General features: G+C 34.9%; 4 protein-coding genes across 5 annotated transcripts; 3 read left to right on the forward strand and 1 right to left on the reverse strand.

Moving 5' to 3' along the window:
- The first annotated feature begins 1,392 nt into the window (after window positions 1-1,392).
- LOC132625813 (probable myosin-binding protein 5) lies at window positions 1,393-5,299 on the forward strand. Of its 2 annotated transcripts, none has more exons than XM_060340393.1 (5): window positions 1,393-2,041; window positions 2,516-2,877; window positions 3,244-4,107; window positions 4,364-4,588; window positions 4,855-5,299. In XM_060340393.1, exons 1-4 carry the CDS (start codon window positions 1,671-1,673, stop codon window positions 4,585-4,587), a joined length of 1,821 nt encoding a protein of 606 aa, XP_060196376.1. In that variant the 5' UTR covers window positions 1,393-1,670; the 3' UTR covers window position 4,588; window positions 4,855-5,299. The 2 variants fall into 2 exon arrangements, with proteins under 2 accessions (XP_060196376.1, XP_060196382.1); XM_060340399.1 differs by having other exon boundaries at window positions 4,858-5,299.
- Window positions 5,300-15,546: 10,247 nt separating this feature from the next.
- Window positions 15,547-36,947, forward strand: LOC132601121 (transportin MOS14). The gene is made up of 27 exons (XM_060314300.1): window positions 15,547-15,993; window positions 18,091-18,168; window positions 18,341-18,403; window positions 19,976-20,023; window positions 20,102-20,248; window positions 20,459-20,590; window positions 22,772-22,812; window positions 23,947-24,038; window positions 24,619-24,746; window positions 26,939-27,014; window positions 27,158-27,278; window positions 27,355-27,445; window positions 27,671-27,752; window positions 29,183-29,265; window positions 30,536-30,655; window positions 30,759-30,810; window positions 31,413-31,568; window positions 32,361-32,484; window positions 32,600-32,681; window positions 32,757-32,845; window positions 32,930-33,004; window positions 33,095-33,149; window positions 33,555-33,674; window positions 33,759-33,851; window positions 33,923-34,068; window positions 35,921-36,098; window positions 36,219-36,947. Exons 1-27 carry the CDS (start codon window positions 15,871-15,873, stop codon window positions 36,495-36,497), a joined length of 2,874 nt encoding a protein of 957 aa, XP_060170283.1. The 5' UTR covers window positions 15,547-15,870; the 3' UTR covers window positions 36,498-36,947.
- A 2,257-nt stretch (window positions 36,948-39,204) lies between these two features.
- On the forward strand, window positions 39,205-42,997 carry LOC132601137 (serine/threonine-protein kinase AtPK2/AtPK19-like). Its single transcript, XM_060314301.1, has 6 exons — window positions 39,205-40,354; window positions 41,515-41,597; window positions 41,683-41,803; window positions 41,940-42,113; window positions 42,308-42,415; window positions 42,510-42,997. Exons 1-6 carry the CDS (start codon window positions 39,725-39,727, stop codon window positions 42,792-42,794), a joined length of 1,401 nt encoding a protein of 466 aa, XP_060170284.1. The 5' UTR covers window positions 39,205-39,724; the 3' UTR covers window positions 42,795-42,997.
- A 17,866-nt stretch (window positions 42,998-60,863) lies between these two features.
- On the reverse strand, window positions 60,864-63,453 carry LOC132601154 (transcription factor MYB1R1-like). The gene is made up of 3 exons (XM_060314302.1): window positions 63,047-63,453; window positions 62,186-62,394; window positions 60,864-61,496 (listed from the first exon to the last, which is right to left on the reverse strand). The coding sequence occupies exons 1-3, from the start codon at window positions 63,336-63,338 to the stop codon at window positions 61,083-61,085; spliced, it is 915 nt and encodes a 304-aa protein (XP_060170285.1). The 5' UTR covers window positions 63,339-63,453; the 3' UTR covers window positions 60,864-61,082.
- Window positions 63,454-72,089: the final 8,636 nt, after the last annotated feature.

Genomic DNA, 72,089 nt, shown 5'->3' on the forward strand with positions numbered 1-72,089 from the left:
TTTAACTTTTGAAGTAATTAAAATATTAACTATTTAATACTTCCTCTGTTTCAATTTGTTTGAACCTATTTCCTTTTTAGTCTGTGCCAAAATGCATGACCTCTTTCTTAATTTGGAAACAAATTCACTTTATGAATGATTTACAGTCACACAAATTTTCAAGGCTTATTTTAAACCACAAGTTTCAAAAGTCTTCCATCTTTGTTAAATGTCGTGCCCAGTCAAATGAGTTCATATAAATTGAAACGAATGGAGTATTTAATTAGATGTTTTATTACATTTTGATTTATTGCAGGGGCAAAAGCATAATCCAACTTTGAAGTCAGGAGCTTCCTACTTTTAGTATTATATGATATGATATGATTTATTGCAGGGGCAAAAGCGTAATCCAACTTTAAAGTTATGAGCTTCCTACCTTTAGTAAGGCTGGGCATAAATACCAAAAATCGAAAAACCGAACCGAACCGAATCGAAACTTCAACAAACCGAACCGAACCAAACTAGTTCGGTTCGGTGTTTGGTGTCCACCGTAAAAAAACCGAAACCGAAATAGCTGAACCGAAGTTTGATAAAACCGAACCGAAAAACCGAACGCGCACCGAAATTTAATACATTACCCAAAAAAAAAAAAACAGTCCAGGCCCATTAAGTTTAAAGCAAAAAAAAAACCAATTGTAATAAGTCCTCTTTTGCATTTGTATCCCTAATTTTCCACTTCAATTGAGAAAATCAAATATCCTTAACAAAGAAAGGTAACTAGGATGTGTCTTTAGGATTAATGTATGTCCTTTATGTGTTTTCTTAATTATTCTTACGGTATGTATATAACACCTAGTAATCCTATATCATAATTATAGTTTTCTGTTCTTGTGTATCTTGTTTGTTTGATTTTGATTTCAAATTATCAGTTTTATGTTTTATTGCATTTGAGAATATGAATTAGTATCAATGGAATCGCTTCTAATATTATATCAAAAAAACCGAATTGAAAAAACCGAAACCGAACCGAACCGAACTTTAAAAAACCGAAACCGAAAGAACCGAACCGAACTAGTTTGGTTCGGTGTTCGGTGTCCACCTTCAAAAAACCGAACCCGAAATAGCCAAATCGAAGTTTGATAAAACCGAACCGAAAAACCGAACGCCCACCCCAACCTTTAGTGTTATATGATGATGATCGAGACTCACTTGGTGGTGGCCCTGTAGGTCAAATGTCATAAAGAATGTGTACACAATACTTTGAGAGTGAAATTTGGACTATCTGTGTTCACGAATAATTTGAAATGAATAACGATAGCAAATGAAAAAAATCCACTTATGCATTGACTTAAGCGAAGAAAGAGGACGACCGTTCAGTCAGGTAAATGATCAACCAAGCAAATTTTATTTGTAAAAAAAAAAAAAAAAATTGGCCATTTTGCTGTATATAGCTCAAATGAATGTCACCAGTTCACTTTTTTGAAACCTTTGAATTATCAATTCAGTTTTATTTATTTTTCTTCCTCATAAATACATACATGCAAATGAAGGAGCCAGAAAAATGGTCATCATGATCTGGGGTTAATTTATTTTACCTACCAAGATCATGATCTATCTCATTTCATAGACCCTTTATTTCTAGTTTTGAATCTTGGGTTGTTTTACATAAAACCTTATATGTAAATGTAGTAATGGCTTCAGGATCATTCAAGTGCTTTTTTGATCAGAAATGGGGCAAATTTACACTTTTCTTCCTATATGCTATACTTGAATGGGTGTTGATCATTGTGCTTTTTGTGGATGGTTTTCTTGCATTCTTTTCGTATGAATTCGCCAAGTTCTTCGAATTGAATATCCCGTGCTTGCTCTGCACGAGGATAGATCACGTTCTCGTGCATAGGACCTCGAATTTCTATTACAATGAATCCATTTGTGAAATTCACAAGAAGGACCTTTCTTCACTTGCATATTGTCATGTCCACAAGAAGCTCTCTGAAATCAAGAATATGTGTGAAGGCTGCCTTTTGTCATTTGCAACAGAGAGAGATGCTGATTGCGATAGGTACTGTAAAAATGTGCGACCATCTTCTCTAAAAGCTTAAATTCTTAGAAAAATCACTCTTTTATTTAGTTAATTGTTTTTCCAACACATCCCATCACAAGTAGACCATGGGCGGAGCCAGGGGGTAGAGGGTTTATCCAAACTTTGCCAGAAAATTACACTGTACATATAAGGTCAAAAATCAGTTTTTATGTCTATATAATAGATGTTGAATCTTCTTGCTTCTTTGTGTGTTTAACTTTTTATATTTTGAATCCCCTTAGTGAAAATTCTAGCTCCGCCATTGAACTGTAGGCCTAATTCTTTTTCATGAATTTAGTACGTGGAAACTCTTTTACATAACATCTATGGTTATATTTGAACCCAAGACCTCGTACTTACTTTGGTATCATGTTAAATTGTGTAACCAGGTCATCTGAAACTTAAACCGTTCGAGAGAGAATGCATTTATTTAATTAGTTATGCCTTCAACAGGTACAAATCTCTAGCTGGGGTTCTGCAAAAGGACATTGATTGCTTTGTGGCAGATGATGTAAGACTTTCTGTAAAAACAGGGAAGAAAGAACTAGATGAGGCCATCCAAATTGAGAGGGGCATAGTTGCGAGGTGTTCTTGTTGTGGAGAGCCTCTAAAAATGAGGTCTAAATTCTCCAGGAACGCATCGATTAATGGAAGGTCTTATTCTCAAGCTCCTGCTCCATCTCCTCGCGCTTTTCCTCGAGCTCCATTATTAGGAACATGGAGAACTATTGAGGAAGTGCGCCATCTAGATTCACCTCGTGCTAGGTACACAGAGCTCAAGTTCAGCCCAGAGGATGAAGGCCCCTCAAATGGAGGTAATCTACTAATTGTCTCAGCAATATTTACCTTCATGTTAAATATTTTCCTCATAGTTCTTGTTGTTTATCAAAACAAAAAAAAAGAGGCCTTTAGTTTTGTCTGGTTTGAGATTGTATGTCAGCAAAGGGGAGCTAGGATTTTGAGTTTATAGATTCTAGATTCCAGAAACCACAGTTCACTTGGTTCTTAATAAGTTATTTATACAAGTTAAGTGGATTTTTAAACACAAATACAGGGTTTGAGCTAAAGCTACGGAGTTCTACCGAACCAACAGGGGAAGCTGTAGTTCTACTCTTGTATGTCAGTATAAATATACAAGCTAGTGTGAGACACAAAACTTATGACGAATTAATGCATTCCAGGTAAAGAGGATATGAAAGCTGTTGCTGTGCCATTGCTACCAGATTCTGATATTGATTCCTCTTGCAAAACTCCAAATAATACAAGAAATAGATTTTTTGGAATCCCATTATCCGACTCAGCTCAAGCAAGTCCTAGGTTGTCTCATCATAGGCCCAGAAAGTCATGGATTAGTGATAAACTTGACGTCACTTCAGAGGCTAACGACACAAATAGTGTAGCGAGCGATTTAGAAGATGACGTCGTGCAACGCTTAAAAAGACAGGTCCGTGTGGATCGTAAGTCTCTGGTGGCACTATACATGGAATTGGATGAAGAAAGAAGTGCTTCTGCAATCGCAGCAAACAATGCAATGGCGATGATCACTCGTTTGCAAGCGGAGAAAGCAGCTGTTGAAATGGAAGCCTTTCAGTATCAGAGAATGATGGAAGAACAGGCAGAATATGATCAAGAGGCTTTGCAGTTCATGCAAGATGAGCTATTGAAGAAAGAGGACGAGATGAAGCTCTTACAAGTTGAACTCGAGACTTACAGAGAGAAATTCGGACATATAAAGACGATAGGTAGTGAGGTTTGTGAAGTTGATGCTGATGAAGATTATCAAGAACTGAAATCTCAGTGTTTATCATCTATTAGTGAGAGATCAGATTGTGTCAGCCCTGATGAAGCGGATCATCATAGAGTAAATGAGCGCCTTTTTGAATGTTCTGCGGAAAATGGAGGGATGAATGTGGATGAATCACAACTTGATTTTGAGAAACAAAGATCTTATCTAATGGGATTGTTGACAGATGTTGTAGAGAAAATCAAAACATCTCCTGAAGAAGGACCTCGTACATCCGTATCCAACATGATCGAAGAAAGAGGTAATGAACCGCCCCCAATTTTCTTCTCAACATTTTCATGTTAGATTAACTCATATATATACTGACAATGCAAAGAAATTTTACACTATCAATATAATTTAACTTGTTATAACATGTTATCACTTATTATTAAAAGTTGTAGTTACCTTTTATATGACATGATAGTGTTAAAATCAGTTTAGAGAAGTTGATGTCTCTTTCATTTTATTTTTCAAAGACTGCATATACACTAATCATAGTTTTCAAATACTATTAGGAAATGAAAATAAGGTCCTTCTTACAAGAGAAGTTTCGTTAATAAGAGAGAGGTTGAGAGCCATTGAAGCAGAAAGCGGCTTCTTAAAACATGCTGCCATGACGTTACAGAGTGGCAATGAAGGAAGCAAGCTCTTGACTGAGATAGCTCAACATCTGCAGAAGCTTAGACACACGACCAATACCTCATCAGAGTATGCAGATGCAGGGCGACAATCCAATTAAGGTGATTTCTCCGTAGTGATTTCCTTCTTTATCTGATTGATGTACGCATCTTCCTCCCAGAGGTACTACAATTTTTATGTTCACGAGCTACAAAAAAAGATTAATGCTCCATTTAGCCTAAAACTGAACTCTACCGGTGCACTGAGGATTCATATAGCCGACCCTGATTCGCTTGACATTGAGGCGCGGATGATGATGTCATTAACTGAAGTCTATTAGTAATGTTTTTTTCAGTTGTGGAGCACAATTAACTAATTGCATTTGCAGCAGGTGAAATTGGCATGGAACGAGACAATTCTGGTATAGTCCAGCAAGCTTCTCACTTTACCTTATAGTCCAAATGGAACAAATCGAGAAGCCATGAGTCATTTGGACCTGCCAATTGATTGAATCATAACATTCTGATGATCGACTTTACGAAGATCCCATTAGATTCTGGAAGCTACTCGAGTGGAGAATGAAGCTGTTAAATAGCCTATATGTAAACATACATGCATGGTTTTCATTTATATTACACACACATCTATGGATAATGAAAGACTTTCTCATGGTTTTGATTCTTCCACTGAGATATTTCAAATAGGTTTTGAGTGCACTTGCAAATTCACTCATTTTCATTGAATTATCAGGTTCAACTTCTGGTGCCAACAAAACCAAGTGATAGTTCCAGCTAATTTCATTGAATGAACTGAATGCGCTGCCACGTATATTTAATTTGAACTCATATAACTTTTGCAAAGGAAAATGACAAATAAAATTGTTGAAACTGATCGATAGAATCAATTCTACTACTTCTAATTCTAAGGTTTGTGAGTTTGGAAACAAAATGAGGTGGATGAATTGATTGCGCTGCCACATCATATCATATCATATCAAAAATTGAGTTACCAAAATATCCATAAAAAGTTGATTGGCCATTTGTTCCTCACTGCAAATAAAAATATAAAATGAAAAGCTCATCCTATCAAATTATTAATTACACTAGCTTTTCCACTCCAACATATTAAGAAGTCAAGCAGTCATTTATTTATTTATTTTGTGGCTTCTTACGTTCCAAACTGGATTAAATGGTTTGATATTAGTTAAACACAACCAATTAATGCTAGGGTCTTGATTATCTTCCTCTCACCTCTTTGGTTTCTCCCTACCAATTATAACAGATGAAATTTATAACAGTAGTTATATCATGATATATTGCCAATTGATCCTCATAAAATCTTCTATAATCTATAATCTATAATAATATAAAGTTAGGCAATAGAACTATAGAAAAGTGATGCGGCACCTCTCTTTGACCAAGAATTCTATTTATCTTTTTTCTCCTTGTTTTGACATTTTTCTATTCGTTCACTCTATTTACTAAATAAAATAATAAAGATTCAATTTATCCCATAATAAAGAGTAAAGACTCATCACTCGCCATATAATTGCATCTCCCATCACATGTATTTCACATTCTCAATCAGTTTTCTCTAATTAACATATGTATTTGTAACCGACTTTTATTGTAACCTCTAATTATAATAATATATAATATGTATTAACTCCTCACAATTGAATTGATAATTACTTCTTATGCCTTTTAGTGTTCTTTTTTATGCATTATATATAGATTGTAAGTTATGAATCTTGTGCATATTCTAATTTGCATTATCTGACTTCCTTTTTTTTTTTTGGTTTTTTAGGAACAGGTTAAGAAGAGTTGAAGTTGTTTTTCCCGTCATGCAATCTGATCTGAATGTTCTTATCGTGTAATCATCTGTCACATAATTGACAAAAACCTACGTTGATTCACTTAGACGTGGTATCTCTCCTAGACCATGAAATCTATTCAATTTTCATTATTATCATTAACTTCTTTTCCGAAAATCTATTTAGAATTCCAACAAATCTGTCTCCATACCAATATTATTTTTTCATTTTAATTTTTCGATTGTTTGAGTGTACCTCCTTTATCAAATCTGTTAACGATTGGATTATTAGTAACTTAGCATTTCTCTTCTAAAATGATTTGATAGCTGATAATTTATATGATTTAGGCATTTTGCAGTGGCAAGACTCTAGAAGAATTCATCATCAGTTGTGTCGTGTATGCTGATCTATTTGTCTTATATTTTTCCCTGTAATCTCCCTTTATATTTTGCTCATTCTCTTCCCTTGTCTTCTTATAGCATTTTTGTTCTATTTTTTCGTAGATGAGGAATTTGCTTTGTAGATTTCTGAATATGCATGTCCTATTTTTGAGTATTTCAAAACTGTTTAAAGAAGAAGTCAAGACTGAATAGCTCAACTTATAATACAAATGTTGTTCAGTCATATATTTAGTAAGATTACAGAAATCGATCGGAATATGCTGGTGGATTTCACCGGATAAGAGTGATTCAACTCTTATCTAAGGATACAATATCATTTTAGTATTCTCATGTGTAAGTTTTGCTTGAATGGGAAAGGAAGAAGAAGATATATATGTATTGCAAGCGGTAATAACTCAATTCCAAAATGTGGGTGAAAGTTTCATAGGTAAGTATTTTCAAAAAGTGAATCACATATGACTCAAATGCAAGCTTAGATCTCCAGCTTAGGTATTCAACTTAATTGGAACTTTTTTTAGGACGAGATAGAAGTTGAAATTTTTATACTATTATGGACGCATTAAGATAGAGAAAGACAAATTAGAAAAAGTAATCTTCTCTAATAATTTAATATTGGAGTTCCTAATAGAGATACGTGTGACAACGCCAAATTATTTATTAAGAGAAATACTTCTCTGATCATTGGTTGGAGTTTTTTGAGATACGCCTAACTATACCAAAACTTCTAACTCCATATATTTATATTTTTTATCACTATAAATTTCATTTTTCGACGAAATTTGTTTTCATCTTATTGCAACTTCCTGACATTTGGTGTCATGGTCCTATTGTTTAATTTACGTTGAAATATTCGTAATAACTATTTATATAAATATACTTCTTTGTCATTTTTAATATTCGAATATTAGGAAAAGTTATTCATAAGTTTAATCATCGTTCTGCTTTTTATGATCACGCGAAGTGCGGATAAATTTCCTAGTTTACAAGAACTAAAGAAAATGTCAGAGGTCCTGGACACATGGTTTTGGTAGCTCTCAGAATAAGCTTGGTGAAATCATCATGATGTCCCATCAGGTAGCTTCTAAATTTTATAGGTTTCACCACCCTTTATACTGGATAATCTTATTGACAAATTATTTTAAGCATCATGTATAGTGTAATTGCCAGTACAATGAATTTTGAAAGTATACAAAGCAAACTCTAATCGTGCAGCTCAAGGAATAGCTCCAAGCTTTCTTAGAAACTTCATGCATATAATATTCAACGTTTTACTGTTAAATGATTAATTTATTCTGGATTTCAGAAGTTCGTATAAGTTATGAAGTCGCCTTTGATAGAAATTAAAATGCCTACTTACCTTTTCAAAGTGGGATTTTTTGCTGCGAATTTAATTTGGACTCCAACCAATAAATAACCAAAAGAAAATAACTTTTGAAATCTAGAATATAATCGAGTAACATGCTAACTATTTCGTCTTTTATCAGATAAAATCAACATGAAGCGGTACATGCTTTATAGAATGGCAAAGTTACTAAATATCCTTACCTGTCATTAAATTTTTGATAATTTAGAAAATTAGTAACACTGAAAAATGATGTGGTGTATGGAATGAAGTTGTTAAAATTTTAGTTTTGTGCTATAGATGATTGGAAACTTTGGCTGTTTTAGATGATTCAAATCTACTTAGAAGTGAAGTTCATGATCTATGTATTATCAAACAAAAATTATTTTTTATTTTTGTACACACATTGTATTTGGCTCCTGCTTACTTTGTTTCGGATTGGAACACACACTAAAGTCATTTATAAGGAAGTTTAGATGAGATACAATTATATTTATTTGTCTACCTAATAACATCAAAGTTATTGTCATTACACATATATGTACGTAAGCCCAAAAGTAAACGTAATTATTCAACTTTTCTTGTTCAGACAATATGTAATTATTTTGCATTCGATATTCTATCAGCCGAATAGGCAAAGGCATTCACCATTTTAAGCTTGTATTTTTTGCCTTCATATTTTGTGTTAATCATCACACATTTCTAATTTTTATGTCATTTTAAAAAAGTTTGTACTAATTGATATGGAATACACGTACAACGCACATGTTTAAGAACTAGTATATTTAATTTGAGCTCATATGACTTTTGTGAAAGAAAAATGACAAATAAAATAGTTGAAAATGACAATTTGTATTCTACTACTTCTAGCATTAGGGTTTGCGAGTTTGGAAACACAATGAGGTGAATGAGTTGAATACGTTGCCACATATATCTAGTTTGACTCATTTGCGGACAAAAAATGACAAATAAAATAGTTGAAACAGACAATTTGTAAGAATAAATCTACTACTTTTGATACTAGGGTTTGCACGCTTACAAAATGAGGTAAATGAACTGAATGCGCTGCCACGTATATTTAATTTGAACTCATATGACTTTTGCGAAAGAAAAATAACAAATAAAATAGTTGAATCTGACAATTTGTAAGAATCAATTCTACTACTTCTGATACTAGGGTTTGCGAGTTTGGAAACAAAATGAGGTGAATGAACTAAATGCGCTGACACATATATTTAATTTGAACTCATATAAATTTTGCAAAAGAAAAATGACAAATAAAATAGCTGAAACTGACAAATCCAGACGACTCTGTTGCACATCATGGAGGACGTGTTGCGTGCCCTGCAACGTGCGCTGCCTTTCCTGCTCAAGTGTGTGCTCTTGCACACAATGGGTCCTCGCTTCACTGCCCGGACGCGCACGATATTGCCTGGGAATGCCAGTCTGCTCGCGTCGTGAGCCCGTGGACGAGCACCACTGACAACTCTTTAGTAAAACGTACATAAATTTTTACATAGAGATCCGTTTGACCTGATACTTATATCGATGGAAAGGTATTTCAAAGGGCTACAACATTTATCAAGCAATCTTTTCCAAATTCCCAACTAATAAGGGGGTTATAGTCGCTTGAAGTAAGCCCAGCTGCAAATCTGTAGTGTAGCTTCCAACTCTAATTTGCTCAAATGCTTATGCCTTTTATAGGTTTCAAAACATTTCCTACACCTCCCATCTTAGTTCCATTATATCCCCATATTACGGGTCACTCCTTAACCCGAAGGTACAAGGCATTATAGTTTGATTTTCCAATTTTTTTGGCAATCTAAAATATGCACACGCTACAATTTGCTAATTAAATTATGTATAACTGACTCAATATATATTTTATAATAATTGACAAACTTACATCGCATATGTCCAAAAATTAGTCGTTTTGCAAGTTGAGATTATCTAATCTGCTTGAAACAGTCAAGTCAGTCGAATAAGCTTACCATTTATTATGTTTTTCCTTTGAACTTTATGCTATGCATCATACACATGTTTAAACAATATTTTTACGATTTAAAAAAGTTTGAACTTAATCGACATGAGAAAGTAACTGTTTAAAAATTAACATTGTTATTTTCCTAAGTTTGTATTGATAGGCATGAGACTCACGTGCAACACACGTGTCCAAAAACTAGTTTTACTGAATGAACTGAATGTGCTACATCGTATATTTGATTTGAACTCATATAACTTTTGCAAAGGAAAACAACGAATAAAATAGTTGAAACTGACAATTTATAAAATACTAGGGTTTGCGAGTTTGGAAACAAAATGAGATGAATGAACTGAATGTGCTGCCACGTATATTCACTTTGAACTCATATGACTTTTGCGAAAGAAAAAACGACAAATAAAATAGCTAAAAATGACAATTTGTGAGAAACTGTGAATCAATTCTACTGCTTTAGATATCAGGGTTTGCGAGTTTGGAAACAAAATGAGGTGAATGAACTGAATGCGCTGCCACGTATATCTAATTTGACTCATATGAATTTTGCGAATTAAAATGACAAATAAAATAGTTGAAACTGTCAATTTGTAAGAATCAATTCTACTACTTCTGATACTAGGATTTGCGAGTTTGGAAATAAAATGAGGTGAATGAACTGAATTTGCTGCCACGTATATCTAATTTGACTCATATCACTTTTGCAAATGAAAAATGACAAATAAAATAGTTGAAAGTGACAATTTGTAAGAATCAATTCTACTACTTCTGATACTAGGCTTTGCGAGTTTGGAAACAAAATGAGGTGAATGAAATGAATGTGCTGCCATATATATCTAATTTGACTCATATGACTTTTACAAACGAAAAATGACAAATAAAATAGCAGAAACTAATAATTTGTCAGAATTGATTCTACTACCTCTGATACTAAGGCTTTCCAGTTTGGAAATAAAATGAGGTGAATGAACTGAATGGCTGCCACATATATTTAATTTGAACTCATATGACATTTGCAAAAGAAAAATGACAAAAATAGTTGAAAGTGACAATTTGTAAGAATCAATTCTACTACTTCTGATACTAGGTTTTGAGAGTTTGGAACAAAATGAGGTGAATGAACTGAATGCGCTACCACATGTATTTAAATTGAACTCATATGACTTTTGCGAAAGAAAAATGACAAATAAAATAACTGAAATTGACAATTTGTAAGAATCAATTATACTACTTACGACTTCTGAGGAGTTTGGGTACAAAGTTAAAAGCTTCTAACTTCTAAAATTAAATTCTACATAAATTAGAAATTCAGAAAAATATATAGAATTATTTGATTATAACTAATTAGTTAATAAATATATAAATTAGATATAGTTAAAGAAAAATTATTTAATTCTTCAAATACAAATAAAAATCACATAACCAGTAAAAAACATAGAGAGTACAATTATTTAATTCTTCAAATACAAATAAGAATAACATAAATAGTGAAAAACATATAGAGTACAAAATTACTACTATATAGAAGTATGGGTATACTATATAGAAGCATGGGGTATACCCATGCTTCGTCACTTTCTCATCGTCCGTTTCCAACTTAATAAAAAAAAAAATGTGGGCTCCACCCATATAAATTAAACAACAACAACTAATATAAAAATTAAATCATGGGCCCCATAATTCTATGGTATATATATATATTCGTTCCAATTTAAAAATAAAATAAAATTGTGGGCTACATATATATTAAACAACAAGTAATATTAAAAAAATAATGCAAATTAATAATGTCAAAAAGAAAAGTGCACCCCATATTAAAAAATCAAACAATATTCATGTAATTTCCAAAGTATCTCATTAAGTCAATAATGATGGAATCATTGCCACGTGCATATTCATAGCAAACACTAATATAATAAAGTTTTAAATACGGAGCACAAACTACAATGTTATATTAATCGTGTTTTGAACATAGTATCCTATATTGACAAAATCAAGCGATATATAAAAAAAAAAAAAAAAAAAAAAAGTGAGCCCAACCGGCTCTTCTTAATAGTAGAAATATAATAAAGTTTTAAATACGGAGCACAAACTACAATGTTATATTAATCGTGTTTTGAACATAGTATCACATATTAAAAAAACAAACAATGTCAAAAAAAAAGTGCAAAAAAAAATTGTGGGCCCCATAATTCTAATATATATATATGCATAAAAATAGTGCAAATTAATAATGTCAAAAACAAAGTGCACCCCATATTATATATATATATATATAAAAAATAAAGTTTTAGATACGGAGCATAAACTACAATGTTATATTAATCGTGTTTTGAACATAGTATATGTATATATATTGTATGCATAAAAATAATACAAACTAATAATGTCCAAAAAAAAAAAAAGTACACCCCATAAAGGGTGGACCTCATACTAAACAACATCAAACAATATAAAAAAAATAAAAAATAAAATAAAAAGTGGAACTCACCATCTCCAAACTCACTGTAAAAAAAAGTGGACCCCATATTAACAAAATCAAGCAATATAAAAAAAAAAAAGTGAACCCCATATTAAAAAAAAATAATGTAAAAAAAAATGCAGACTTTGTATTCGTAGTAAACACTAATATACTAAAATTTTAGATACGAAGTACAAACTACAATGTTATATTAATCGTGTTTTGAACATAGTATATGTATATATATTGTATATATATATATATACGCATAAAAATAGTGCAAATTAATAATGTCCAAAAACAAAAGTGCGCTCCATATTAAAAAATCAAACAATATTCATGTAATTTCCAAAGTATCTGATTAAGTCAATAATGATGGATTCATTGCCGCCCCACCCATATATATTAAACAACAACTAATATAAAAAAAAAATTATGGGCCCCATAATTCTATGGTATATATATATCCGTTCCAATTTAAAAAAAAAAATCGCGCGCCCCATATATATTAAACAACAACTAATATTAAAAAAATAGTGCAAATTAATAATGTCCAAAAAAAAGTGCACCCCATATTAAAAAATCAAACAATATTCATGTAATTTCCAAAGTATCTGATTAAGTCAATAATGATGGATTCATTGCCACGTGCGTATTCATAGCAAACACTAATATAATAAAGCTTTAAATACGGAGTACAAACTACAATGTTATATTAATCGTGTTTTGAACATAGTATCCCATATTGACAAAATCAAGCGATATATAAAAAAAAAGTGCAAAAAAATAAATTATGGGCCCCATAATTCTAATATATATATATATATATATATATAAAATAAAGTTTTAGATACGGAGCATAAACTATAATGTTATATTAATCGTGTTTTGAACATAGTATATGTATATACATTATATGCATAAAAATAATACAAACTAATAATGTCCAAAAAAAAAAAAATGCACCCCATAAAGGGTGGATCTCATACTAAAAAACATCAAGCAATATAAAAAAAAAAAAAAAAAAAACAAACAAACAAAAAAAAGTGGAACCCACCATCTCCAAACTCACTGTAAATAAAAGTGGACCCCATATTAATAAAATTAAGCAATATAAAAAAAAAATTAACCCCATATTAAAAAAAAATAATGTTAAAAAAAAGTGCAGACTTTGTATCCGTAGTAAACACTAATATACTAAAGTTTTAGATACGAAGTACAAACTACAATGTTATATTAATCGTGTTTTGAACATAGTATATATATGCATAAAAATAGTGCAAATTAATAATCTCCAAAAAAAAAAGTGCGCTCCATATTAAAAAATCAAACAATATTCATGTATTTCCAAAGTATCTCATTAAGTCAATACTGATGGATTCATTTCCACGTGCGTATCAATCCATTAGTGGGAGCAAATGAAATTGTTTTTCTTCAAAAAGTTAAGTAGTCAAACCATACAGTTTTATTTTATTTTTTTATATTAGCCTGAGATCTAATCAAGATATTAAACTGTTGTATTTGCTCTTCCGCCATATCATTTATTTGTTATGTTCACTAAAAAAAAATATACTTAAAATATTTATATTTTAAAATAAGATAGAACATAATTACTTTTTTATTTTATTCTTACTCTAATAAATGTGAAAAGAGATTAATGTCGTAAAAAAAAATATCAAATGGAAATCAAATAATGAATAAGGTAAATTAGTCAAATTATAATTCTAATCGACGTTTTCTTAAAAAACCATGCAAAAGACAACATGACAAGTAAAATGAGCTAAATCGAGAATATTTACCAAAAATTAAAAAACAGTATTTCTTCTTTTAAATAGAAAATCAATTTCTACTTTGTTTAAACATGTAAAATTAATTTAATAATTTGAATTAGAATTGTCCAAATCAAAATTTGATAAAAAATAATAAGTATTTTACACCTTTAAATTAATCGAATTAAAATTGAAAGTATCAGCTGATGCTTAAATATTGCTATTATTTTATCTCAAAGAGAAAAAAATAGTTTCCTTTTAAACAAGTCTTGTCTTTTAAAAAATATTAATAAATTTGCTGATTTTGTATTCGTAGCAAACATTAATATAATAAAATTTTAGATACGGAGCACAAACTACAATGTTATATTAATCGTGTTTTGAACATAATATATACTCTCTCTCTCTCTCTCTCTCTCTCTCTCTCTCTCTCTATATATATATATATATATATATATATATATATATATATATATATATATATATATATATATATATATATATATAAATAAATAATCACTATTCAAAGACAACTACATACACATAGATGCATTATAATCTAAAGTGTTGGCGCACAGGCACAGGCCGTCTAGTAATAATATATGAGCACAAAAAAGAAGGTTCATATCCATATCTAATAAAAAACACACACGCATAATAAAAAATAAAAGGACTAAACAAGATTGGCTAACATTTGTAGCGTCCGTACCACCAGTGGCGAAACTAGAATTTATCATAAGGGGCGTCAAAATATAAAAAAGTAAATATACGACGAAATTAAGGGGTTTAACACATAGTATATGTACATAAAAAAATGGTTCTTTTTAGATATTTACCCGGTGTAAGTTTTCGGTGAAGGGTTGTCGGTTGACACCCTTGGATGCATGGCTCCGCCACTGATTACCACGGTAGCCGCCAAATGATGTGGTGCAGCTGATGGGTTGCTCCTTCTAATCAGATGTCTCGAATTCGAGCTCTTGATATATAGGGTTTCTGTCAAACGAGCCCTACACGACGCGAATTCTTGGCATACTCCAATGCAACTTTTGGACTTGGGAAACCAATATAAGGTTAAAAAAAAAAACAAAGTATTACCACGGTAACAACAAAACAACATTAACGTATCAATTTTAGTAGGAATCTAGTAGTTCAATTGGTTCACTACCTGAATTCTCACCTTATTGGTGAGGGTTTGAATCCACGTTGTAATCTCCTTCCCCTACCCCCTAATAAAAATAATAAAAAAAAAAGTATCAATTTTATTTATTTATTTATAATCTTTTCCCTTGAATATTCAAATTCCAAATTCCATGTTAGGACCGGTACAAAACTAAAGAAGAGGATTACTCTCTTATTCAAAAGTTCTTCCCCCTTGCGACCAATCGTGTATTCACTGTGACAATTCATCGAACACCTTGCCTACACATCTTCCAAACTCCCTCAATCACTGACACTTACTCGCAACCGCTTAACGGAAAACGCCAAAAAAACCCTTCAAAACTCTCACTTTATAAACCAAAGAAATCCACACTCAATTTATACAAAAACTGCGATTTATAAGTACCTTTTATATATTCATATATAGCTGTTTGTGTTGATTTTGGGGTTGGAGGGGAAGATTTATGGAGTTACAAAACACAGTTAAAGAAGCCCTAAATGCACTTTATCATCATCCAGACGACGCCGTTCGTATGCAAGCAGATCGATGGTTACAGGATTTTCAACGTACAATTGATGCTTGGCAGGTTTGAATAATTTTCTCTAATTACTTTTGACTATTCTTCGATCTTTCTAAGTTCAATCAAATGGATACATTTATTAAGAGAAATGTGATTTGGGTTCTTGATTTTGTGTATGCCATTACTTAGCTGATCAAGAATTTTGATTTTTATGGAGGGGACAAGAAAAAAAAAAGATTTTTTATTTTAGATTGACCCGAATAGTGAAATGGATAAAGAAAAATGGGATTCGGGGTTTTGATTTTGAGTATGCCATTACCGAGCTGGTCAAGAATTTCGATTTTTATGGAGGGGACAAGAAAAAAAAAATCATTTCAGATTGACCCTAATAGTGGAATGGGATAAAGGGGATTTTTTTAGAGAACCCGACTAATTTGGGATTGAGACATAGTTGATTGATTGATTTTTATTTGATTTGAGTTCTGTTTGTACGGTTTTCAGTTTGTGTCTGTTAAATCAATAGTGGTGTTTTTTTAGGGTGCTGTGAATGCAGTATAGACGACAAAATACTGGATTGCGATTAACTTTGATTGGCGCGGGAAATGGGAGGTACTTACACGGTTACGCGTGGAGTCTATTGTAGGGAGTTGTCGGATTTTGTCGTATGTTTATGTACCTTCTTGGTACCTTTGTTAGTAATATTTTTACATCATAGAAAAAAGGAAATGGGAGGTGCTTTTAGGTGGTGATTGATGGTTGGGTTTGAGGAGGGGTCATTGGTCAATAAGTAGTCATTTGAGTTTAACGGTATGGAAGCAAGCACTTATTCTTGTACGCCAATCAAGTTCAGTATGGCAATACTTTCTATCTTTTTGTCATATTCGAATAGCAGTTTTTGGGCATTTGGGAGGACTTGAATGTCCAATAGAAAGAGAACATAAGTAATGATTTAATTCAGGGAATTCATATCTATCTTAAACAGATTAATTAAGAGCATATCAAGAGTATTGTGATGGTATCTGAATTTTGCCGTCATAATGGTTACAAAGTTAATGGATAAAAAAGTAAGTGCAAGGTGCATCATTAATATGTATGTGATGCCCATAACATGGATTCAATCATAATCAATATGCCTGTTTTACATGTGATGGCGTATCACAGGATGATAAAACGTCGTTAGCCAATTACGTCTGACTACTGCAACTCCCTTGGTGACAAATGGAGACCATTTGAGTCCAGCCCGATTTGAGGAGCATAAATGCAACAGTATTTACTATTCTATATCAGTGTTATCAAAAACAAAAAGCGCAAAAGAGCTCTAAGGTCCATTGGGGCTTTAAGCACAAAGTGCAAGTAAAGTGTGGGCTTAATGAAAAAAGGCGCAAATAGAGAGAAAAATACAAATATATATGTTTAGTCCTAACTAATAATAATAAGCATGAATAACAAATGTATTGACAAAGAAATTGAAAAAAATACGATAAAGTGAAATATCAATTGTTGTGTGTCGCCTCTTCAGGAGACAGCCATCAGTAAGGAAAAGTATGTCTTAGAGCCTTGATGACAACACTGAAGCGCACATTAAGAGAGGCAAAGCACTCAACATGTTTTGCGCCTCGCTTCGAGGATTAAGCGCGCCTTTGACAACATTGTTCTATATGTGACTGCTGAGTTAAATGTGACTGATTGCTTTTACCATGTAGAAGAAGCAAATAGCTAGCCGGTTGTTGCGATTAGTCTGCATGCTAGGAGAAAAGGTACGTCGAGCACATTAAGTGACAAGGGGGATATTGTTGTTTAATTATATGCAATACAGTCTCCCTCTTCAGCTGCTTTGCTTTAGGTTCCTAAGATTTATGTGCCCGTGCCTGATGATCGATGTTTCTATTAGGCTGCCTCGCATAGAACGGAAAGGATATAGATGAGTCATATAGTCTACCCAACTAGTTTTTGGGATTTGATGTAGTTGATTGATTGGTTTAATGTTCATGAGATTGTGGTGTACATGGTTTGTTAGCATATGTTAATTTTAGCTCTCTCCCTTAACCTAGTTCTCGTAACACTTTTAATTATTCAACTAAATATATCATTGCATTTGCACTTTCTTTTCTGTAACTTGACTTCACACAATGGTGCTTTACTAAGTTTCTTGTATTTGATTAGGTGGCTGATAATCTGCTTCATGATGCATCTAGCAATCAAGAAACATTAATATTCTGTTCTCAAACTCTCAGAAGCAAGGTAATCTTCATATTGAGCGTCTACGGAGGTCTATTCATTTATTTTTCAGTTTCTCAATGAAGTATTTACAAATAAAAGCTACTGAATTGTTCGAATAAATGATATCAGTATCCATCTATGTCAGTATTTTCTATCAGCAATTTCATAGGGGCATTTTTTATCTGATTGATAGGTTCAACGGGATTTTGAAGAACTACCTTCTGAAGCTTTTCGTCCATTGCGGGATTCTCTGAACGTGAGAGAGTTTTTAATCTCTACATAATTAATATTTACAACTTGGATATTTATTATCATTAGAATTTATCAGATTCATTCATATTGCCAGCAGATTGCTTACTTTGATCAACAACCAAAAAATTGTGAATCATAGGGAGAATTAAATTGATTCCTCTTCGGCCTTCGTGGTGTATGAAACTGTTATGGTTTCTTTTGTGATATATATAAGGCACATCTTAATTACTAGCAATACAAGGAAATAGGTACTAGGGATGAATGCTCGTTATTTGCCTGATCATAAGTTCTATTCCTAGGCAGTCGTCTCTCAATTCAGGTATCATCACACCGCTTTCATGTTCTGGGATAGTGGTAGAGTTATTCCTCCACAGGAAAGAAAGTGATTGGGAAAAAAATATTAGATTTGCTCCATTATTATAAAAACTTATTTAATGGGTTGCCTTCCATCAAATAATGTAGTTTGCTAGGTGTAGGTATTGTAAGATTATATGATTCTTATAATTTTCTTTGATAACTAATAAGTAAACTATATTTTATTTGGGATTCCCTTTACAGAAGAGGGTTAACAAAAAGGTGCTCTCTTTTTCCTTCTAAACTGTCTAGCCAATCGTCTAGACAACTGAAGATGTCATGTATACTCCTCTACTAGACAAAGCTGGAGAAGTCATCTGGACGTACGATAAATTTCTGCACGGACCCACGGTTATTAAAAACAAAATAAATTCTGGGTACCCAGGGTTTCCTCCTAACGACCTGCTGTCTAAAGCTCCAATCTTTAAGGAATCAAGAATCAGGAGAGCTTTCATCTAAATGTACTCCAGAAATACATTGAATGCTCAATATAAGGAATAATTATAAACATTATTGATATACCAAATTGGGTTGAGTTACATTCAAGAAGAGGAATATGATTATAAAATATATATTAAAAAGGAAATTGTTTTGGATCCTAAACTATAACATTCCAAATTATTGCGTGCTGTGCTTGTTAACAGCTCAACTGTGAATTCTTTATGTGTAGCTATGGCTGAGTCCAAGGTTTAGTGGAAAATTTGCTCCAATACTGTGGTGGTTTAGTTGTCCAGCTTGCTAAAACCGTAAAAGCAAACTGTTGTAACTTGTTCTTTTTGGTAAGATAAATAATTTTATTGATCAAACTGTTTTAACTTGTTTGATGAGTTGCATAAGCTGCCGTCAGGTTTTGCTCTATATGTGCATAAACATACATATCCTTGTACGCCTCCTCTTTTCCTTTATTATGTGTTGGTGCACCCATGAGATCCTGTTATATATAGAGGATTGTGTGTCTAACCATATTTTGTGAGGTTCCTCTATTTTTTGGTATACTTCTTGTGTACGGGTATTTTTTTTTTTTTGATTAAGCACCGGGTGTCCGGGTCTCTTTGAGCCCCGACTAATCCCGGGGGTGCACAGGACATTGTGTACGGGTATTTATGCCATTTATTAATAATATTTTATTAATTTATCAAAAAAAGGGGTAGAAATAAGTATGTAGATTTATCAAATGCTATATTTTCCCCCTGACTATGAGTTTGGTGATTTCAAAATGCAGACCTTGTTGAAAACATTTCATAAGGGTCCCCCAAAAGTTAGAACACAGGTAACTTTAGATATTCTTGTCAAATAAACAATATGCGACATTTAATTAAAAGATTCTGTACTAAATGCTTTATTATAGATTAGTCTTGCAGTGGCTGCTTTGGCTGTTCATGTGCCTGCGGATGATTGGGGAGATGGTGGTATTATAAATTGGCTGAGGGATGAAATGAATTCTCATCCTGAGTTTATTCCGAGTTTTCTGGAGCTTCTTAGAGTTTTGCCTGAGGTATAAGTCTCACTGTTTTATTAAAGCATACGGTAAATATTTGGTTCTTACTATGCTTTTTAATTATTGAAAAGGACTAGTTCAATTTATTTGAATTTAAGATACAAAACATTAGAGGTTTCAAAGTTATGTCCTTGTTGCATTTTGTGAGGAAATATTGCCTCTTTTAAAATCTTGAACAATATTGGTAATGGACGTGTCTTCACACAGGAGGAATTTAACTACAAGATAGCTGCTCGTCCTGATAGGCGACGCCAGTTTGTAAAAGAACTTGCTTCTGCTATCGAGACTGCACTTAATATCTTGACTGCCTGTTTGAATATCAATGAACTTAAGGAGCAGGTGAGCTTTACTTTTTTCCTTTTGTGCCTCTTAATCATCTGATATTTTGACTAATTCAAGTTGCTGATTGGTAATATCTCCTGATAGAGATTTCCAATTTGATGAATATACGAATAGTCAAGAGGTTGTTTGGTTTAGAGCCAAGTTCCTTATCCAAATAAAAGAGAGAGAGAGAGAGAGAGAAGTTATGCAGCGATTAGGAAATCATTTCTTGTTGGATGTTTGGTTTGATGTAATTAAAATTAGTATATAGTGTAAAATTTAAAATATATGTTTACTTTTTTTAAAAAAAAAAAAAAAGGTGTGTATGCTTATAGGAGTGGCAGTTCTGTCAGTTTAATTGTTTTCATCCATGTATTACCAATAGCTGTGTTCTTATTCAACATTATATCCCACATATCCCCTCTTAACTTATGCGGGTATTATTTATGAGAAAAGGAATTAGCAACCAAAAATTGTTATAACTTATGCTTTGATTTTAAGGGACCTTTGATTTTGGTCTGTTCTGATAATAGGTTAAAAAAAATAGTTTCTGTTGCTTTCTGTGTAATTTTCTGAGAAAAGGACATAAATGGTCCCTTACTATGAGAGAAGGTTCAAAATAGTCCCTTAACTATGCACTTAACGGTTTTGGTCCTTTAAGTTTGCCACAAGTTGATAAAAAATTTCCCTTAACTATGAGGGTTGGTTAAAAATAGTCCCTTAAGTATGCACTTAACAATGTTGGTCCGTTAAGTTCGTCAAAAGTTAACACTTTTAGTCTCCGACAAAATATTCCTCACTATTAACCAACTGACGTCCGTCGGTTTTGTACCGAGGTATTTGGCATTTCGTTTAATAATGTTTACCTCTAAATGTGAGTTCTGGCTAACCTTTCTTTTCATAGTTCTCGTCAAGTTTAACAAACAGAGTTCAATGAATATTTTGTCGGAGACTAAAAGTGTTAACCTTTGGCGAACTTAAAGGACCAAAATTGTTAAAGGCATACTTAAGGGACTATTTTTAACCAACCCTCATAGTTAAGGGGCCATTTTTGTTAAACTTAAAAGACCAAAACTGTTAAGTGCATAGTTAAGGGACTATTTTGAACCTACTCTCATAATTATGGGACCATTTGTGGCCGATTCTCGTAATTTTCTTTCTGTTCTTTCCCTAACTTGTATCACTTTCTTTTGTTATCCAAATTATATAAAATTGGGAATTTTCATAATCAGTGTGTTGCACTTCATTTTTTCCTTGAGCTCTGCTTGTCTACTGGGATGCATATTTTCCACATCATAATGGAGCTGATGATCGTTAAAAGAATGCTCTAATTTGAGTTGCAATTGGTTAGATGAAAAGAAAAAGGTAACGAGGACAGGGTTGAAACATACTACTTCTTAGTTTATAATAACTATCCTCAAAATTGAGAGTATAAGGGAATTTATAAACTGGGATGCTTATATTTGTCCGGTAACTGTCTTGATTATTATGTTTTACATCAATTATGCCTTTCGGAGTTATGTAGGATAAGTGGCTGGGTGTAAAATCTCTGCTTGAGGAATATTAGAATTTTGAGAGTGAAATGGGAAATTTAATTAGTCTCAAATATGGATGTATTGCTTCGCTCACTTTCTGGTGCAACAATGAGATGTAAATGATGTAGCCCGTTAATACAAATTTGTAACGTAAATAGTCCAATTGTGACTCCACTTCTAGCATTCTCTTGTTGATCTACATGTTTAGTAATATTGTGAACCATTATTTAACAAAAACAGAGATACCCCTGGTTGTTTGATTGTACACGTGTATATGTGTATTATGATTTATGAGTGTGAATACATAGTGCAGATTCTTCAAAATACACTAAGAATTAACCAAAACAATTAGATCTTTCTGTATACAGAGCATCCCCATTTTGGATACGCACCTGAGAAAGAGTCCATATAATATAGGTTCTCTACACAAGATATGGGGTCAACTGATACATGTCTAATCAAAATCCAGATTCTCTTAGCTCTTTCTGTACACACTCTGAATGCTCTAGGAAATGAAAGATATTATAAAGGGAAGTTGCATGTGCCTACCGTTTACTTTTCGTTTTTATTCATAGTTCTTAAAGGTGAAAAATTGACTTGATGATTTGTGATTGCTTCAGTATTTTTCCTTCTATTACTAATCGGTTTTCCAATTACTTGACAGGTCCTTGAGGCTTTCGCTTCTTGGCTACGGCTCAGGCATAGGTATTATTTGGCTTCTCTGAGTCCCTTGGTATTCACATGCTGAACATTGATTTGCTTTGGCACAGATTGTAATCCTTGTTTGATGGTTCCTGTGATTTTGTTTTGTTCCCAAACTAAAGTTGCAAGTTTGGGGAAGCTGGTCCCCGATTTCATGGAAAAGCTAGTACATGATGTTTCTTAACTCTATGGCGTGTCTTCTTGAATGCAGAACATTTTCCATCTTCATTGGAGATTCTTTTGCTGTAATTTATAGGTGTTTAACATTGCCTGTCGTCTTTATGATTGAAACATCTTTAAGAGTCGGTGTGGAATACTTTTACCTTATCAAAAAAATAAAAAAATAACAGAGTTGGTGTGGAGAGTGAGTGCAAGTTAGGCATAAATATTAGTGGGAGAGACAAGAAAAGTATACTGTATTTGAACCAGTTAATTTCCGAATTATATATAAAATCCCACATCGGATAGACAAGGCATCCAAAGGGGGGTTATTGAGGTTCCACATATTGTCCTAAGGTTTTGGGTTGGAGGTGAGTTTCTATGCTACTGGTCTACAAAAATATTTTCACATGCTTGGTCTATGAAAAAGAATTTGTTTGCACACGAGGTGGCCTGTTTCAGACCTAAATATAAATACAAACGGGTGTTTTGCATACCTAAGTAATTTTTTCTTGATAAGGTAAATAATTTTTTTAATGACGGGAAAACTCCTTATTGTAACATACAATATTTCTTGATTAGGTAACTGATTAGTAGAACCATTTTATGGACTTATATATGTCACGCAGTTTGTGCAACAAATCACAAGACAAGTTTTTCTGTCTAGATAAATTCTTTAGGTGGTATACTTCTGTCCTATGAAAAGGAAGTCTTCTGATCTTACTGTACTTTTTATGTAATAAAGTGCGACTTTTAGATATAAAGGATTTGCTTGGACTAAGTCTCTCTTCTGTCCTCTTTTTTCTACTTCTGCATGCGTTGGATCTCAGTTTTTGTGATCATAGAAATCAATTGCATACTCGTTTAGAACTGGACATTTATTTTTCCTCAGTCTGTAAATCTAGTGTGCATCAGTTTTCTATTTCCTGTGAACATAACAGAATATTGTTGCTTAAAACAGCACTATTTCTATTTCAGGATACCTGCATCTACCCTTTCTTCACACCCTTTAGTGCTTGCAGCTCTCTCAAGCTTGAATTCTGAAATATTGTCTGAGGCCTCCGTTAATGGTACTGTGAATGTTTTGGGTTCATGTTCTTTTCTTCTTATAAATTCATTACTATGATCTTGTGTTATTAGTGCGACAAACTATTATAATATACACTTCATCTCAAGCTGTTTAAGGTAATCTATTGGGGATTTTAACTGTAGTTTCAATTCCCTATAGTCTCTTCGTTAAATGAGTTGTAGCTACATTGGAAATAAATCTATCCTAAACCTTTTCAAATGAGGCTTAGGTTATAGAAAATCTCATACTGTTGAAAGAGAATGCAACTTAAGTTCATAGGTAATCACTGCTTTGTTGGATAAAGTTTAACCGAGGTCCATTATTAGTGAATCCATATCTTACTGATTAATAGTCTGTTTCACTTTACAAGTCTTATGTTACCAGTCTAAAAAAAAAAGTCTTATTGTTATGCAGTAGATTGATAAAGTTGGAAAATTACTGTGGTTTCATGGCCTTCTCCCTCGTTCTTTTCTACTTATAATCGTCTTTCAATTCTCCTACATTTTGTTATGATTATGTGCTTGCTACAACATGTTTGATGGAAAATTCACTATGTTTTCCTTATATTCCACTTTTTGCAGTCATTTCTGAATTGATACACTACACAGCAGCAAGAAACTCTGGTGGAGTTTCGTCACAATTGCCCTTGATTCAAGTAATTGTTCCTCAAGTTATGAGTCTGAAACCTCAGCTCAGAGATCCTTCAAAGGTATATATACCTTGTGCATTGAACAGGGAAGTTCTGATTGGTTTTTTTTTTTTTTTTTCTTTCTTTTCCTAAACTTACATGAAGTTTAGACATTTAGAAATTTGTTGGTGTTCTTTTTTGGGAGGCATTCTTGATGAAAAGATGTTGAGTGCAGAAATTATATGGTGATCATATGGTAAGAGAGAAATGTGAGAGCTTTTCAGGGGATCGAAAATGAGTTTGCACACTTAAGGAATAGCTTTTTTCTTTGATTGCTTTTTGGTGCACCCTCATAGTTCCTTCTTATATAGATGATTGGGTGTCTTTTGTAGTGAATCATGTTTTGATGTAGATTCTCTACTTTTTGCTATATCTCTTGTATACGGGAGCTTTCTTTGAATTGTTAATAATAAAACTTACCTTATTAAAAAAAATTATATGGTGATCAGATTGAAAGCCAATGTGTATTTTTGGTCATCTTTGTCTTTGGTGCTAAGAAAATTTAAATACACTACCTTTTAAGATACTTTGAATGATTGGGTCATTTTATGGCTGGTATTTACACTTTCCATTTCCTCTCCTTCCAGGGTCCCAATTTGGGGGATTCACCAAAATCTCATTCTAGGCCATTGAGTTCCCTAAAATGCTTTTTACTGGTTGAAAACCTTTGAAAAAGTTTGTTATGCTCCTAATGTCTGGCATAGTGCTCCTCCTGTGCACTTGTTTTCTTTATTTTGTAGAATGTTATGAGGGTAACATAGTTGGTCTACTGCTGATTGTTGGGCAGTTCACCATTACGCAGAATTGGTTGGTGGGTGCTCTAGTTGCAATTATTTGAAAGTAAATTTAAATGATATTCTTGGGAATTCTTTGTTGTTTTGACAAGTCAAGATCATTCATTGATTTCACCCCGAGATGGTGTCAAAAACTTTTTACAGACTGAGCGGGTGGCTCAACCAACAACAACAACAACAACCCAATGTAATCCCACAAGTGGGGTCTGGGGAGGGTAGTGTGTACGCAAGCCTTACCCCTACCTCGGGAGGTAGAGAGGCTGTTTCCGGCTCAGGGAGGGTGGCTCAACCATGATTCTCTATTTAGTTGTTTTAGTCATCTGGTATTCTTTTTTTTTTCTTTTTTTTTTTTTCCACAAAATATATATATAACTCGGGAAATTCTTAATGCATCTTATATCCTTTGTACTATTACGGAACATCTTCTATGTTTCTCGTTTCAAGTAGTCCAAAAAAATACACAGTGGTCTTCCATACTGCCGTGTTCTGTTGCTGATCTTTGCGTTTCCCAACTAGTGATTGCCTCTGCCACCGAAAACAGCATCACCCAGGTTTCGTCGAACATAGACATATCCAGGTTCCATAATGTGTTATAAACCTGCAATTTAGCATGATATGATCATTATTTCCCCTCCTCTACACAAGAACACCATTCACCACCCTACTTCTGTTTCTGTCATTAAAGTTGCGTCTCGTGCTGTACATGTCAAGCAAGGTACCTTCTTGGGGTGCCTTGGTAAACAACACCTACCTAGTTCCTCCAGACCTCCCCCCTAAATGCTCATTTGCAAACTCCTATATGACAATTTCAGCATAAACTACTCTGCACTTCTCCCCTTTTCCATAGCGTCCTATCTTCTCATCTCATACTGGCCAACTAGTATTCTTGTAGAAATTCTTCGCCCTCTCCCCTTTCTAAGTCTCTTATAGTCATGTGAAAGTTACGTCCCATTTAATTTCTTGGTTTTCCCACCTCATATATTCAAATACTTGGGCATCTCTGTTGGTCACGCGTTATAAGCAGGTGGAAATGCTTCCTCCAGAGTACTATCACCGCATAATCTCACTTCCATAACTTAATTCTCAGGCTATTACCAACTCTGAATTCTATATATTCTTAGGAAAGTATTCTTCTATTTATAATCCCCTGTACAAACTAACACCATAAGAATTCATTGCTTTTCCCGGCTTATCTGCCAATCCATATCTATGATGTTCTTGGGAGGTGTATGCCTTTGTTTCTATTTTCATGATCTTCTATCCCTTTCTCTGTTGTGATCTATTGGTTGAAGGGTTTTGTGGTGACACGATAAGTTATGGAGCTTTAGGTTTTCTGTTTTTTTTTTTTTTTAAGTGTAGAAATGGCTGTTCTTTAATTATTTGATCATCCTGTTGTTTGTTTCTTCCTTTCACTTCCAGGATGAGGAGGATATTAAAGCCATTGCTCGTTTGTTTGCTGACATGGGCGATGCATATGTTGAATTGATTGCCACTGGTAGCTATCCTTCCTCTCTTTCTTAGTCCCTTCCAGATGTAATTTCTTTTTCTTTGACTTCCCAAAGAAGGTTGGCGTGCTTAAAAAACGTATGTGATATCTGTTCTTACTTATGTATAACAAAAAATGACAACTGTATTCAGGTTCTGATGAATCAATGCTGATTGTACATGCATTACTTGAAGTTGCTTCACATCCTGAGTTCGATATTGCTTCCATGACTTTTAACTTCTGGCACAATCTTCAGATGATTTTGACAGAAAGGTGAATGCTGTTGGAATTTTCAAATCAGTCTATTTGCTGCAAAACAAATTTTGCATCTAAAATTTTACCAATCCAGGGAGTCATATGGCAATGAAACTTCCATTGAGGCAGAGAAAACTCGGAGGTTGCAGATTTTCCGTTCATCATATGAATCACTCGTCTCCTTGGTGAGTCCTCTGGATTTGGGAGCAGGCAGTTTGGTTTAGACATATAAGATTTGTTGAACTTAACTTATCGTGCATGGATTTATATCGATCTATTTTATTTCAGGAGACAAAAACTAATTTAATTTCTTCCGGGACATGATAACCTTAGTTTATAATCACATACATTGTTTGCCCATCCTATCCTCTTCCACTTTTAAGTTTATGTTTGATTGTATTCATTTTCAGGTTACTTTCAGAGTTCAATATCCTCAGGATTACTCTGATCTCTCCATGGAGGACCAGAAAGATTTTAAGCAGACAAGATATGGTACCATTCATTCTATAGATCGCGCCCTGAACTTAATCTGGTTTCTTAAAGTTTTTTCTGATGTTGTTGCATTTTTATGATTAAATATCCATTACTGTTCTTGCATGTGTAAACCCCAACCCCCCAACAACAACCACCACCACCCAGTGAAATCCCACAACGTGGGTTCTGGGGAGGGTAGAGTGTACGTAGACCTTACTCCTACGAAGGTAGGACGGTTGTTTCTGAAAGACCCTCGGCTCAATAGAAAGCATAAAAAGAGGTCAGATAAGGCCAATAAGTTCAAAGCGTTATGAAAATGAAAATAACGAAAGCAATTAAGCCATGATGAAGCAGTTTGCAAAGGGACAATAGCTATCACAGATAAAATAAGATAATCAAAGTACAGAAAATAACAGATAGTAGCAGAAATCAAAGCACAAGAAATTATAGCGCGATAATGCGACTACTACTATGAAAGGATCAACGAGACTATCTACTAGCCTTCTACCCTAATCTGGGTCCTCCAAACCCTCCTATCTAAGGTCATGTCCTTGGTAAGCTGTAAATGCGCCATGTCATGTCTAATCACCTCTTCCCAATACTTCTTCGGCCTACCCCTACCTCTTTTGAAACCATCCATGGCCAACCTCTCCCACCTCCGCCCTGGGGCATCTGTGTCTCTCCTCTTCACATGCTCAAACCATCTCAGTCTCGCTTCCCGCATCTTGTCTTCCACCGATGCCACTCCGACCTTGTCCTGGATAGCCTCATTCCTAATCCTGTCACTCCTGGTGTGCCCATACATCCATCTCAACATTCTCATCTCGGCAACTTTCATCTTTTGAACGTGGGAGATCTTAACTGGCCAACACTCCGCCCCATACCCCCCCCCCCCACCCCACTCAAAAGTAAAAAAAAACATAAAAGATGAAATGTCTATAGAAAGGGCTTGGTTTTCCCTTGCTTCATGACCTTGAAGTTATGTACTAGAGGACCCTTCGGCCTCAAATGGAAAGATTGTATATTACCTGTTGCCCTATTGTATTATGGTTTGCAAACATCATTTTAAGTGCTTTTTTCTTTGTGTTTTAACCTTAGTTTTAGGATTGACAAAGATGACCTTTTGTTCTAAGGAAGTCTTGCACTAAACGTTAAGTTTATAAACTAATTCTTCATGATGACAATACAAAAGACAATGTTGAAGGGTTGAGGCTAAAGTAGGAAATAATGCTCAATGGCCTTATCACCTTGTTCAAGTGTCTAGCTAAATTTGTACCATCTATGCAACATATCAGTTATTTCCTTGATGGCACTCTCTCTATTACCATGTTGTCTTGAAAATTTGGAAAATCAATCATGAATGTGTATCAACTATTGTTTTGAGAAGAAATGTAAAAGATTCTGCTTTCCACCATGCTAACTTACTCTGTAACGTTGCCATTTGCCAGCTGTTGCAGATGTCTTGATTGATGCAGCATTGGTTTTAGGAGGTGAACCTACGTTGAAAATTCTCTATATGAAGCTAGTTGAGGTGCATACTACTACTGTAATCCTGGAGAAATGGTTGACTTTCTCAAATTACTGTACCAAATTCTTTTGGTTAATGTAAGCTTCCAAAATTATAGGGACCAAAAATATTTAACCACCACTTCTGAGAGAGTCAACTAGGTTAATGCACTTAACCTTGAAATCTTCCCTTGGAGTTGTGGACGTGTTGTACGTCTGTGAAATTGACTTTTTGAATTATTCTGGAATTTGTACAAAAAGAAATTTACTAAGGGGTGGTGTCTGGTTGCTGAGAGAGTCCTTCAAATTGATGCCTGCCAAAGGATCGAGTCAGTATAGTGGTAACTGTAAAGCTGCTGTCTGAAAGCTTGTGGTTTGACCTGTCTTAGAGGTGGTGGTCATCCTGTTTCCTTGTGTTGTCTCTCAGCTCAACTCATTTTTAAACAAAGTTTGTGTTTAAAGAGAATTTATTTTGACTCTCTTCCTCTCTGACCCTTGTGTTCCGGCCCTTCCCCGGACCCCACGCATTGCGGGAGCTTAGTGCACTGGGCTGCCCTTGCCCTTCTCTTCGTCTCTGAGTTTAAAATTTCTACCCAGCTAATATATTTGAATTGGATAAATAACAACCGATTTACACTAGGACAGTTAAGAAATCAATTGTACCCATTTAAAGTTGTCGTGTGATAGTATCAAAGAAAAATTGTGTTGTGATCGTTTATTACTTAACAAATCAGATGTTTTTTCTGTTCACCAACATGTCAGACGTTCTTACTGCAAGTAAAACTTGAAAGCTTTGAAGTCCTGGGGCATAGCCTTCTACTCATTTGGAATTGCTATTGGATGTCTGCAAAGCAAAAAAACTCTTGGATGCACTGTAAATGCATTTTAGGTGTAAATTTTTGATACAAAAGTTTGTTCTTAATATTTTTCTCGCAAATTTTAACTCAGTTCTGTGCCCTCAGCCCTGGGCATCTCAACTTGTTATCATCTAAGTAAGGATAGAGCAGTTGTAGAACAAGGCAAATTTAAACAGCATAAGATTGGAAATTGTTGTTTACATTTGATTCTTGGAGATTTTGGGGTGTTGCTTGTTTTATAACCTCTCACTAGAGCTTCCTGACCTTGGTTCCTGTTTGTGAAAATTGTGAGAGACATTAGAGCATTATGTCTCAGATACTACATCAACTATTCATATTTTTCACTGAAAAAACTTTCAGTTAAAAAGGTCTTTGTAAACACTAGTTGGCCGTAGAGTTGCATTTATTTTTAGATATTAACTTCTGCTGTTTTTACAGGCCATCAGTCACTGTGGGAAAGATCGGAATTCTGATTGGCGTCCTGCAGAGGCTGCCTTATATTGTATACGAGCTATATCAGATTATGTTTCTGATATTGAAGCCGAAGTGATGCCACAGGTTTGAATGATGATTGAAAATTATGTCCATTCAATTCTGTTTTACTTGGGATATTGTGTTAATTTGTTTTTCTTTTTTGTTGCCTTACTATTTTAACCTGCAGATTATGTCTTTGCTTCCTAAGCTGCCGCATCAGCCCCAACTACTTCAGACAGGTAATTAATTGTTCCCATCAAAGTCAGAGATGTTTGGATTCGTGGATATTGGTAGGGTAGGGGGAATGCATTAGGCCAGATAATAATCTGGAGTTTGGTTCATTTTATTCTTTTACCTATGAGATTACTTTGATAAGATTTACCTATTGGGGTTATATCCTGGCTAATTAGCCTAACCATTTTGTGGCTTCAGTTAACAGTCACAAACATATAGAGGGTATTAAAAATCCATCTAGTGGTGGATCTAGTTAAATTTTCATTAGATGGATACACCTCATCAACAATAAGTAAATTGATAAAAGAATGAGTAATGTAGACACCATATCACAGTCCCTTAAGTACAACATTGGAGACAGATATGAATGTCGTCATCCTTATCCTCTCCGCCTGTCCCGTATTTGCTAACCAAACATTCCCTAAGAGTGTCCACTCTCCACCCTCTCCTCTTTGAGAGTTCCTTTCATGTTTATGTGTCTAAGTAGTTGGCAATCTGTGTTATATACTGTCATTTTCTGCCAAATCGTCCTAGATATATCTTTCAACTGCTGATGAGCTATTGATTTGACTATTCTCATTTGTACTTTTAATTTACTAATTTCCAGTCTGCTTAACGATCGGAGCTTATTCAAGGTGGCTTAATGCTGCATCAAGTGGACTCTCATTCTTGCCCACACTCATTGATATTCTTGTGAGTGGCATGAGCATGTGTGAAGATTCTGCAGCAGCTGCTGCTTTAGCTTTCAGACACATATGCAATGGTAAATACTTCGTTCAATTTTTCATGTTTTTATTAGCTACTTTTTAATGTTACTTTTAGTAATTTTACCTTTTATCCAAAAAAGTGATACTTTTTGCTAAAGAACTAATTATTTTTCTAGGGGTAATTTTTTTTTTTTTTTGTGTGTAATACTCCCTCTGGTTCAAAAAGAGTGTCCACTTAGCCTTTAATTTTTGGATCAAAAAGTGTCCACTTACCAAATTAAGAAAAATTAACCTTACTTTTCCAGATTTGCCCTTATTAAATGTTAAGTGACCAAATCAAATTAGGGGCATTTTAGTCAAATTACCTATTTTTGCCTAGGACTTAGTATTTTCTTAAGGGGTGTGCAAATGGCTAAGTGGACACTCTTTTTGATCTGGAGGGAGTATTTGACGATTGATCAAATTTTATCACTTTATGGTTGGGTTCTGTCAACAATTTAATTAGCATCTATGAGACTAGTTGGTAGATATTGATATACCTCTTGTTTCAAATTTGCGTCCAGTTTATCTGTGGGAGCTTTTTCATAAAGAGAATTTTAGGATCAGTCTTGTTGGTAGATATTGATATACCTCTTGTTTCAAATTCGCGTCCAGTTTATCTGTGGGAGCTTTCTCATAAAGAGAATTTTAGGATCAGTCTTTTCTTAATTTTGTGAAATTGCATCTTGGTTACTCAGTGCCTCTGATAAATGGCCTGGTGATTTTGCTCCTTCTCTGAGTTTACATTCTGGCCAGAGTTAATTGTTCTTTCGATCGAGCTTGTTTCAAAAAAAATTATGTCATTGTAGATTGCAAGAAGAAGCTTTGTGGGTACCTAGATGGTCTGTTTCAAATTTACCAAACGGCGGTCAGTGGGGAAGGTCCCTTCAAAGTTTCTGCCGAAGATTCGTTGCATCTGGTTGAAGCTTTAAGGTATTATCTATTTCTTAGAAGCTGATCCCTAAGTTAGTCAGGTTACTTATCTTGTTAAATCCTTACACCCCCAACCCACCCTGCAAGATAAACGCACTGGTCCTTTCTTTTGCAGTATGGTTATTACAGAACTTCCTTCAGAACATGCTAAGAAGGCCCTTGAGGCAGTATGCCTGCCATCTGTTGCTCCATTACAAGTTAGTTTCCTTTCTAAGATTTTATGAAATGACTCTTTAAGTGTCAATTTACCAATAATTGGAGATAACTACCAGGAGATAATCAATCAAGGTGCCGTGGTTTTGGGGCAAAAAACCGCTCGTGAATTAACAGTTCATTTTGATCGACTTGCAAATATATTTAGGTAATAAGCAATTTCCTTGTACTGTCGTTCATCTGTTTGATTCTATTTGCATATTGTCAATTTTTGGGCTGAAATCATTTGCAGATATGTAAATCACCCAGAAGCTGTTGCAGATGCAATTCAAAGACTTTGGCCAATTTTCAAAGCCATTTTTGATGTGTAAGAAAGCTGTTTGCTGTAAATATTGTTTTCACGATAATTCTTTGGTTATAAGTTCTCTGATTGTTGTGTTTGGTAATATTCACATAGTCGTGCGTGGGACATGCGAACAATGGAGTCTCTTTGCCGGGCTTGCAAGAATGCTGTAAGTTCAGTTATCTATGTCATCTCCTGCCAAGGGATTCAAGGAAATTCTTTTTCAAGCTGCCTATTCCTGAAAATGCTGTAGTTACACAACATCTCCTGTAAATATGCCGCATTTTTTATAGTCCTTTGACATTTTCATGTTCTTCTCTTCTTTATTCTTATGCCTCGACATCTACATCCATAACTGATTGCTTTCTTCTTTCTGACTTGTGTTGCTTAATGTTATGACCTCAAACTGCTTTTATGTTGCTCTTTTAAATTGTGTTTGATAATCTCCTCTTCAGCTTAATTAAAAATTAAAATGACTTGGTCCGAACTCTGAAGACAAGGGTGACCTAATCCGAGTCCGCCAGCGAGCAAATGGTATTACAACTTCCCTAACTCTGATGATTTCATCCATTAGGTACGAACTTCTAAGAGGCTCATGGGAGTTACAGTCGGGGCGATGCTGGAGGAAATACAAGGACTATATGGACAGCACCACCAGCCGTGTTTTCTTTATCTCTCTAGTGAAGTCATTAAGGTATTTGAGTTCTTTCTTACATTGCAAAGTTTTAACCATATTTGCAACTTCCATTTTGAGCAACAGTTGGAACTTCTGCTGCAGATATTTGGTTCAGATCCATCTTGTGCAGATTACTTGAAAGTTCTCATTGAGTCTCTCTTTAGCCATACAGCATGTCTTCTTACAAAGATTCAGGTGCAGTCTGTTGCTTGATTTTGCACTTTACCGCTAGTTATATAATCTAACTCCAAAAATATGGGTTATAGGATTTCACTGCCCGTCCGGATATAGCAGATGATTGTTTTTTGCTGGCATCAAGATGTATCCGATACTGTCCGCAACTTTTTTTTCCTTCTACTGTGCTTCCATCATTGGTGGATTGTGCCATGGTCGGCGTCACCGTGCAGCACAGGTAAATTCTCTATATTTCCCCCTCACCCCATGAATATTCCTGCCTAAAAACATCTATATTGATGTAAAAAAGAAGCTCTGGATCTACACATGTGGAGTGATGAGGATTTTGTATTCTGGACAGTTACATAAAGTAACTTTGAGAAATGTGAAATAAATTGGTAGAATTTGCGAGGACAAATGTCTTATAGTTGAATCATCTTAGCTCTTCATGCATAGAGCACTATTGTTGAGATACCTTCAGAGGAAAAACTTCAATTTCATCTATAAGTGTAACATTTATATTTAACTATATCATACGGAACTCAAGCTTGTGGCTGCATGTCGTGTATGCCATGTCTGTTACATATATAATTAGTTCAGGGACTGTGACTGACTTGATGACATCTGTGTGAGCCAATCATTCGCTTTTATGAATTTTGTCATGATGACTCATGAGAGTATCTTTTCTCTAACAAAACAATGGTAAGTTTCTATTGTTTGATCCTCTTATTATGTAATGGATGCGGTATAATACGAAGTGCAATTTAGTTATTTCACCCAAGTTTCATCAGGCTTAGCTCTATGAACTTCAATTCTTCGAGTAGTTTGACAGCACGAGTTCCGAAGCTGCTGTGGTTGTGGTGCGATGTACACTAGATCTTGCAATCGCACTTTCTTTCCTGCTCTTCTAGGAGAAGTTGCTCCTACTAGAATGCAATACTTAGAAATACAGCGTCCAGCAAAATGTGTCACCAGCCAATCTGCACTGGTCATGTCATTGATTCTCGTAGAGTAATACTTCATCTGGAACTAATTTTATATGCTGAAGCATGCATCCTGATGAATATCACTCAGAGAATCCATGAAACTTCTTTGTAGTCCTAAGTCCTAACTGGAAAGATAATATTTGGTCAGTCATTGTGAGGTAGTTTAGTTTACCAACTTTTTATATCTCCTGGAATACTAGGAGGCTTCTCTGACCTAGTATATCACTATGAGGCTTCGCGTGACCAAAGTCTGGTTTTTATGACATCGGCAACTATAACCGTCAGAGAAGAGCAGAGGAAAAGGATTCATGTAGATAACTTTGATCAAGTGCCTGAGTGAATGAACTAGAACTGAGAGTCGCACGACACTATTTAACAGTTTGATTGGCATGAACGGCTTAATTAGAGATAAACTCGTCTGATGCTGAAGGAACTCGTTGTATATTTCCTTACCTAAAGAAAACATAGTCTACTCACTGCCTTGGTTGTCATGTTTATTGCATTTCCCAATGCAATATAAGCAACAGTTCATTCCATATCCGTATGCCGCTATATTTGGTTCCAAAGCCTATGCCCTAGTATATGCATTCCAGAGGCTAAGTACGCGGCATCTTTAGTAAACGACTAAACGTCTACTTGTACTTGAATTTTAATCAGTTAGTCGTAGAAGCATCTTTATACTCCCTCTGTTCCAATTTAAGTGTCTTCGTTTGATTAGGCACGAAGTTTAAGAAAATAAGGGAAACTTTTGAATCTTGTGGTCTTAAACTAAAGATGTGGGTAGTGTATCAAGATTTCCTTTGAATCTTGTGGTCTTAAACAAGCCATGTAAAATGTTGGAATTAGGAAGTTACCAAATAGAGGAAGAGGCATTCTTTCTGAAACAGATTAAAAAGGCAATTACGACACTTAAATTGAAAAGGAGGGAGTATATCATTGTCCATTCATCTATCTAATTACAAGAGAAACAGTCAGGAACTGCGAGGAAATGCTGGCCCTTTAAGATTTGGATTTCTCCTTCTCTAGTTATTCCATTATCCATTTTATTTGATATTTTATAAAGTTTTGATTGATCTAAATATTGAAGTATTGACTGGATTGTAGGGAGGCTTCCAATTCAATATTAAACTTTTTGTCCGACATATTCGATCTTGCAAACTCTACACATGGAGAAAGTTGCCTATCCATAAGGGACAGTGTAATTATTCCTCGAGGGCCCACTATCACCAGAATTTTGGTTGCTTGTCTAACTGGAGCCCTTCCTAGTTCACGACTAGAAACAGTAAGTACAAATCCTTATTTTCTACAGAAGGCAGATAGGTAAAAAGGATGTAGCATTCTTTAGTTGACATAGTTTATTTGTGTCATTCAAGAGTTAAGTCTGGAGCTGTTTCCTCTGTAGGTAACTTATGCTCTTTTGGCATTGACCCGGGCGTATGGGTTGAAAGCTCTTGAGTGGGCAAAGGAATGTGTGTCCTTAATTCCATCTACAGCTGTTACAGAGTGGGAAAGGACTAGATTTTTACAAGCTTTGTCAGATGCAGCCTCTGGAGCAAATATGAACGGTCTGGTGGTTCCAATTGACGAGCTTTCTGAGGTTTGCCGGCGTAATCGAACTGTGCAGGAGATAGTTCAAGGAGCTTTGAGGCCACTTGATCTGAACATAGTAGCTGTATCATAGTGGAGAGGGTGCAGAAGGGCCTTTTTAACCTCTTCCCTTCTCTGCAGGTGGTAGTTTTTCATGATTCTTTGGAGGCCTTATTTCATTGTTTGTCCATTTCTGCGGCTTGCGAATTTGTACGAGTTGATGCGGCAAAAAGGGGTGTTGTATTGTTACTTTTTCTTCTTGTGGAAAGTGATAGGGGAACTTTTGGTTCTTTTTTTTTTTTTGGTTGATGGAGAGGAGTTTCCAGTTTTCAGGTTTAATCCTGTAGTTCAATGTATAAGCTTCTGTATTTGATGAGATTTTGCAGTTTAAAAGTGTATAGAAGGCATCAGACCATGTTCAGTTGTTTAGATAATGTAATGTGCTTACAAATAGTTCAATAGATCAATGTTGGGGAAAGGAATGCGGTTTCTCTTATCTGTAAATCAAGCATGATGGTTGTCCTCAATCTCTTGTGGTTGATCACCTTTTTTGTTTCACTGCTTTTTCACATCATGTAAGCATTGCATTGCATCAGCCTTTTTAAATTTAATCTGTTACACTACTTTTTAGGACCAAGACAGAGTATTTAGAGTGTAAGTTTAGTGAAACACCTCAGGAGGTTGGCTTGGAAGTGAGGCTTGGTACCCAAGCCATCCAGAAGAAAAGTAGTTTCAAGTATCTTGGGTCTATTATGCAAGGCAGCGGGGAGATTGACGATGATGTCACACATCGTATTGGGGCAGGGTGGATGAAATGGAGGCTTGCTTCCGGAGTGCTATGTGACAAGAAGGTGCCACCACAACTTAAGGGCAAGTTATACAAAGTGGTGGTTAGACCGACTATGTTGTATGGGGCGGAGTGTTGGCCAGTTAAGATTTCTCACGTTCAAATGATGAAAGTTGCTAAGATGAGAATGTTGAGATGGATGTGTGGCCACACCAGGAGTGACATGATTAGGAATGAGGATATTCGGGATAAGGTGGGAGTGGCCTCGGTGGAAGACAAGATGCGAAAAGCGAGATTGAGATAGTTTGGGCATGTGAAGAGGAGAGACACAGATGCCTCAGTGCGGAGGTGTGAGAGGTTGACCATTGATGGTTTCAGACGAGGTAGGGGTAGGCCAAAGAAGTATTGGGGAGAGGTAATTAGACACGACATGGCGCAGTTACAGCTTACCGAGGACATGACCTTAGATAGGAGGGTTTGGAGGACCCACATTAGGGTAGAAGGCTAGTAGATAGTCTCATTATCCTGTCTTATTAGTAGTCGCATTATCGTAGTATAATTTTTTGTGCTCTGATTTATGCTATTATATGTTATTTCCTGTGCTTTGATTATTTTATGTTATCTGTGTCGCTTGCGTTACTTCATTTCCATATCGCTTTGAATCTCTTAACCTTATCTGCTCTCTTTTTATGTTTTTTTATGTTTTTTTTATTGAGCCGAGGGTCTTTCGGAAACAGCCGTCCTACCTTGGTAGGAGTAAGGTCTGCGTACACTCTACCCTCCCAGACCCCACGTTGTGGGATTTCACTGGGTTGTTGTTGTTGTTGTTGTTGCTGTTACACTACTTTTTAGTAGAGAACCTTTTTTTGTCTAGAGGATGCAATTTACTTTACTGCTTGTTTTCTCAGAACTCAAAAGTGTTCGTTTGAAAGCAAGTCTCATCCAGCTTGTCGTTGGTTATTGTATCACTATATGGACATCGAAAAGCTTTGCTTTGTGACTAAAAAGATTCTGTGTTGTTTTAAGGTATGTAGCTTTTCAAGAGAAAAAAGGAGAAGGTCGATGTTTGATTTCATATGAAACTTGAGCTTTGAGCCTCATATTCCAAATTCATAGGACTTCCTGTTCTTTTTCTGATATAGAGACTACTATTCTCTAAGAGCTCGTTTGGTACGAGGAATAAGAGATAAATAATCCTGGGATTAAATTTAAGATGAGTTTGTCCCATGTTTGGTTAGGATACATTTTCTTTAATGATCATAGTAATAGGATGAGCTCTATCCAAACAACAATTTAGATTATTTACGTGTCTTAAAATAAAACAATTAAAGAAAAAGCTCAAAATCGTCTCTAATATATAACGTGTAATACTAACAGTTCCCAAAGTTTAATGACACTGCATGTTTAGGCTGGTAAATATTCACATTGATGTTTATATCAAACTAGATTATTTAATACAAACGATTAGAACATAAAGTCAAGAGTACATATTACTTAATCAGTAAATACTTACCCACCTCAGGTGATGAAGGTATTTACATCAAATCAAATATAATTTATCATGGTTAATTGATTTAATGAAGTGAATATATACATTAATCAATCACGATTAAGTGATAGTCATGTGTCCATTGATTTGGTGTAAACATCCAGTGCGGGTAAATTTTTAATTTACTTAATCATAACTAAATGATCAATATATATCTACCAAAGTTATCTATCTTATATTAATTAACCTAGTGTAATTGCAAGAATAAATGTTACCTATATTTGGTAAACCTGAATCATTTGGCATAGTTCAAGAGAAAATGTAATCATCTTTCTTTATTAAAAAAAAAAGGGCCCATATATAGTAAAACTTGTGTAATTATTTAGTAAATAAAAGAATATTTGAACTAATCTTATAATAACAAGAATATATTTAACCTCAATTATTAATCTAAGGATAAATTTAAACATTTACCTTAAAGTTTATAGTACTTACCATACAATCTAAGTGGGAAGTGAAGAGAAAAAAGTGATGCGAGCCAGGCATATTGTGGGCGCATCAGCAGTAAGCACAAGTTGGCTTTTCAACTTCCTTTAGCGTATCGGATTTCACTTCCCACTTGTCTCTCTCTCTCTCTACTTTCATTTTCATGTTCAATTGTTCATTCATGCATCTGTAAAACTTGCTGGTTTCTCAATCAGCCACCTTCTTCATAATCACTGCTTCATCCTATAACTCACCTTCTCCACAAGAAAAACACCCTTTAAAGTTACAACCTTTCACTTTCTTGATTTCTTCTTTCCCATTAGTCCTAACAGATCCTCAGATGTAGCCCTTTTCTTTCTCAGCCTGCTTTGAGTTCAATCTCAGCTGGCTTTTCTTGCCTTACTGTATATTATTCCCTAAATCCACACTACTTGGTATCTAATTCCATTCTTGATTCACAAAAAAAAAATGGAACAAATAGTAGAATTATTGATATGTACTCTTAACATTTTATAAAGATTGCAATTCTAGTTAAAGGGTTTCAAGAATTCTTGTTAATATGGCCTTTGCAGCTCAGCAAAAAAAGGCCCTTCATTCTATGTTAGCAAGCAAGCTAACCCAACTCAAAATTCCTGACTCTTCTTCTTTATCTTCTACAGATCAAGATTTTGATTTTTCTGATGTATTTGGTGCTCCTACTTCTTCATCTCCTTCATCTTCTTCCAATTTTGTAACTGACCCACAAATCATTTATAGTAGGTCTCACTCTTTTGTGGGTCCATCTCCAAGAATCACTCTCACAAAGCCTTTACCTTTTCATCAAGAAGTTGATTCTGAAGGTGAAAATGATAGTGATAAAGTTGATACTCATGTGAGTGATAATCAAGAAACTGAATGTATTGATGGTGTTGAAGAGATTAGTGAAGTAACAAAATATGGGCCAGGTGATTTTGAGATTTTGAGGATGATTGGAAAAGGTTCTTTTGGGAAGGTTTTTCAGGTGAGGATGAAGGGTTATGGTGGTGGTGATGGTGATGGTGATGGTGATGATGATGGGATATTAGCTATGAAAGTGATGAGGAAAGACACAGTTATTAAGAATAATCATGTTGATTATATGAGGGCTGAGAGAGATATTCTTACAAAAGTTGAACACCCTTTTATTGTTCAACTTAGGTACTCTTTTCAGGTAATGAGTGATTATACTGGACTTACTAATTTTGTCTATTCAGTTTTGAATTGATGGGTATATTTATTTGAATTTTATAAATAAATAGTCAGGGATATCTTGTGTGATAATAGTGTATCCATATTAAGGGAGTTAGCTAAGTGTTATTGCAGCTATCAAATAGTATCAATCTGAATTGATGTTACTGGTTTTTCCTTTTTGGTGTACAAGAACAAGATATTCTTGTGCAGTGGCGGAGCCAAGATTTTCACGTAGGGGGTTCAAAAATATAAAGAGGTAAATACACGAAGAAGCCAAGGGGGTTCAACATCTACTATATATAGATAAGAAAATAATTTTAACCTTGTATATATAGAGTAATTTTTCGCCGGGAGGGTTCGAATGAACCCCCTGGAGCCTACCTAGCTCCCCGCCTGTTCTTGTTATTTGGTTTTGCATCAAAAGCTAAATTTAGGACCATGGCTTTTGTCCTTTCATTTAATTTTCTGTTACACAGGTACTTAAAAGGCGAGGGCCTTTCCTTTTGGGTCTTTCTGTGGGAAAAACTTTTCATAGAAAGAGGAAACCTTTTTTGGTATCTGTTTGTTTTGTGATGTCACCCATGCCTTAGTTTTGTGCTGGGACAAAATGAGCAAGTTTTGAACTTTATTGTTACTAGTTAACACCATTAATTGCTAATGAAATTAATTTCAAGTGGAACTTCTGTTCTTTTTGCCTAGATTCTAGTTAGATTAATTGAATATTTAATAGGATCTTTTAGCAGATTTGTTTAAACAATTTCAAAGAAGCTCATTAACTTTGTTGAATTTCTGTTGCGATTCTTTGTTGTCAACAATTTAGTTAGATTATTGAATATTTGATACTATGATCACTAGCAGATTCGTTTAAACAATTTCAAAGAAGCTCATTAACTTTGTTGGATTTCTTTTCAATTCTTTTTGTCTAGAATTTAATCAGATTATTGAACATGTGATAGGATCTCTAGTAGATTTGTTCAAACAATTTCAAGGAAGCTCATTAACTTTGTTGAATTTCTGTTGCGATTTTCTTTTGTTTAGTTTCCATTTTCTTTATGTCATTGACGCAAATTAGGTATTTTCTTGGTATACGATCTTCGAGAATATTATTCCTTAATCTTTTGTTTTGGAATATGCTTGCAGACAAGGTCTAAGCTATACTTGATTTTGGATTTTATAAATGGAGGACACCTTTTCTATCATTTATACAGACAACGGATTTTCAGGTACCTTCTGTAGTTCTTATTGACTAACCAGTCGTGATATGCGTTTAGCTCTTATAACTTTGGCTCTTGGGTGTGGTTTTGGTAGTGAGGACCAGGCACGGATTTATGCTGCTGAGATAGTCTCTGCTGTTTCACATCTTCACCAGAGAGGGATCGTGCACCGAGACCTCAAACCTGAAAATATTCTCATGGATGCTGATGGACATGTAACAGCCTTGCCTATTTACTTTACTGCAGGACCATGACTGATGCATGAAAGAACAAAGAAATAAGAAATAGCATTTTTCGTTTGAACATTGCAGTTGATTCCGTCCTCTTCTTAAGAATCTCATTTCTGCCCAGGTTATGCTGACAGATTTTGGACTGGCAAAAGAGATTGATAAATCAAGCAGATCAAATTCAATGTGTGGAACCACGGAATATATGGCTCCAGAAATTTTACTTTCCAAGGGCCACAATAAAGATGCTGACTGGTGGAGCGTTGGGATACTTCTGTATGAGATGCTGACTGGACAGGTAATCTAAGTTGGTGGAAACATTTTGCTTGCAGTGTAATGTTAGTACACTAGAATCATGTACTGTGTGACAAGCGTACAATTCAGCAGCCATTCTCTGGGGCCTTTTTTATGTGAAACGTACTATAAGTTGCATTATTCCTAGACTGATTTTTCTGTGTATATTGTGACACTTTTGACTCTCATTTCTTTCAGCCACCATTCACACATTCAAATAGAAAGAAGCTTCAAGAAAAGATCATCAACGAGAAAGTGAAACTTCTACCACGTCTGACTGGTGAAGCTCACTCTCTGCTCAAAGGAGTATGTACAAACTATCAATTGACTGCTTGCCTGTACTTTCTTAGAAAAATGCTTGTAGTTCAACTGAATGACAACTTGCACTTTTTTCCCGTAGCTGCTACAGAAGGACCCATCCAAAAGATTAGGCAGTGGACCAAGAGGAGGGGATGAGGTCAAAAGTCACAAGTGGTTCCGGGCAATCAATTGGAAGAAATTAGATGCCAGAGAGCTACAGCCTAAGTTCAAACCAGATGTAATTGGCAGAGACTGCACTGCCAATTTTGACAAATGTTGGACTGCGATGCCACCGGATGACTCACCAGCATCTACTCCAACAACAGGCGAACACTTTCAAGGTTACACTTACGTAGCACCAAATCCTTGGCTCTCCTCTAGTTGATTAAGTCTTTATCCTGACAAAATTTCGAACTTTTAGTTTGCTACTGTAAGTCATTCTTAGTTAGAGAGAGGATCATGAGAAATATATGGATCAGATTGTATCATGATTAAAGCAAATCTTTCTAATTCTTATTGTGTACTGTTGTAAGCTCATTCTTCTTTATGGACAAGATGTGAAATAAATCAATTGACTTTAATCGTGTAGCTTTCTTTAGCTGCTCCTCTATGTTTCCTCTCAACCTCGTCTATTCAATGCTCTCAGGAAGTTATATTTTTCCTTAATTTTTTTTGTACTGCAAGAGAATCTAAGAATGTGTTTACTCAAGAACTTTTCCACAGCAACCCTATTGCACCAACATAGTATCACAGGATAGAGGATGGTAACTATGCTGCAGTAATAGCATCTCTAATTGGCCAAACTAACTGGACATCAACTTGCCTAACTTTTCGTTAGGAGCATTGAGAGTGTACCTCCAAAGGCAATCTTAAAATGTACTCTCTCCGTCCCACAATAAGTGTCACCTTAGCTAAATTTTTTTGTTCCATAATAAGTGTCACCTTAGGAAATCAATGCATATATTAACAAAAAATTTCCTACTTTGCCCTTGGACAAAAATTGACAAATTTATGTATTCAAGACAAAAAGCACATAAAAACTTGGTATTGCTGCATTCCCAATGTTAAAAGGCTTACTTTTCATGCATGCTCTAATCAAAAGAGAAAAATAACTTATTTTTATTATATAGGGGTAGTTTAGTAAACTTTACATTGCATTATTGGTTTCTTAATATGGGTGTTTTTGACTAAGGTGACACTTATTATGAGACGGAGGGAGTATAATTTTGATGTCCAGTTTAATGGCCGATTCTTAGTGTATGTAGAACTTTAGCTGCCCATATACCAGAACGGCATGGCTCATTACTTTTCACTCATTTAGCTCCTATATTCAATTTCAAATTGTTTGAAAATTAATCACAGTTGTCAGTATTCAAGAACTCTAATTGATAAATGAGAAAAAGCTAAAATAGAATCATTACAAATATGTACACTGGGAAACTGAAAAGAGTGGATATTCCAGGGCCTTGTGGCATTCTAGAGTATAAAAATGCTAGTGAGTTCTGCCACGTGAATTCTACCGTTTGGTTAACTGAATTAAGGAGCAAATTGAGGGTATTGTTGGTGCATTAGTGAAGTGTACGAGTGGGTATTCTTCTTTATCTATTTCCTTTGATTGGATAGAGATATTTCTCTCTATCGGAAACAGCCTCTCTAACCCATAAAGGTTGAGATAAGGTTTGCGTACATCTTACCCTCCCCAAACCCCACTTGTGGGATTACACTGGGTATGTTGTTGTTGTTGTTGGATAGAGATATTTCTCTGGGACGGTCTGCTTGTTTTACAGGCTTGCACACTCTTGTTCAATAGCAGTTGAAAAATGTAGAAGGCGGCGAATTTCCCAACTAGTGAAAGTGTTAGTAACTGGTGAGACATTAAATGGAGCAACTGGAAAAGTTGCATTCAATCTTCTGATGAATAAAGTTGTGCTCTTTTGAACTATGTTAGGAAATAACTCTAGTCATGTTTATATGAATAGATCGGTGTCATTCTTATGAACTGAAAGTGTTAAAGGTGTCTGCAGTTTTTCTGAAATTTTGGAAGATGGTTTTTTCTTTTATTTCTTCTTTCTGAACATCGGATACATTCTCTTTGTAACTTGTCGGTCTGATTCTGCTTAATATTTGTTACACCTTGTAGTTTTATACATTTAGATTTGTCGTACGTTACTTGTCTTAGTTTTAGACACTGGGATTTGTCTTCAAGGTCATACGAAGTTGGACATGCTTAACTTATGCTTATAAGGGTTTAAGTTCATGTTTGGTAAATAGCGGAAGGATTAGAGAATATGTGAATCGAAGCGGAAAGGTTCGTCAAAAGTTGTTTCTGGGAAATATAAAATATGGACCGTATAATATGAGATATGGTCCGTATTTTGAGATATGGACCATATTTAAGGATTTTAAAAATTTCCAGAGAAGACAGTTTTTGAGGTGGAGGAATACGGCCCATTATACAGACCGTATAATTTTATACGGCTAGAAAGTTGGCCGTATAATGTTATACGGCCAAGAATACAAGCCATATTTTTAATGGCGGTGGAATTTTTCTGTTTTTATATATCGTGGAATTTTTCTGTTTTTATATATCGCGACCCCTCTTCATTTGAGGTCATTTTTAACATAATCCCAAGTTCAAGAAAGCTCTAGAAACCTCTGTCAAACATATTCAAACACTCCTCCAAGCATAAATCGAAGATCAAAGTGAGGATCAAAGTACTTAGGGTTTCAAAGTGTGGTTGAAACTTGTCTCTTCTTCTTGTAGAAGCTTTGGAGGGTATTTCAAGGTGAAGTGATCTTGAAATTGAAGTGTTCTTGAGGTAAGATTTCATCTTATTTTCGTGTTTATGAGTTTATGTGGTAATTATCCTAAGATTTGAGGGAAAGAAATTGGAGGAAAGGTTCAAACATGAACTTGATGATATTTTGAGTTGTAAATTAACTTGAGCTATGATTGTTAGCGTTTTTTTAGCATAATTTTGTTACGAGGGATAATAGTAATGTTGAGGAAGTGTTGTATACAAGTGTATATGGGGCTGCTCAATGGTATATCTTTAAATATGGTGAATATGAGGTTAAAGGAGATCATATGGAGTTGTTATGTAAATTATTGGTTGTGGACTTTGTGGCAATGATTAAGGAATAGGGGAAAAGCAGTCTATTTCACTTTGGAATCGAGTTATCATGATATACAAGCGTCATCTAAGTCGTATATGTATGTTTTATTATAGGAGTGGCTCTAGTGGTGATAAGCTTGTTGTTGGATTACTTGGAAGACTTGAGTTATGTTAAGGTTGTCGCTTTCTTTCTTCTGGCATGATCATATCGATACAAACATATACGAATGATATCCATAACAACTCCACTCTTAGAAATGGTAGGAGCTTATGTTTTTGATCTTCTTATGATGTTATTGATCTTATCTCATGATTATTGATCTTGTCTCATGATTATTGGTCTTGTTTATGGTTGTTGATCCCATCTTATGGCTATTGTTCCTTCGAGGTGGGATATGTCGATGATGTTAGCTCCATAATGGTAATAGGAGGTATATCGACCTTACGTCCCTCCAATACAGTTGTAATGTTTCTTTGAGCTCTCATTCATGTTTTATATATATATATATATATATATAGCTATCTTATGACACCGAGCTGCGCTATAGTCTGCTGGGTACGATTGTGGACACTACTGCAGTTGGGTACGGTAACACTGAGCCTATCATGGCCGGGTACGGTATGATGATGATATGACTCATATTTATGTATGAAAAAGTTTTTTTAAAACGAAAAGTATGCATGTCATCCGCCTTCTGAGGCATTCAGATGTACAGGTTATTTCTCGTATCTCATGTTACTTTCATAGCTTTATTATGTTGTTCTTCATCCCTTACATACTCAATACATAATTAGTATTGAAGTCCTTTTGTTTGTGGACGTTGCGTTCATGCCCGCAGGCAGAGAGACGGTTCAGACCCTTAGGCTGCATTTTCAGCGCTTGTACGGAAGCACTCCACTTGTTCCGGAGTAGCAGTTTAGCTTGGTATGATTCTTTTGTGTACATATGGGTATAGCGGGGTCCTGTCCCGTCCTTATTATGTTATGCACTCCAGTAGAGGCTCGTAGACAGATATGCACAATTAGATGTCTTATGACCTTCTCGGCCCATATTTTGTTGTACCATTATCTTGTCGACTTGTATATTTTGGGTTAAGCTTGATGACATATGTATGTATACATCTTTTGGGCTTTTGTCCCTTCCAGTTCATGATATTTACTAGTTAGCATCATGGCCCACTCAGGTGCGATTATGTGATGCACGTATGTTCTGTATTACTCGCTAGGTCAGATCCGGGTGCCCGTCATGACCCTCCGATTGGGTCGTGACGTTATTTCAGCATGTGCAAATTACCAGCATTTGCCTACTGATTTATGGCTCAAGAAACTCTATTCATCTCTCTTGTATTTGACCAAGCTCCTCCAGCGTTTTGTATTTGTTCTCTTTCTTCGGGTTAATAGTGTAAAACATGAATAAATAAAAATAAGGTAAACCAATCAAACTTTTGTATTTAGACATTTGTTTACAAAGATTTTTGAGTAGTTCCCTGTCAATTATTTCCCCTAGAACCTGAGATTGTAAAGTAATTTTTTGACCAGAAGAACTGAACATATGCACAAATTAGCATCCTGATATCTACTTCCTAGATGATGTTTGTCTCAGAAATTAACTGCTAACAGTTTAGGGATGTGACATCTATATTTTCTGTGAACAGTATAGAGTTGTCTCCCATTAGTGAGATGTTTAATGGTTCCACTCAGGAAAGGAATGAAAAATGACATGCTTGTTACAATATGAACCATAAAACCATGTGGAGCAAAAGTTTTGTCTTCGATCTGCTCCTTTCCTGAATGTGCTGGCTTCTGGAAACTTCTAAGGGGCACACTTGTGATCTCTGAATAAGATGGTTTTCAGTATATATCCATTATCTAGATATTGTGAAAAAAGTTGCATAAAGGTTGGAATCAGTTGAAGAGCACTGGTGACTACTTATGAAACTTAATGTTACACCCCGTAAGAGTCCGTGCTACTTGACTCAAGACAAGAATGAATGAGTTAAGAAAGTTCAAGGAAAGTTAATCGAGTTAATAGGAATATCGTTATATATATGGTTGCCTTAAGTATCCCGAGGTGACATGGTAAACTAAAGGATTTGAAATCATGTTATTAGTATGTATACGACGTAATATGAGTGCCCTTTTAAAGTATTTGAGATTATTAGTAATGATATAGAAGATGGACAAAAGATATGAATATACTTTTGCGATTGGAGTTTTATCGAAGCTTTGTGAATTCTCTAGTTGTGTTTAAGGTTATTGTGATTCTTCGGACCCTTCGAGACGCGTGTATGGATTGTTATGGATGTATATGAGTAGGTATATGTATGTATAAGAGGTTACATGAGGGTTGGGAGAGGATTAGAAGTTAAACGGATCTAAACGAAATGAATCGAAACAGCTTCAGTAAAATCTCGGACCAGATTTTTAGCCCATATTGTTGGAGGCATATCTCCTAGTATATGAGGAGTTTTAAGGTGTTTCAAAAGCCTAAAATGAAGCTCATCGAGTCTAGTTTCCAACGCAACAAACCGCTAATCAAAATGATATCGGGATAAGGAGTTATGGACGATGCAAGTTGGGCTAGCGGGGCAGCAAGTTGAGACCTGACCCAAACATTCATATTTCGGCCCATGAGGCCCATTAAACTTAATATATAAGTCACCACTTTGTCCTATATCACTTCACACGACCGAAAACAGATCCAAGAACCCTTATGCTCTCTCCCAAACCCCCTTTCTAATTGAGCCATCATATAAACTAAATCCTAGCCCCTTGACATGAGATTAGTTAAAGAGAAGTTGTAGCCTACGTTCTCTTTGTGTTGTTAAGCAAGCAGTTGGAAAGAGGAACTAGATTCTTGAAGATTCTGCTTGTTAAAGGTAAGTTCAACCTACTACTCATGTTATTAAGTTGGATTAAAGATTTAACATGGTGTATACGTGAAGGAAACGTTGATATACAAGCGATATACGGACTTAGATGTTATTGTAAGTTGGGGGCTGTTTTGTGATGATATTTTGGGGTTGTTTAGTATGATTTTCGTGGCTGTTTTGTGATGATATTTTGGGGTTGTTTGGTATGATTTTCGTGGCTGTTTTGTGATGATATTTTGGGGCTGTTTGGTATAATTTTCGTAGTTGTTTTGTGATGATATTTTGGGGCTGTTTGGTATGATTTTTGTGGCTGTTTTGTGATGATATTTTAGGGTTATTTGGTATGATTTTCGTGGCTGTGTGTGTTGTTGATCTTTTGTCACGACCCAACCCGATGGGCCATGACTAGTGCCCGAGCTGGACACTCGTATACGAAACTGCTAGATATAATCAGACTGAAACTAAGGACAATATGGAAATTTGTAAAAGCAAGCTATCGACTCATAACGTCATATATCATAATGAACCTGTCTCCTGAGGAGTCACAGCTAACCAAAACATAACAAAATATGCAAGCCGACAAGGCTGCCACTATTTATGGGAATACCCAAAACGAACCATGTCGATATAGCTGACCAAAACCTACATACAACCCGCACATGTCTACAGACCTCTAAGAGTATAATAGTGAAATATAATGGGACAGGGCCCCGCCGTACCCCTGGCTATGCATAAGTCTATATCAAAGGATCTGTACCAAAATGACTTGGGTTCCGGAACAATGGAGCTCTCCAAACAGTTGAGCAGAAGTCCTAGGCTGGAGGATCGCCAAACTGAGTGTCTATACCTGCGGGCATGAAACGCATCCCCTGAAGAAAGGGGGTCAGTACGAAAAATGTACTGAATATATAAAGCATGAAGTATAATAAAGAAGATCATGACTGAGCAAAAGATGACAGGAGACAAGTATGATAATCAAAGATACCAATGCACCTGTGCCTTATGAGATGAGAGTCATGCATATCTATATAATATACCATACCCGGCCTATTATAGGACTCGGTGAATGAAGTCATATACATATATACCGTACCCGACCCTCTAGTGAAGGTTTCGGCGAGATATCATATATATATATATATATATATATATATATATAGACTCGGTGAACAATGCAATGAAACTGTGCATGAATACATACTCGGCCCGGGACTCAATGAAATGATGTAAAAACGTTATGTACGAATAGAATATCAGAAGCAACCATATACAAATTAAATCATCATCTGAGACTCAATAGAATAATTAGAATGAACCAACACTGGAGAATCAAAGACAACTATCATGTCAAGTATCACTGAGGACTAGAATTCATTGGAATTATGTACGTTCATCGTCCGCTTATTTTATGTAACTTATGCCAAAAAAGAAGGAAGGGATAGCTTTACATACCTTGAAGCGAGTCTATTCGTCTAAAATCTACTGCCCAGGTTTGTAATCTATAACAAGGCAATAATTACGCCACAATTAGATGAAAGTCATTCTTTACTACTCATTCTAGGCTAACAAACAATCTAATGAAAATCCGGAAACATTTCCCTTATTTTTCTTACTCCGTCTCAACTCACCAACAACCCAAAATAATCACAACAATATCAACAACACACACAGCCACGAAAATCATACCAAACAGCCCCAAAATATCATCACAAAACAGCCACAAAAATCATACCAAACAGCCCCAAAATATCATCACAAAACAGCCACGAAAATTATACCAAACAGCCCCAAAATATCATCACAAAACAGCCACGAAAATCATACCAAATAACCCCAAAATATCATCACAAAACAACCACGAAAATCATACTAAACAGCCCCAAAATATCATCACAAAACAGCCCCCAGCTTACAATAACATCTAAGTCCGTATATCGCTTGTATATCAATGTTTCCTTCACGTATACACCATGTTAAACCTTTAATCCAACTTAATAACACGAGTAGGAGGTTGAACTTACCTTTAACAATCAGAATCTTCAAGAATCTAGTTCCTCTTTCCAGCTGCTTGCTTAACAACACAAAGAGAACGTAGGCTACAACTTCTCTTTAACTAATCTCATGTCAAGGGGCTAAGATTTAGTTTATATGATGGCTCAATTAGAAAGGGGGTTTGGGAGAGAGCATAAGGGTTCTTGGATCTGTTTTAGGTCGTGTGAAGTGATATAGGACAAAGTGGTGACTTATATATTAAGTTTAATGGGCCTCATGGGCCGAAATATGAATGTTTGGGTCGGGTCTCAACTTGCTGCCCTGCCAGCCCAACTTGCATCGTCCATAACTCCTTATCCCGATATCATTTTGATTAGCGGTTTATTGCGTTAGAAACTAGACTCGATGAACTTCATTTTAGGCTTTTGAAAACACCTTAAAACTCCTTATATGCTAGGATATATGCCTCCAACAATATGGGCTAAAAATCTGGTCTGAGATTTTACTGAAGTTGTTTCGATTCATTTCGTTTAGATTCGTTTAACTTATAATCCTCTCCCAACCCTCATGTAACCTCTTATACATACATATACCTACTCATATACATCCATAACAATCCATACACGCGTCTCGAAGGGTCCGAAGAATCACAATAACCTTAAACATAACTAGAGAACTCACAAAGCTTCGACAAAACTCCAATCGCAAAAGTATATTCATATCTTTTGTCCATCTTCTATATCATTACTAATAATATCCAATACTTTAAAAGGGCACTCACATTACCTCGTATACGTACTCATAACATGATTTCAAATCCTTTAGGTTACCATGTCATCTCAGGATACTTAAGGCAACCATATATATAACGATATTCCTACTAACTCGATTAACTTTCCTTGAACTTTCTTATCTCATTCATTCTTGTCTTGAGTCAAGTTGCAAGAACTCTTACGGCGAAATAATAATAGGGAAGAGGTGACTTGGGAAGCAGAAAGCGAAATGAAGAATAAGTATCCTTCCTTGTTCCCTATGCCTGCAGGTAATTTAATTCCTTACTTCGACTATATTGATTGGTAAATGAGACTATATGATATTGTGGCCCTATAAGGCATCTGTGGGTTACTGGATGCAGGTTGGTAGGTATAGCTATAGAGGAGACTCTATCGAAATTTTTATAAGACTCTATAGACTAGTTTAACATTCGAAGACGAATGTTTTTTTAAGAGGGGAAGAATGTTACACCCCGTAAGAGTCCGTGCTACTTGACTCAAGACAATAATGAATGAGTTAAGAAAGTTCAAGGAAAGTTAATCGAGTTAGTAGGAATATCATTATATATATGGTTGCCTTAAGTATCCCGAGGTGACATGGTAACCTAAAGGATTTGAAATCATGTTATGAGTACGTATACAAGGTAATGTGAGTGCCCTTTTAAAGTATTTTAGATTATTAGTAATGATATAGAATATGGACAAAAGATATGAATATACTTTTGCGATTGGAGTTTTGTCGAAGCTTTGTGAGTTCTCTAGTTATGTTTAAGGTTATTGTGATTCTTCGGACCCTTCGAGACGCGTGTATGGATTGTTATGGATGTATATGAGTAGGTATATGTATGTATAAGAGGTTACATGAGGGTTGGGAGAGGATTATAAGTTAAACGAATCTAAACGAAATGAATCGAAACAGCTTCAGTAAAATCTCAGACTAGATTTTTAGCCCATATTGTTGGAGGCATATATCCTAGTATATAAGGAGTTTTAAGGTGTTTCAAAAGCCTAAAATGAAGTTCATCGAGTCTAGTTTCTAACGCAATAAACCGCTAATCAAAATGATATCGGGATAAGGAGTTATGGACGATGCAAGTTGGGCTGGCAGGGCAGCAAGTTGAGACCCGACCCAAACATTCATATTTCGGCCCATGAGGCCCATTAAACTTAATATATAAGTCACCACTTTGTCCTATATCACTTCACACGACCTAAAACAGATCCAAGAACCCTTATGCTCTCTCCCAAACCCCCTTTCTAATTGAGCCATCATATAAACTAAATCTTAGCCCCTTGACATGAGATTAGTTAAAGAGAAGTTGTAGCCTACGTTCTCTTTGTGTTGTTAAGCAAGCAGCTGGAAAGAGGAACTAGATTCTTGAAGATTCTGATTGTTAAAGGTAAGTTCAACCTCCTACTCGTGTTATTAAGTTGGATTAAAGGTTTAACATGGTGTATACGTGAAGGAAACATTGATATACAAGCGATATACGGACTTAGATGTTATTGTAAGCTGGGGGCTATTTTGTGATGATATTTTGGGGCTGTTTAGTATGATTTTCGTGGTTGTTTTGTGATGATATTTTGGGGTTGTTTGGTATGATTTTCGTGGCTGTTTTGTGATGATATTTTGGGGTTGTTTGGTATAATTTTCGTGGCTGTTTTGTGATGATATTTTGGGACTGTTTGGTATGATTTTTGTGGCTGTTTTGTGATGATATTTTGGGGCTGTTTGGTATGATTTTCGTGGTTGTGTGTGTTGTTGATATTGTTGTGATTATTTTGGGTTGTTGGTGAGTTTGGACGGAGTAAGGGAAATGTTTCCGGATTTTCATTAGATTGTTTGTTAGCTTAGAATGAGTAGTAAAGAATGACTTTCATCTAATTGTGGCGTAATTATTGCCTTGTTATAGATTACAAACCTGGGCAGTAGATTTTAGACGAATAGACTCGCTTCAAGGTATGTAACGCTATCCCTTCCTTCTTTTTCTTGGCATGAGTTACATAAAATAAGCGGACGATGAACGTACATAATTCCAATGAATTCTAGTCCTCAGTGATACTTTGACATGATAGTTGTCTTTGATTCTCCTTGGTTCATTCTATTGAGTCTGAGATGATGATTTAATTTGTATATGGTTGCTCCTGATATTCTATTCGTGCATAACGTTATTACATCATTTCACCGAGTCCCGGGCCGGGTATGTATTCGTGCACAGTTTCATTGTATTGTTCACCGAGTCCCACACTAGAGGGCCGGGTACGGTATATATGTATATGACTTCATTCACCGAGTCCCATAATGGGCCGGGTACGGTATATTATATAGATATGCATAACTCTCATCTCATAAGGCACAGGTGCATTGGTATATTTGATTATCATACTTGTCTCCTGTCATCTTTTACTCAGTCATGATCTTCTTTATTGTACTTCATGCTTTATATATTCAGTACATTTTTTGTACTGACCCCCTTTCTTCGGGGGCTGCGTTTCATGCCCGCAGGTACGGACACTCAGTTTGGCGATCCTCCAGCCTAGGACTTCTGCTCAGCTGTTTGGAGAGCTCCATTGTTCCAGAGCCCAAGTCATTTTGGTACAGATCCTTTGATATAGACTTATGCATATCCAGGGGTATGGCGGGGCCCTGTCCCGTCATATTTCACTATTATACTTTTAGAGGTCTGTAGACATGTGTGGGTTGTATATAGGTTTTGGTCAGCTATATCGACATGGTTCGTTTTGGGTATTCCCATAAATAGTGACAGACTTGTCGGCTTGCATATTTTGTTATGTTTTGGTTAGCTGTGACTCCTCAGGAGACAGGTTCATTATGATATATGACGTTATGTGTCGATAGCTTGCTTTTACAAATTTCCTTATTGTCCTTAGTTTCAGTCTGATTATATTTAGCAGTTTCGTATACGAGTGTCCAGCTCGGGCACTAGTCATGGCCCATTGGGTTGGGTCGTGACACTTAAATAAGTTATAGCTTCATATGGTATCTGGAAAGTAGAAAGGCATCTTATTCCAGTTACTTTTAAATTGATAACTTAGTTTGTGCTCAATAATAACCGTCCGGTTTAGGGGGGGGAGAACTCGTTAATCACGTGGATAGATAATATGATCATCAGATACTGTTGCTCTCCATTTTGTTTGGAATTGCTTTAAGAACTAGCCTCTTATCACAATACTCAAAAGTCTAATATTGTTCGTAGATAGGCAACCAGCATAGATTCTTCTGAGTTCCATTTGGACAATTAGAAAATGAGAGAAAACATCTAATTGGATGAATGGGAAAAGTATTTAGCACTAATAAAGCTACTGTTAGGATGGATGAAACCTAAGGGAGATTCCAGTCTTTTTTTATTAACACAAATGAGAAATCAGCTAAGGTTACTCTACCACCCTACAATGCTTTAGAAGCAAGTTTCTTTAGCTTTATCCATATATATATATATATATATATATCCATTGTTTTTGGCTTGTTATGCAATCACCTTCTCTGTTCTTGAAAGCATCTGGCAGTTAGAATTTTGTAGCATTTGCCATGAAGAACAAAAGCAGAAGCAACAAGTCCCTCTGTGAGGAGTCAATGAACATTGTAACAAGTGTGATCAGGCTGTCGTCGTTATCTATTGCCACAATGAGCCTTGGAATTGCAGCACAACCGGCAGCAGGTAAAACGGCTGCATCATGCCCTGCAACATTCATCAAAGGCTCGCCAACAGCACAATTTCCTGAGAGCTTTAGGTCACAGGAGCCAGGGAACGTCAAAAAGCCCGTTGCCTACCTGATTGAGCCAGCTGAAAGTGATAAATCCTCATATGCAGTTAATGAGAAGAGTGTAGATGGTAGGGCCTCTGATTACATTAGAAGAGTGCATGAGAAGAATCGTCATGATTCAGACGAGGCGATGAGTTTTTCTGGATTTGTCATTCCACCTCCACCTCGTTTCATGTAGTCCTGTTTGTACTATCAACCATGTGTATTACCATCTTCTACTATTATTGCGTAGAATAAATGTCTTTTCATCTATCTTGGATAATATGCTTTGCTTCTCTTGAGAACAGGCTTATTATGATTAGTGTCATGGCGATGAAGAATCTTCTCCTTTTGTTCCTTTGTCTACTGAAGGCTTTTTTTCATAAGAAGCTTGCATCTTGCTCTTACCATTCTTCCTTATTGCTTGGCATCTATTGATCTTATGTGTTTCATGTAATCAACTAAACCAAATTAGTTAGGAGTTTGTTATATGAATCTAGTTGGAATCAGTTATATGAATCCTAACCATTCCGTTTTATTCAAGCATGAAGGAAAATATTATATTGATAAACTCTATGAATATCTGAATGCTCTCTACAATTTTCACAATATAAAATAACTAGCAGCAACCCTATTTATAATAATATAAAACCTACTTTAATTCAAAACAGGAAAATCTATTCCTATACTAATTTGATTATAAATTCTAATTGGACATGGATTAAAATACCAAAGTCTAACCAATTTTGGTTTCCTACAATTTTGAATTATTATTTCCAACAAAGCATATCTCATTCCGATATTAAATAAGTTGTTTTTTAGGTGAATTAAGGTTTCTCCGAATCTATGATTATCTAAATCTTGCACTTATTTTATCATTTAAATAGCATGTAAGTTTTTATGCAGAATATTAAGACTCCTAGTAAGCATAGGACATAATGCAAGCAGGGGCGGATTTAAGTGGAGGTGAGGGTGTTCACGGGCAAAAAATTACAGTGTATACATAGGATAGATTTTCTATGTTTATGTTGATATATAAACTTTTGAATACCCTAAACATATGCAAATTGTTAGCTGAAGCGGTCCAGGGTGTGCAAAATTGTCTCTAGCATCTTAGGTTTGATTCCTATCAACAACATTATTTTTTATATTTAGCTTTTGTTGTTTTTTTCGAATTCCCTGAGTGAAAATCTTGGATCCGCTACTGAATGCAAAGTGTAATGACCTAACCCTTTATTCCAAAAGGGTTGTTTCGCTTATATGGGTCCAGTGCTTCCATTGTGTTTCTTTTTAGCTATGTTATTCTCGCACTATGACTGGGCATATGGAGGCAGAGGCGGAGCTATCCATGTCCAAGGGGTGTCAAGCACACTCCTTCGCCGGAAAATTACATTATATAATAGGTGAAATTTTAGTTTTATAGGTATATATACCACTGTTGACACATGTTGACACAAGTTGAAGGTTTAGCTCAATGGTTAAGGGGTTGCAAAATTTCCTAAAGTACCATGTTCAAACTTGAGTTGTGACATTTCTATATTTTTTGACACCCCTTAATATGAATCCCGGTTCTGCATGGTGGTATATATAAACAACATCTTTGATATTGTCCAATCTTGTGTCAATACCTAATTCATTAAACGTTGGTCTCGCAAGTCGCAACCATTCTATAATACATGCCTTTCACTTTGCTAGATATTTTTCTATAGTATAACATTTGTTTTGTGCTACGTCTTTAAGACTGAGTCTAGATATCTGAATTGTATGCATTCACCGAGATCCTGTAAATTTACTTTTCATTCGTTCTTCTTGTTGGATTAAACTTGTATTGTATGTATTCCGTCTTATTTCTATTTATCGTAAAGTAATTATTTCCTAAAGTGATCCATTATTCCAATTTTTTTATTTCCAGCTTTGTTTTGTCAAAGTAATACAATATCATCTCAAAATAGAACTCTTTGACATATACAAAAGAATTGATGGCAATAAAAGAGAGATATTGAGATATATATGAATTGAGGCAAAAGTATGTGCTACAATAAGGGGCAGGGAGAAATATTCCATTGTTGTTATGTTGATAGGTGAACAAGATGGACAGAAGTCTGTTCAATTATCTTTACTTTTTTTTTTTTTTTTTTTAATGTTTAGATGTGCGGTAAGTACTTCTTCATCTCAAAAATTTTGGGTTTGAACTCTTCGGATGGAGTCGCCTTAAATTGAAAGCACTTTATCTCCAAATTGGAATTTCTCAGCGGAATTCGAACTAGTGGAGTCTCATCATATGAGAAATAAAAAATTCCTTATATAAAATGAATAATTAGAGAGAATAAATTAAGAGAGAAAAGAAAATGCATATCTGTGTCAAGTGGCAAGAGAATATTGTTATCTGTTGAGCAAAAGGGGAATATCTATAGGCTATAGCCCTACCAACCCTTATCTTATCCGTGGTTTTCCAACTAAATTGAGAACCTTATTGCGTGTAAACGTGACAATCTGTTATTCACCCCTTGCCGATATGTCCTTCCATACGTAAACGCATTTTCACAACAAAGCATATTTTTTTTTACTGATGGTATCCGAGTTAATTTGTAGTTATTAAATAATTAATATGCAATTCTTCCAGCAGTGCAAATACTCGATAACTTTGCGCATCAAATTTTAAATAAATAAATCACCTAAGTATTTTGTTATTTGCGAAAATTTAAATTCTGATATCCTATGATCACCAATCCAGCTTTATTGGCAACATTCTTAGATGCACACAGAAATTAAACACAGATTCGAGTGCGGGTATCACTACATGACTTTTGAAGGCCAATAATATTGGAACCACTGCACAAAAAATTTCTTTTTGGCAGGCCAATTTAGCCTCGAGTTAATCTGGAGACTATTTTTTAGTTTATCTAATAATTTAAGTATGTATTAGTTTATGCCTAGCACAGTTTTTCAAGTTTGACCTATTTACTTTTCATTATTAACGGCCAATAATTGATCAGTTTTAGGAACACGCATAGGCAGCATTACCGACTTACTAGTACTGATGTTTCCACTCGTGACAATAAGTACAAATAAAGAATTAACATTGTATTTTTAACTTATATTCAAATTCTACCGGCGTTTAGGGGTGTCAATAGGTCGATCGGTTATTTTAGAAAATTTATTCTAAATCGATTTTTCGGTTATTATATTGTGTCTTATTAAGGTTAGATTTTCCAGAAATAATAGTGTCAGTTATCACCATTCATTTTTTGTATTGATATGACACGATACGATTAATTTTTGATACTTTATTTTTAAAACATCACATAAGAATCGTATCGTTATTAGAACGATCATTGTTATGTAAAGTAATAACCTTTAATATAACAAATAAAGAATAAATGAGAGTATGATATGTTCGTTGAGTACAATTTTTACTACAGGAACTTATATACATACAATGTTCAAGTAAGATTTTGAGTTCTAAGACAGAAGTTGCAATAATACAAGTAGTTATGCATTTCTAACTCATTCTTTACCAAACACAGATATCGTTATATCCTTAAAACGATAATTGAGTTGCTAATAGGAAATTTGTCGTTCAAAATGCATCGAATCTGAAAAGAAAGAAAAAAAACGTATTACTAAAATTGTGGGGAAAATATAGATTTGATATTTGACTCAAATATCTCTCAGATACAAGAGGGGGAAAAAGAGAAGAAAACATACGTTGGTTGGTAGATTGTTTTGTTATTGAAAAGTCTAGACCAATTTAGTTTCAATAGGTAGGTTCGGGAGTTACTTGTAGTCGTTTCTATTTAGTTTGCTGCAAAGCGAAGGCCAATAATAAATGCCTTGTTATATTTAAGTTGTACTCTAATATTTATATTGTACTCTCTATATATATAAAAGTATATTTTATATATAAATTTATTAGGTTCTGTTTGGTATTTTTCCATTTCTTGTATAAAGTCAATCAATCTATCCTAATTATTCGGCACGATAACAAATTATTATAGAAACCTACTACTCGTACAATTTATTAAGAACCTAATAATCTATTCACTTTGAGATCTATTTGTTTTCTTTTGTAAATTTCAAATTTATCCTAATTATACAATACTAGGGGTGTACATGAACCGGGTAGGTTCAGATTTTTCAAATACCAAACCAAACCAATTGCCTCGGGTTTTTAAATTTATAAATCAAACCAAACCAATAAAATTCGGGTTTTTTAACTTCGGGTTTTCTTAGGTTATTCGGTTTTTTCGGGTTTGTTTTCAAAAAAGTCTTTATACAAAACATATGACTTTTACTTAAAATATTTCTTTAGTCCTAGTAAGATACAATTATATAACTAAGGTATTTCTTAAGAAATTAACGCAAAATGTGAGATGGGTGATGACATCGTATTAAAATATTCAACAAAAAAGATAATAAATCGGTTAAAATAAGTATTGCTAATTAATAAGACATAAAGAAAATGACTTTAATCTAAATACTAAGTTATGCTAAAATAAATACGGTTAATAAATCTTAATTACATGACAAAGAAAAAATTAAGCTATGTATCTAAACCAATTATGCAAAATTAAAGAATAGATATCCAACATTACTGTCATTCCTAGTGTTAGAATTGAATTTCTTTTATTAGTATTAGTGTTGAGTTTGTTTTGATTTGGACTTTATTTGAGTTACTAACATTCCATGGGATATAGAACTTATTGGCATTCAAAATTCTAAGTTCAAGCTTAAAATAATATGATAAAAGACAAAAAAAAACTATGAAAAATTTTAAAAAATATTTATAAATTACATTACAAATAAATATTTTAATGTATAAAATATTTTAAAAATCGAATACACGTAATGTCAGGTCGGTTTGACTTTTTTTAACTGAAACCAAACCAAAACCAATTATGGTCTTCTTTTTTTTTCAACACCAAACCAAGTCAAACCAAACTACTAGTCGAATTTTTTTCTCGATTTATCGATTTGGTGCAATTTTTCGATTGGCTTCGTACACCCCTATTCAATACGATTAGAAAATTATATAAAAATCTATCATTTCATTAAAAAGAATCTAATAATCATGTCCTATAAGATTCGACTCCATCGATTACATACTATTGGCACCCCTGTATAATAAAAGAGTAAAAGGTAGCCAGCTGGTAGTCTATGAAAAAAAAAAAAAGCAAATACTCCCCTCGATTCATTTTTACTTTTACTTGTTCATTTCACGTTATTTAAAAAATAATAAATAAAATACATAACTTATCAATATACCCATATTAATTGATGCATATTTTTATTAAATTTTAAAAATAATTTAAAGTGAGTAATTAATACTATGGGTAAAACATAAAAAAATAAATTACCTTCTCTTAATTTGCTAAAAGTGATAAGTAAAAGTAAAAATCTATTTTTTAGAATACTAGACAAATAAAAGTGAACGGAGGGAACTCTAGCTTGTGAGTAAAGCTTACTTTAGTCAGAATCCAAACCAGAGGGCAAAGAACCAACCAATTAGAGCAACATTTTCACCGTTGAGGGCAAAGAACCAACCAATTAGAGCAACATTTCCACCGTTCTTGTAATCCATACATGCCCAATCAAGAAAACAGATGAGAAATATAATTGCAACCCAACACATGTACGACACTCTAACCCATTCAGGATTTTGGATAACGTTATCACATGGTAATCCAATCACCCACAGATATCTATAGGACCACTCTCCACTATTATCACTGTTCATCAAAGATCTACCATAAATATTGATTGTGCTTTTCAATGGAAAAGTAAATTGCATTCAACTGTGGCCTCATTTAGTAAGTTGCTTTATGAACTCATGGTAATGGAAAATACCACCCACTGATATTAGATATTAGCAGGGGTGATGTTATTCAATGTTTCTTGTTTTAACCCCCTAACCAGACATAAACAAGGAAGAATGTAGTTAAATAAGATTAGCATTAAACAGTACCACAAGGCATGACATATTTCTGGTCTGTACAAATCAGGACCAGAAGTCTAGTCAATTAATCACATCACATGGATATCTCCTTAAATAAACATTTCCTGAACATATAAATTATAATTATGAACCCTTACTCACTCGTCCTATTTTTTTTGGTTTCCATATTGCTTTCATTTTTTCAGAGATGCTTTGATCTCATGCCACTCTGATGATGCTTTCTCCATTGCTGAAGCTTGACATCACTTTAAATGCCGGGTGTCTAGTAGATGATGCTTGTCCTTGATCTAGTGACAAGGATAATCTCAGTGACAAAGACGATGGCTCAATTGTTGAGTTCTGGTTCGCGTTAAGGTCGATCATTGTTGATGGATTGGGCATTGAAAACATAGGAACAGGACGAACCAGCATCGATGAATTGCCTTGATCTCGTTGAAACAGAGTTGGACTCTCTCTTGACTTATCAATCTGTGCTGGTAACATGATAGGACCAACAGCTGGTGCCACCGGAAATGCATTGGTTTTGGTAGTTTCTGCGGTAGGTAATGTTGCTGGTGCTAGAACTGGGATTTCTTGCTTATTTTCCCCATCCTCTATTGGCATTACTGATACCTGTTTGTCATAGAAAGAGAATCTTAGAAATTGGCCTAAAAAACAAATCTCATCACCAAGTATTAAAGTGGCATTTCCACAGATTTCAGTTAGTGTTCATCAGACTTCAAAATTTATCTTTTTCAAAAACACAAGTATAACTGTATAAGACAAATAACTTGACACCAAGAAAGAATCTTTTTAGAAAAAAGACACAAAAGGAAAACAACAACAATAACAACCAAAACCCAGCACTAATATCAATTCAAAAAACAAAAAAACTATAAAATAGTAAAATAATACTCCCTCTTTCTAAAGAGAGTGATATGGTGGAAGTACAAAAATTAGACCATCTACAACTTTCTATCTCAATTACGATATCAGTTCCTGTATTTTATGCAAAACAGTCTATACACAATTGCTTACCACCTAAATCAAGTTTAATCTTCACTAGTACAGGGTAAAAAGAGAGAAAAATATAGTTACAACAACAACACAACATAACCAGAGTAATCCCACCGGTCTTGGGAGGGTAAAGTGTAAGCAAACTTTACCCCTACCTCACGAAGAGAGAGGTTATTTCCGATAAACCCTCGGCTCAAGTAGTGCAATTTAAATATGAAAATGATGGAAACATGACAACTAATAGGGAAATCAGTACATAACATGCAGAAGAAGAGTAACAACAGCAAAATAATGCGATAACGTACCAAATCAGTGGTGATATCAAAGAGGCTGGATCGGCGACGACGACGGTTGAGGTTGCTTCGGCGGAGGAAATACTTCTGAGCATGACTAGCAACTTGTGTCGGTGTGCGAGTCTTTACGAAGTTTCTAGAGATTCCTCTCCAGTCTCCTTTTCCCACTTTCTGCAATCCTAAAAGGAATAACTTGTGCTCTTCCTCCGTCCATGGAACTCCTAATACAAACCAAATCAACAAACCTTCATCAAACATCAATTTTCATGGATCCAAACTTTAGCAGAATGGATGAAAACCCTACTTTATGGTCCTGGAAACTCCCGTAGAGAATTGAAAAACAATCTCCAACTCCTACGACAGGGGAAAAATAAACTCTCTTTTTACAGGATCTAAATTTTTTTCTATGAATCCAGCCACCATCTTCTGGAATCATTTTTAAAACAGGATTTAAATAAGATAAATCACAAATTTTTATGGTTAACAATAATATTTGACTCTGTACTTAACAAATTAGGATAGAAGAGTATAACTCAAAAACTTTGTGCATAACAGAGAAAATGATCGATGAATCTAATAAAAACTTGACTGGATGAGGCATTAATTGACTAATAACAGAGAAAAATAACTGAATCAAAGAAGGAAAAAGACATCCTACGATTGTAAAATGAATACGATCATAAAAACATGCGATTATTCTTTTAAAAAAAAATTACATAATACTCCTACATTAATTGACTAATAACTGACAGAAATAATTGAATCAAATCAAGGGAAAAAAAACATCTTAAGAGTTGTAAAATGAAGACGATCATAAAACAAAGACGATTTTGTAGGAAAGATATTAATAGCAACAAAGATGAGAGATCTGACCTCGCTTACGCTCACGACCATTGTTGGACTGGTGTTGAACAGCGTCATCTGCAGAAGCATAACCTTCATCAACCACTTTAGATGACTCGTTGATATTATCACCACCATTGTTGCTATTATTGCTGTTGTTAGTATTTGGTTCCTCGTACTGTGACAGATTGTTGAGACTGACGCTTTTCCTCATAGGATCAACTTTAACTCTCACACCAAACAACATGATTTCCTTTTCCCCTCCTCCTAAACCGCCGGTCATCGACGACGATGATGACTTGTCGCTACATGCGCTAGACATCCTTCTCCAACAATCAATTGGTGATGACTAAAACGTATACTTTGTGTATGGAAGCCGTATACCTATTGAAAGAAGCGAATAAGGCGGAACAGAGAGTGTATAGAGATTTGGAAATATATAGACAGGTGTGATGCTACCACTTATTATATATAAAAAATTAAATTAAATTAAATTATAGTATTACTTACTCCCTCCGTCCACTTTTACTTGTCAGTTTCCCTCCGTCCATTAAATTATAGTATGACTAATTTGTAGAGCTAAACTATTAAGGGAAAAAGTGCAAATATGCGCTCTCAATTTTGTGATTTACAGCAGATATACCTCCATTATAAATGTAGTATAAATATGCTCCTATCGTTATAAAATGATGCAAATATATCTTTTTTGTTGACGAATTTTTTTAAAATTATTTAGTTAATATACCTTTTAATTTTTAGAAGTAAGTGTCCATGTGCCTAAAGTCTAAAACCTCAATTACTCGCTTTTGGACTGGAAGGAGTATCATATATATTAATTAGTGAAGATTAATACTATTTTTTATCGAATAACCAAAGGTGTAACTTCCCTTTAACTAAGATCACGAGTTTTATAAAGGGCTAGGTATAAATACCGAAAATCGAAAAATCGAACCGAAACTTCAACAAATCGAACCGAACTAGTTTGGTTCGGTGTTTGGTGTCCACCGTAAAAAAACGAAACCGAAATAGCCAAACTGAAGTTTGATAAAACCGAACCGAAAAACCGAAAGCGCACCGAAATTTAATACTTACCAAAAAAAAATTAAAATAGTCCAGGCCCATTAAGTTTAAAGCAAAAAAAACTCAATTGTAATAAGTCCTCTTTTGCATTTGTATCCCTAATTTTTCACTTCAATTGAGAAAATCAAATATCCTTAACAAAGAAATGTAAGTGGGATGTGTCTTTAGGATTAATGTATGTCCTTTATGTGTTTTCTTAATTATTCTTACGGTATGTATATAACACCTAGTAATCCTATATCATGATTATAGTTTTCTGTTCTTGTGTATCCTGTTTGTTTGATTTTGATTTCAATTTATCAATTTTATGTTTTATTGCTTTTGAGAATATGAATTAGTGTCAATGGAATCGCTTATAATATTATATCAAAAAAATCGAATTAAAAAAACCGAAACCGAAAGAACCGAACCGAACTAATTTGGTTCGGTGTTCGGTATCCACCTTCAAAAAACTGAATCCGAAATAGCCAAATCGAAATTTGATAAAATAGAACCGAAAAACTGAACGCCGGCGCCTAATTTTATACAAAGAAATCAACTTTTTAAAATTCATGTTCTGGTCAAACTAAGAAAATAAAGGGACGGATAAGATTATTTTTTCCCTCGTGCGGCTAGGAGTAACTTGAATAATATCGGAGTTTGAGACGAACACGTGTTGACGAATTGACGGTTAATCCGAATCTTCGGTGTGGAGGTGAGTATATGATTTTATTGGAATTCTCAACCAACTAATGTAGGGGCATTTCATATGCGGATGGGGGGACCTAGGTTGTGAGGCCTAGGGCCTATCCAGATAATACAGAAAATTTATATGGAGTCGAACTTTTCTGCAAAAAATTAGAACGTATACATATCGAGTAAAATATACTACACCGCATATGCTCGTGCTGCGCACGGCCCCCAAATTTTGAATTATATAGTATATCTATATGTATATAGTTATATACAATTAATTATAAAGATTTATGTATTGGATAGTGATAGTATATATATATTTTATACTGTTAATAAACATACCTAAATTTGCACTGTCGATGCATAGCGCCGATTATTTTGCACCTTCTAATCTTACATAATAATAAAGAAAGTTAGCTCTTTATTTGTTTATCTCGCCCTTCTTTCTTTTCTTCGATTTTAGATGGTAAAAAAGAGAATGAAATTTCCGATCTTATACCCAAAGTGCGGTACGGGTGGGGTTTGATCTTTTGCTGCTCCCCTTGACCACAGAGGCATGCGAGAGAAAGCGCTGAACAATGATTCAATGATTGAAGAGGCTTTGACAAGTTAAGCAAGTTCCTTCTTCTGCAAATATGAGATAGATCGATAGCCGGTACGGAACTAAGGGACTGTGGGAATAGCGAAAGACCGGATTCAAAGATATAGGCCAATCAAAAGGAAGATGGTGAGCCCCAACTCTAGCTCCAGAGGGCTCCGTAGGGCAGGAGAATGCTCAAGTCCGTCTACCTGTGATTCCTCATTTGGTTCCTAAAAGGTGAGGTGAGCTGTTGATTCTACTCTTGGAGTGACTCAACATAATGCTTCCAGAAAAGGCTTATACACAAATGTTATTTGTTTATTAAGCGGAATTATGTGACCATGATAAAACAGTGAAAAGTAAAAGGAGTGTAAAAGTGACACGTGGCCAAAAACATAATTAATACCTGCCACTTGAAATGACATCATCTATTCTGATGCAATTTTTATGAGCAGGGGCAAAATGGGAAAAATACTAATATATTTAATACTAAGCTACAATAAAATTCTACTTTTAACTAATAGAATTATTCAATGGCAAGTTCTTTGACCAAATTGCCCTTGGTCGACAATCCACTTCTTCAACTCATGCTTTTATATAGTTTAGTTTTTAAAAAAGGGAATTTGTCTATTACAAATTAAAAACTAAAAAAATGGAAGAAATTGCACGAATTGTCCTTCAAATGGGCTGGTATTTAATTTTTGCCTTTAGCAATTAATTTTAGGAATAATTGCAATAATACACATTCCAGCATAAAATATTATATCCACGTAGTTATAATTTTAATTTACATCTATATAGCAATTTTTTTTTATAATACTGTTTATACACACGATATACAACATTATACACGATATACAACATTATACACTTACTGTAAATAATGTATCGATCTTATATAAAAGTGTATAATAATGTATAAAAGGTTTATTTTGGTTAATATTAGAAATATATATGTCATTTTATTTTGGGTAATATTAAAAATATGAGTCAATTCAGGTAAATATTTTTTCCAAATAGACATAGGCTGTTATTTTTCCTAAATTTTATGCCTAGTGGTCATAATTTTTAATGGTGCGGAACATAACTTGTGAGATATTATGATGCATAAATATAAATTTATACCCTACCCTAGAATTTTTTTTAGGGACAAAAATTAAACAACAACACAAAATAAGGGCATAAGTGACAATGAGCCTAAAAAATGTGGCGAAAGTTTTGGTAGGACCTACAACACACATGTGGATCCCCACCTTTTTATTTTATTTTATTTTATTTTTTACATGAGTTGGAAGTGGACAACGAAACTACCTCCATCAATTTTTGTTTTGGGAAGGAAAGAGTTTTGTATTAAGCAGACATCAGAAGATGTAACACATGTTATCCCTAAATTTCTAAAAATAAAAGATGGAATATCCAATAAAACCGTTAGAAAAATAACACAATAAGAGAAAGTGAATATTTTGATCTACCAACAAAGGGGCCACTTTTTTGGACAGTCATTCAAAAATGCTGCAAATGCAGCGCGTGGTATAGAAATCTAACTGAATGAATGCACCATTATTGACTTAATAGAGGATACTTTGAGAAGTACATGAATATTGCTTGATTTTTTAATATGGGGTCCATATTTTTTTTATTATTATTATTTTTACATGAGTTGGAGGAAAAAAATAGTGCCACCTTTTTTGTAGACTCTCTAAAAAAGGATGATATATTTTTATGTTTAGAAATCATTTAACTTGATTTAAATAAAATAATTTAAATTTACACAAATAGCTATGACTTGTTTTAGACCACAAGTTTCAAAGATCTTTCCTTTCTTTTTTAAATTTCGTGTCTAGTCAAATTATGTCACATAAATTAGGACAGCGAGAGTACCTTTTAGTAATATAATTATGGAATTTTTATTGCAGAAAGTATTATAATTCAATTAATTGAAAATATCAACAAATTATTTTACTTAGTCCGCTTCTCCCATATATGACTTTCCTTATTTAGTTCTCCAATTGAAAGATTTGAAATACACTTTCTCCTACCGAGTTTCATGCCATCATCTCTTTCTAATCAACAACACTTAAAAGCGCTTTCATGTGTCACCATCTGCTGTAGTCTTAAATTTTTAAGTATAGACCAACTTAATCATTTTAAGAAAATATGTGTATACATTTCTTGACCGTTCATATTTCGTCTTCTCGATGTTATTCCTCATTATTTGTGTGAGACATATGTGTCTAAACTTATACCCAAAGGTATAAGTTTGAAATCTTTTGATTTTATGACTTTTTTAGCGGTTTTTGTGTTCAATTTAAATCGTTATTTCTTTTTTCCTGTATTTCTCTAAGAGTACCTTTACCATTTTCTGAACTTATTATCATTATTTAAATGTCTTATTTTTTTTCTTCTTCGCGTGGATCCCACCTTAATTTTTTTTTTTTTACAATTATCTCCTAATTCTTCACGTGGATCCCACCTTAATTTTTTTAATTTCTATTATTATGGAAGAGTGGGGCCCACCTTAATTTTTTTTCAATTTATACTATTATAGAAAAGTGGGCCCCAACTTAATTTTTTTGAGAAAAATTTTCTACTATTATAGAAGAGTGGGGCCCGCCTTTTTAATTTTTTTTTTTTTACTATTATAGAAGACCGTTTATATTTCGCCTTCTTGATGTTATTCCTCATTATTGGTGTTAGACGTATGGTATAAGTTTTAAATCTTTTGGTTTTATGACTTCTTTAGCACTCATGGTTCAAAAAGGCTAAATGATGCACTTGGTTGAATGTTGAGTTATTTACTTAAAAAGACAAGAATCGAGGAACAATTCTCACTTACTATTTTTTTTAAAGTAGTCTACTCATATTCTAGAAATGTTAGATTCGTCTTCGCATGCACCAAATATTTCATCCTTACACCTTAAATCTATCACTATCTATGGGTGATGAGAGTAGCAAATGCATAAACGATAATACTTTAAATTTGTCAATAAATTTCATTTATGCATTCAAATTACCGCTCGTTTCGATTAAGCACCTGAACATACGATAAAGTATTCCTATAAACACTTTCAGTTCAATTTTTTTTTGTGTGTATTCTTAAGCGTCCATTATGTAGATAAGTTATCACTTAAAATATGTAATATCTTTTAGTTATACACATTAGCCTCAATAAGTCGCAAAATTCTGTTATAATTGAGGTTAATGCGTATAATTAATGAAAATAATATATTTTATGTGGTTAACTTATTTACGTGATATAATAATACTTTCTCATGTGTTCTATTGGAATAATAATAGTTTAAATATTTAAATAAAATTTACTGACAAGTTTAAAGAATTGTAAATGTATACTGCCTTTCTCTTTTCGCTTTGATATTAATTGCATTGGCCAAGGTAGTTGAACTGAAGTTTGACTTTGTCGTTGCGTGTATTGTCGGAATTTTGTTTGGGAAGGAATTTTGTTTGGGAAAATAAATTACTTCTAATTAAGATCATTTATATTTATATTTTGTCAGATAGCATTTGTTGGGACACAAATTGCAGTCACCATCAGGAGAAGATAATGAAAATCTACGCATAAAAGTTTACAAGCGGATGCATGATTTAAATTTTATAGGTTTAAATTTAGTTTTGCATATGGGTTTAAATTTAGTTTTTGTATATTTGTTTATATTTAGTAATCTCTCCATTTGTTAGACTTTTATTGCGACAATTAAAAAAGAATGACTCACACTGTATTAATCAACTTGGCACTAATTATATCAATTACGATTAAATAAAGAGTGTATACAAAGACACATCATATGCATGGGATTTTCACCCCAGCTTTGTGTTAGGTGTGGAAATTGGTCAAACAAGTCAATTCTTTTGTTCACATAGTCGTGATGTAAGCGCTTACCTCATAATAGTCGTGATGTAAGCGCTTACCTCATCATAGGAAATTCATTCCTATAAATAGGTAGCTTATGCTTCATTTATAAGATATCATTAAGATCATTTGCTATACACATCCCAAGAGAGAAAAAATCTAAGAGAAATACTCTTAGTGAAAGGCCTAAGTAAGAGAAGGTCTTTGAGAGAATTTTCTGTGGTAAAATTCTTGAGTGTAATTGGGATTGGGGTTGTGAGGTTGAGTGTTGTAAACACTTGTAATATTTCTTCTTTAATAAGATCTGCAGCAGCAACGTGGACGTAGCTCTCACATTGAGGGTGAACCACTATAAATCTGTGTATGCTATTTATTCTTCGCTTACATCACGGCGTAAGTAGGTTCTGTCTAAGGAGGTTGGTATTTAAGTGGTCCAGCTGTGACCCTCCAATCTTTCCTGCGAACCTGCTTACAAAGGTCGGATTTGGGATTTAAATCCTAACAACTGGTATCAGAGCAACAGGTTGTGTTGTGATTTAGAAACGATGGAAGGCGAAGATGGTACGACGCACGGCATCGGTAAATTCGATGGTACAAATTTTGCGTTCTGGAGAATGCAAATTGAAGATTATTTATATGGCAGAAAGCTTCATGAACCTCTGAGTCCGAAACCAGAGGAGATGAAGCAAGCAGATTGGGATCTCCTCGACAGACAAGTTCTGGGAGTCATTCGACTGACGCTGTCGAAGAACGTTGCTCACAACGTGGCAAAGGAGAAGACCACCGCAGATATGATGAAGGTATTGTCTGACATGTATGAGAAACCTTCGGCAAATAATAAGGTATTTCTCATGAAGAAACTATTTCATCTAAAGATGATGGAAAATGCTCATGTTGCTGCACACATAAATGAATTCAATACCATTGTAAATCAATTGTCATCGGTAAAAATTGATTTCGATGATGAAGTACAAGCTCTAATTTTGTTGGCATCCCTACCAAATAGTTGGGAGCCAATGAGAGCAGCGGTTAGTAATTCTGTCGGCAGTGACAAACTAAAGTTCAACGATGTTAGGGATCGTATCCTTGCTGAGGAGGTGCGCAAGACAGATTCGGGAGAGACATCGACGAGTTCTGCTTTTAATGTTGAAAACAGAAGCAGAAATTATGACAGAAACTACAACCGAAATAGGGGCAGATCGAAGTCAAGGAATGGCAGGGGTCAATCCAGACCAGGACGAACACATGAGTGTTGGAACTGTGGAAAACCAGGTCACTTCAAGAAGAACTGCAGGGCGCCAAAGAAGGAGGTTGGAATCAACGCTGCTACGGAAGACATTGGCGATGCGTTGTTGCTATCGGTTGACAGCCCGATAGACTCTTGGGTGCTTGACTCAGGAGCGTCCTTTCATACCACCCCACATCATGATATAATGACAAACTACGTGGCTGGGAATCTCGGCAAAGTTTATTTAGCCGATGGAGAGCCGCTAGACGTTGTTGGCACGGGAGACATTAATTTGAAGATGTCAAATGGATCCTCGTGGAAGATTACAAAAGTTAGACATGTTCCAAAGCTGATGCGAAACCTGATTTCAGTAGGTCAGCTTGATGATGAGGGATATGATCTCAACTTTGGTAATGGGTCTTGGAAGGTGGCGAAAGGTGCTATGGTAGTTGGCCGAGGAAAGAAGATTGGCACTCTCTACATGACGGATAGCTGTCGTGATATTGTTGCTGTGGTTGACAACACAAAGAAGACAGATTTGTGGCATTGTCGGCTTGGGCATATCAGCCAGAAGGGGATGAAGCTGTTGGTGACAAATGGCTTAATTCCGGAGCTGAAGACGGTGGACCTTCATACGTGTGAGAGCTGCATTCTCGGAAAACAAAAGCGAGTAAGCTTCTCAAGTGCAGGCAGAGAGTTGAAGGTTGAAAAACTGGAATTGGTGCACACAGACGTGTGGGGACCTACCACTGTACCCTCCCTTGGAGGATCACACTACTACGTGACCTTCATTGATGATTCAACCAGGAAGGTATGGGTTTATTTTATGAAAAATAAATCCGATGTGTTTAGTGTATTCAAAAGATGGAAAGCCATGGTCGAGAATGAAACAAACCTCAAGTTGAAGTGTTTGAGGTCCGACAACGGCGGAGAATACACTGATGGTGATTTCAAACGGTACTGTGCCGATAATGGGATCAAGATGATGAAGACTATTCCTGGAACGCCGCAACAGAATGGAGTAGCCGAAAGAATGAACCGAACGTTGAACGAGCGTGCTCGGAGTATGAGAATACACTCTGGACTGCCCAAGACATTCTGGGCAGATGCAGTCAATACCGCAGCCTTCTTAATTAACCGGGGACCGTCAGTTCCCTTGGATTTCAGAATTCCAGAAGAAGTCTGGAGTGGCAAGAAGGTAAATCTTTCATTTCTGAAAGTGTTCGGTTGCTTATCATATGTTCATAATGATGATACGGCTAGAAGCAAGCTTGATCCAAAATCAAAGAAGTGTTACTTCATTGGCTATGGTGACACCGAGCTTGGGTACCGATTTTGGGATGAACAAAATCGGAAGATCATCCGAAGCAGGAATGTTGTCTTTAACGAAGAGGTACTGTACAAAGACAAGCTGCAAAAGAATTCAGAATGTCAGGACAAGGAATCGGAAATAGTCGATTTGAGGGACTTTCCACCACCTGAGCCGCAGCCAGGTACAACCGAGGCAGAGGAACAAACAATCCGAGAAGGTGTTGATGAAAGTGCTGATTCTGAAACAAATGAACAGACGCCAATCACAGAGCTGCGTAAATCATCCAGGATCAGGAAGCCGCTTCACAGGTACTCTCCATCCCTCAACTAC

Source organism: Lycium barbarum, chromosome 1 (genome assembly GCF_019175385.1).
Source record: "Lycium barbarum isolate Lr01 chromosome 1, ASM1917538v2, whole genome shotgun sequence".
Lineage (NCBI taxonomy): Eukaryota > Viridiplantae > Streptophyta > Magnoliopsida > Solanales > Solanaceae > Lycium > Lycium barbarum.

Bases quoted from the DNA above. Each gene is read 5' to 3' on its own strand.
- LOC132601137 (XM_060314301.1), top strand. From the start codon at position 39,725: ATGGCCTTTGCAGCTCAGCAAAAAAAGGCCCTTCATTCTATGTTAGCA. The intron at 41,598-41,682 runs GTACCTTCTGTA...TGGTTTTGGTAG, and splicing joins TACAGACAACGGATTTTCAG to TGAGGACCAGGCACGGATTT. The intron at 41,804-41,939 runs GTAACAGCCTTG...ATTTCTGCCCAG, and splicing joins TCATGGATGCTGATGGACAT to GTTATGCTGACAGATTTTGG.
- LOC132625813 (XM_060340393.1), top strand. From the start codon at position 1,671: ATGGCTTCAGGATCATTCAAGTGCTTTTTTGATCAGAAATGGGGCAAA. The intron at 2,042-2,515 runs GTACTGTAAAAA...TGCCTTCAACAG, and splicing joins AGAGATGCTGATTGCGATAG to GTACAAATCTCTAGCTGGGG. The intron at 2,878-3,243 runs GTAATCTACTAA...AATGCATTCCAG, and splicing joins TGAAGGCCCCTCAAATGGAG to GTAAAGAGGATATGAAAGCT.
- LOC132601121 (XM_060314300.1), top strand. From the start codon at position 15,871: ATGGAGTTACAAAACACAGTTAAAGAAGCCCTAAATGCACTTTATCAT. The intron at 15,994-18,090 runs GTTTGAATAATT...GTATTTGATTAG, and splicing joins GTACAATTGATGCTTGGCAG to GTGGCTGATAATCTGCTTCA. The intron at 32,682-32,756 runs GTTAGTTTCCTT...GATAACTACCAG, and splicing joins CATCTGTTGCTCCATTACAA to GAGATAATCAATCAAGGTGC.
- LOC132601154 (XM_060314302.1), bottom strand. From the start codon at position 63,338: ATGTCTAGCGCATGTAGCGACAAGTCATCATCGTCGTCGATGACCGGC. The intron at 62,395-63,046 runs GTCAGATCTCTC...GGTTTGTATTAG, and splicing joins TGGTCGTGAGCGTAAGCGAG to GAGTTCCATGGACGGAGGAA. The intron at 61,497-62,185 runs GTACGTTATCGC...TATGACAAACAG, and splicing joins TTGATATCACCACTGATTTG to GTATCAGTAATGCCAATAGA.